Raw genomic sequence first — 60,948 nt, 5'->3', positions numbered from 1 at the left:
TCGTTAGTGATCAAGGCTTCTAGTTCCTTAGTCATAGCATCCTGTAACCTGGATATAAAACGGCACGGGAAAAAGTGGCGGAGGTTCTTGAATATGTGACAAAGAATTAATGTAGGATTGGTTTGAGGTAGACAAAGCGAGAGAAAGCAATAGGAGACAACTTCTAGAGATGAGGTGAAACGGATTACGAGACATTAGAAGGGTGAATCTTTGTCACACACATAATCTTTCAAGTAAGCTGGTGTTTTGACTGACCTGGTTGACCTTCTAAGAGTAGTAGGATTCAGAATAGGTGTAGATGGTGTAGGAGGAACCATAGGACCATGAGAATCAGTGTTTGCAGGACTAGTAAAATATGTGGGACTAGGAGGAGAGGGAGGTTGATCAGTTGCAGCAGGTGGAGATGGATTAGGATCATCTTCAGTAGTGAAAAAAGGTACAGAAGTATCAGGCTGATCATGAGATAAATGTTCATTAGGGTCATCTAAAGGAAAAGTAGGCACTGTGATGGGGTTAGAAGAAAATGGAAAAATTGATTCATAGAAAATCACATTTCTGGAGATAATGAACTTTTTGGTTTTGAGGCTAAACATCTTGTATCCTTTCTTCCCAAAGGGATACCCAAGGAAAATGCATGGTTACGCCTTACAGAGCCAATTTATTTCGCCTTGTGAAAGAGTGGAGGTAAAGGCAAAACACCCAAAACATTTCAAATGAGAGTAAGTGGGGCGAGACACCAAAAAGTTTTTCATAAGGTGTTTTAAAAGACAATACTTTAGTAGGACATCGTTAATAATGTAAGTTGCGATCATGAGTGCATCCCCCAAAACTTATGAGGCAAATTTGATTGGAAAAGCAAGGCTCTACAAACTTCTAGGAGATGCTTGTGTTTCCTCTCCACAACACCATTTTGCTGTGGAGTGGCTACACATGAGGTTTGATGTAAAATTCCTTGAGAGGAAAGAAAACTAGAACTTTCAACACTGGATCCTAGCTCCCATGCATTATCAGATCTAATGATCTTGACCCTTTTATTGAACTGTCTTTCTGTCATTGCCAAAAAACTCTTAAGAATGGAAAAAGAATTGCTTTTAGTGGATAATAAGAAGGTCCAAGTTCCTCTTGTAAAGTCATCTACTATGGTAAGGAAGTATTTATATCCATCATAGGTAGGAGTTTTATAAGGTCCCCAAGTATCAATATGAATTAAATCAAAAGGTTGTTTAGTAGAAATATGACTGTTAGGAAAAGGAAGTTTGTGTTGTCTAGCCAAAGGACAAACAGAACAAGGAACAAAAAATTGTGAACACAAATTGAAGGGGATTCCATTGATATTTCTCATATTTGAAAGAGGCATATGGCCCAACCTTACATGCCATAACTGGCTTTGTGCATTACAAGCAGAATAACAAGAAACAGTGGATGAAATATCTTTTTTGGAATGAAAACTAGTACTAGAGGTCAGGCTGGCATAGGCAGAAGCTGTTGGAATCCTATCTTTGAGAATATAAAGTCCATTTTGACTCTCACCAAGCAGAATTGGGCTCTTCATTGAAGGGCCCTGCATAAAACAATGAGCAGTGGTGAATAAAAGGAATTTAGAAAACTGTTTACACAGCTTATACACAGATAAAAGATTGAAGTGAAAACTTGGAACAAAAAGGACATTATGTATAACAAAATTAGAGAACAACCTTATGGAACCTGAGTAAGACACTTTAACATGTTGAGAGTTTGGCAACTTAACAGAGATAGGTTTTGGTAGAGGTGTAAGATTAAAAAAGAAATTCTTGTTATAGCTCATGTGGTCACTTGCACCTGAGTCTATGATCCAGGTGTGTCTAGAAAAGATCTTCTGATTGACTTTAGAATTTAAAGAAAATGGACTAGGACTGAAATTTATACCAGCACAGTTTGCAGTTGCTGTGGCCTCAGAAGCAGAACCTTGTTCACTTTTGTTTATATGCTGCAACATCTGCATCACCTGGGCAAGCTGCTCATTGGAAAGCAATTTTCCTTGCACCTCCGTGTCTTTAAAAGTCTCTCCATAATCATTTGTTGTTGCATTTCCTTGTGCCTTTTCGAAAATTCTTTTGCTTAGTAAACTTGAAGTTAGGGGGGAAACCATGTAGCTTATAGCATTTATCAATCAAGTGACCAGTTTTCTTGCAATATTTGCAAATGAGAGAAGATTTTTTATTATCATAACCAATCCTTTGTCCCCTAAAATCAGTAGAGAAAGTCCTCTGTCCATTACTTGTATTTGTAGCAACAAAAGAGGAAGATTCCCCTGGATATTTTGGTGTGTTCTGGACTTCTCTTTGTTTTTCTTCTTGAATTAAAAGTGCATAAGCATTTGACACAGTAGGTAGAGGTGAAATCATTAGAATGTTTCCTCTTGCACCACAGTAAGTATCATTTAAACCCATTAGAAATTTAAGTAACCTTTCATCTTGCTTAAACTTGATATTCTTTTCTTTTGCTCCACATGAACATTCACAAAGACATGGTGAAAAAGAATCCAAGGTATCCAACTCATCCCAGAGTCGTTTCATCTTGGTAAAATAGGTTGCAATATCAGATGCACCTTGAGTAAGGTCACTAAGCTCCTTTTGGAGTTGAAAAAGCCTAGCACCTGAGCTTTGGCCAAATCTTGCCTCCAATTCTGCCCAGATATCTTTAGAAGTAGAATAATATAAAACACTTTCTGAAATTTCCCTAGATAAAGAGTTTAATAACCAAGAAATGACCATGTTATTGGCCCTAGACCAAGCTCTGTGCAGGTCAGTTCCTGCACTTGGTTCTCGGGTAGATCCATCAACAAAACCAGATTTATTTTTTGCTGTTAAAGCTATCCACATTCCTCTTTTCCATCCACCAAAACTCCTGCCATCAAACCTTTGTATTGGTTAACAGTGTGCCAGGAGAATCAGATGGTGAAATAAAGAATGGATGAGAGGAATCAATGAGTTCATTCTGTGTACTGCTAGCAGCTAAATTGGAAACTTGGGTCCCAACAGCAGCATTAGCATTTTCTGTCATTGTAACAGAGATGAATCAGATAAAATCAAACAAGAAGGAAACAAAAATTGGAATAAAACAACAGAGGGATTCAGATTGAATGCTCTGATACCATGTTACAAAAGTAAATAAAGAGATTGGACTCAATTTTTCTCTCTGTCCTCTTCTTTTCACTTCCGTTTTTCTTTTATACAATGTAAGGGAATCTCTTTGCACTGCACTATTGTGCAAGCCATGTGCACTGCAGCTAGTGGAATTGAATACTATATGATTAAACTAATTTGGTACACTGAACCCTCCACTACAAACTATTACTTTTATTTTAAAGTGATCTGCTTTCCACGCGTTCCATCAGCCCATAATATTCTTGTTTTCTGCCATTCCAACACGGTTCCATCAGCCCATAATATCCTTGTTTTTCGCAATATGATTGCAATGCCCGAATCCAGATCATTATTGCTAAGACGTTAATTACAAAAATAGTTAGTTAATTATCTAATAATACAACCTAAAGTTATACGTTGATGTTCTAAAACACCCTTAGAATATGATTGATTCACATGCTATTATATTAAAACTCAAACTCCGCCTCTAACTTTAAATAATAGATATTTTCCCTCCAATCCTGTACGATGTCTATTTTTCACTTGACATTTGCAATCTCTCATCTATGAAATATCTTTCTATATTAAATATGTTATTTTAGTTTTACTAGGTATTTACCTATAATTTAAATAATATTATATCTTATTAAATTTTAATTTAAGTTCATTAATATTATAAATAGAATAAACTTCTTATGAGTTTGCAAGCTTATCAATTATCATTATGTTTTCTGATTATATTATTTATAAGTTGCACTTTCTGTTTTGTTGCAACTTACTTTCTCGTTCTATGTTTTATATAGATTTGACCCGCCCCATGTAAGAACATATGTTCTTTTCTCTCAGTTTATGTTGTCTTTACTTTAACGCACTGAGGTTGTAGGTCTGATTTCTTTCTCGCATTGAGATCTTAGAATGCCCTACGCATCCCCCCAGGTTACTTTAGATAGCGGTATTTTTTGTGTAAGATTGATATCCTCATTTTAAGATTACTTAGTACTTAGGTCATGATATTTGATTATCATTAATAAAAATATTGTCTAAACTATAATTAAAAATTAATTGACAATATAAGTAGACAATCTTTTAAGAAATTACTTTAAAATCTACCTTTATTTTTAATAACTATTTTTCTTATATTATACGATTGGATATATGTGTATCTCCAAATAACAAATTTTTCTGCTAAGTTGTAAGTTGTAACTCATGATAAAGTCCAGCCTCCACCGCTGGTCCACTCCCGCAATCCTCGTACGCTACTTGGCCTTCGCTCATCATCATAGTGCTACTAATTAATTAATGGACCATACAAATATGCCAACCTGTAACTACTAAGATGTACCAATTGATTTTACATGGCACCAGTTTTAACTTTGAAGTTGAGCCCCTTTAGGAAAGCTGCCTTACTGGCAAGGTTTTGATTAAAGCACATGAAATTATTGGACACTATGCTACATATCAAAATGTCAGACTGCCACTTGGGACCATTATTGAACAGTTACTAACCACATTTCTTCTTTTCTTTTTCCTCCTTGTGTTTTGGGATGGTTTAGAGAGCATTCTTTTACATACATAGACAAGTCATCATCTCAAGTTTGAAATGAAGTTTTCTACATGTCCTTGATCTCTTTAGAATGGCTATTATATAAATTATGAACTGTTATGAAAAGGATGAAGCATTTTATGTAAAAAATTACAGAAAGTGATGATCTTCATGGCAAGAAGGATAGAGGAGAGAAACACATAAAATACGTTGATGGTTTTGATCTACAGAGTACTAAAAATGTCGGAGAAATGGTGGGCACATAAGTATCATCAAATAAGATAATTGCAATAAATATTTGAAGTTTCTCTACTTAGTACTGTAACAAGCAAAACTTAGGGTCTAAGCTAACACATTCAGCAATAGAAAAGACATTAGTGATGTCAATTAAGGTACGAGAAGAAAGTGCTTTTAAAATTGAAAAGTACACATATAAAGTGTTCCGAAAATAATTATCTCAAATCTATAAAAGTGGCCAAGGAGAATGCAGCAAAATCAAACAAATTTGTTGGACTTTATTTTTGGTGGAATAGACGATTTTATTTTTTACTAAAGCGGATCATACCATGAAACATACATAGTAGAGGTACTTGCACTATCATTGCTAGCGAGTACACTGCAGATCCCATAAGTAGCAAAAACATTACACATAGATACAAAAAATTGTTATATTACTTATGCTTAGAGTTAATTTCTCTATGAACCTTCCTTTTCGTGTATAGGCGGACCCATTTATCTGCGCTCCGCTTAAAAATATGAAAGAAACAAAATTTAAACATATTTCCTACATTTGTTCTATGTGTCAATGATAGATCTACCAAAATAGTACCTTCAACCGACAACATGAGATCGAGTATCCACTAGCACATCATGAGCCAAAATCTATTAGATCTGAAGCAAGTTTCGGGAAGAAAATTATTTGAACCAATAGGAGTAAGCAAAATTAAGCAAAAAAATGATCCAGGTAGCAAATATAATAAGCAAAAAAGTAAGTAAGGCAAATTAAAGCAAAACAGGAAACTGCAAAAAGCTAGGATTTTTACGTTAAAATTTCTTCAAAATATAAATAAAAACTACGGACCCCTGATCTCCAATCTCCAACTCGTTAAAAGCTTCGATACAATCTTAGGAGAACCACACCCCAAAAGTTGCTAGCTATTAAGGTGGCAGAGGCGCCAAGGCTATATAAGTTGAAGGAAAATACACAATCCACAAGAACACATAGTTCGTCCAAGATCATTGAATTCATTTTACTAATCTAATAGTACAATCACATGTTTATGAAACACGAACTACACCAAAATGCCCACAGTCTATGATCGTACCTTAGTTACATAAGTTTGATCTTGCTTTCGAGAAGAATCTCCAATAGAATCTTCAAAGGAATTTTACAGAATTAGAGAAGGAAGGAGGAGAAGTTTATGTCTGTGTCAGGGAGAAAAAACGCAGGAGTCTCCCTTTTATTTAACAGACGCAAGACACTGGTTCAGGAGAAGTCCTAATCATTGTGCCTTTTCATCCTTTTAATATAAATTAAATATATAACAAATATATATTTATTTATTATTTATATGGATCCTGGTTGACCCACATGGGCTGCCCGAATCTAATTCCTTCATCTCCCACTCACACATAGTGGGTCAATTCTTGTTCTCATTCTGTAACTTTGATACATAACGGCTAGACCATGTGACCAGTGCATACTTCGACAACTTCGTTTCTATACATCTGCTAGGAATATATAACATCTCGATCAATGAAACTTAGAGTAGATTATAGTATATATGCAGTACCCTAGATCATTTATCACATTCATATCTCGCACAATCTCTTTGTCTTAAATTTGAGCTCATCATTATGTTCATGTCTCAAAGACAAACATAAAGGGTCGACCAATGAACACAATTAATGTGATAATACTCAATGATCTTTCTCATCTCATGAATCTCTCAATCTCAATCTTATATGCTTTTCTGCAAATATTCTGCCAGACCGAATCATTCATGATCTCTTGGCAACACCCTAAGATAGCAAACACCAAATTTGATCTCGCGAAACTGGTCAAAGTCACGAGGGTACAAAGAGAAAATTACTCATTTTCAAGGCTTCACATGATAACAAGCAGGGATTAAACTTGTATAGCCCTTATAGGTCACTAATGCATACGTGGTATGAATCACGAACCACAGTATTTAATCTTTCCTCGTGGAGCGTATGTCTATTGACAAATTAAAATACTGTGCAGATGATAGTTCAAACACCTCATGTCCAACTTTGAGTTCACAAATGTACTCATACATTTTATCCATCAGAAGTTTCAGAACTCTCATCTGGCATTAAGACAGAAAATCACATTTAATTAGACATGATTAACCATAAAACAAATGACATTTGTATTATAAACTTTGAGCTCTCTATTATTATCACTTCTGACGATAATAGTTTATAATTGTCTCATCTCTATCTGACATCTTAACAATAGAGACGATTGTTCGTGTGAATAGGCCAATCCTTTTGTCTGCCCGATATACTTATACTTGGAATTTATGTTCTACACATAAAATCCCATCTTATGTATATGAAACAACAAAAATGAATAATTTAGGCATTAACTAACATTTATCTCAAAATGCAATTTTACTTGACATGAGCAGGAAGTATTAAAAAATATAAATACATCAGCACTACACAAACCCAATGATATCATATTTTTCATAAGCAACAAATGCTATGAGTTTTGTTAATAGATCTACTACCAAGTGATGCATAGAGATGTACTTCATGTTCACTTCTCTGTGTACAACTATGTCTCTGACACAAAATTATACTTAATATATTTTATATTCTCAATAGCCAAAAGAACATACTCAGATTTAGATTTTCTCTCATCTAAATCTTCTTCACAATTTCTTGACAAGACACGGAATATCATATTGTGTCTTTAAAATACCTTTGTATCATCTTAACTGCTTTCCAGTATTATTGTCTAGTGGGGTATGAGGACAGATCCTCCCACACGAAATTTTGCCTATAGAAATAGAAGTGTTTATGGATCAAGGATACATGATGCCTCAAGCCTCATGCTCGTTTGAAAACCCTTTGTTCCCAATAGCTTTAAGATCCAAATTCTCAATCAACTCCCACTTGGTTTGATTTCAGGGACTCCATTTCAATTTCCATTGTTGTAACTATTTATATATAGTAGGGTATGTAAGAACCTACATTACCTTTGTGTAGATCTTTCCATCAAGTGCAGTAACTATATAGGCTTCCCCTTCAATCTCAAATTGTTGAAGAAGAATGCAAGGACGACTCGTGCGTCGAGGTTGAGATTGACAAACTTATTATCAATTAATTAGTTACTCCCACTAAGACTAACAATATTAAATGAATTCTCTTTTGATGGTATATCGATATGATGGGAACATATCCATTATCACCAATTGGATCCACCTAAATCCATTCGAATATATACAACGGAAGCAATTCGGTCCGAAGTTTCATAATGAGATCAGTCTTTACTCATCTCACCCTATTTAAAAAAACTATGCACTTGGAATACAACATCAAGTGATTCAAATTCAATTATTATGTCATTTTTGTTCACATATGAATAACATAACCCTTGGACTATTTAGAATATCGTAGAAAGATAAACTTCCTTCCCATTGGAACTAATTCTATGCGGGGAAAATTGATTATGAATAAAAGTTGCACAAACTCAAATCAGGTTTTTGCTTTCCACAACTTCTATGGAATAACAACAACTTAAATGGAATTGCATTTGTTTGAATCATTGATGTCAGATGGAATAAATTGCAATGGAGCAGTGGCACGTTAACTTTTCCAAATGGTTTTCTATTTATTTTCTAGCTAGACAATATTAATAAGTAGACAAATCTACTTTATCTATAGCACCAAGTAAACCTTGTTTGGCTAAACAATTCTTTTGTTGTTAACCACTAAGGTCAAGTCTAGCATGCCGTATATTTGCATCAACACTTGACGTAGATAAGCACAAAGAAATAACTTTACTGGAATTATAGATAGTATCCAGTATACTACCACCATCATAGGAATAACCAGCCACAAATCTTGTATGTGACAAAATACAAACAAGATACATTACGAGGCATCATACACATATCTAAAGCTTTAAGAGCCTTTTGCTCTAGTCTAGGACATACTGGATATTACGTCACCGTTCAGATTTTCACTTATGTTAAGCTCGGAGACTAATATTCTCGTGCAGTTGACATATTGATAACAAAGTATAAAGTATTTGAGACATCTATGTACATTTGCAAAGCCTAAAATTCATATACATACTAATCCTTACAATAAGTTATTATATTAAAATTCATTTCACATTAGATACGGAATCAAAAGTTCACTATGTTCCCCATCATCCAAATTCTAATGTTTCAATGAACCTAACATAATCAATTATTTAAGGAACACTTGTCTTAAATTACTGAAATTCAAGACTAAATAATCACTAAATCTATGACAAATATAGATATATTCAATAAGAATAATAGCACAAAGCATTAGAGTTGAAATTCATACAAGTATACATACTTATATATGCCAAATAGACAATTGAACTCTACTGGTCTTTGTTTTCATATACACCAAATCATATATAAACAAAAGGGAAAATGACATACGGTACCTACTTAAGACTCTTTATTACAAAATATATAGATAGTTTTCCTTATTTACAAATATAACGATATTTTACGAAACATATATATATATATGTTCTAGAAAATATTTTTTTAAAAAAAATAAAAATAAAAAAATATTTTAAAAAATATTTTAAACTTAAAAAAAAATTAAAATTTATTTTTTAAAACTTTTTTTTTTTTTTGCTCAAAGGCTTAAAAAATTATCTCAAATTTTTGTGTATGAAAATTGTATGAAATGCGTATGTGTGAGTGAAATATTTGATATAGTTTTCATACACAAAATTGTGAGCGAAAACTTTAAGCCTTAAATATTGTATGAAAGTAGTTACAATGTTTTTTTAGTTGTATTAAATTTTCAGAAACCTAATATGAACTTTATATACAAAAAATGTACATGAAATTCTAAGTCTTGAGCAAGATATACACATTTCATACCATTCTCATACATAAAATTTTGAGCTAACGAGGCTAATGTGTATAGGATTTTCCGCTCGTACTCCATCAAATTCTAATATAGTTTATGATATCGTCCCGCAGAGATTGGACAATCTAGGCTACAGACTTGTAATATTTTGACTACTATTTGAGAGAATCAGATTGATGAAAGGTGAGTTTGGAATTATAAATTACTTAAATTAAAGTGAACAACTTCCGGAAGATTTATAGTTTAAAAGAGTTGGGAATCGTTGATTCACTTGATATATCATTACAATAAAATCTCAGTTTCTACACGTATTTTCTAAAGAATAATTGCTTATTGCTAATACAATTATAATTTCACACTAAGAAATAAATAATTAATTAACACTCGGTGAGGTTATGTCAATTAATTGACTTAAGCTTAGCGATGATTAAACTGAAATATCTTGCCTGAATTGTCCTCAAGGGTAGTAAAAACTTCGTGAGAATATTTTTACTAAAAATCAATAATCTTGCCCACAACAGTTCCTCCGTGAGAATTAAAACTGAGGCAAGCAAAATTACAGACTTGAAATAATAATCTTACTAAAAATTACTCTCACTCTAATATTCTATTCATCAGTTATTATATATTAATTTTGCTTCGTGAGAATTACAAAATTAATATGAGAATAACTTATATATAAAATATATAGACGTGATAATAATGATTAGAAGATCAATATTCCAGCACACTATGAAATATAAAAAGAAGATTTCAAGCTAAGAATGTATTGAAACTGAGATAGAATTATAATTATATCAAGCTTCATCAACTATCCAACAAAAAGAAATTACTCCATTGTGAAGTAAGAAAAGCTAAAGAGAACTCCCAAAAGACTAAACATATTTTAAGAAAGAGACTAGATATTTTAAGAAAGAGACTAGAGAAAGAGACCAAGAGTCACTCTTTTCTTTCTAGGAAGCTTAGAACTAGATAGGAAATTAGATACAAAAGTGGGATGCCCCTTTCTTCTACAACATATGCCTATTTATAGAAAAATTCCTAGAGGCCTTGGTGAGACATTGCAAGAGAAATTCAATATAATAATATTTCCTTGATAAGAATTTGGCATGGCAAATTATCATGCAATCTTGAGAATTTGGCATGATAATTTATCATGAATCTTGGTGAGAATTTATCATAACTTTGTTTCTTTTGACTTTGTGTAGTCTTTGGTAAAGTTGTCATGGATGCATCCTCCTTTCTTGGCTTTTAGTTCTTGCTTATTCTATTTTTCCATGTATTCTTTTCCTGCAAGATTTGTTAGAAAAGTGCGAGAATATGATATCAATTATTCATGTTTTATTTTTAAAATATTATATTTTTATATTGAAATTACATAAATAATTTATACCCCTCATGAGCGTAATGTTTAAGCCTTGATCGAGATAAACACATTTCATACACAAAATTTGAGTGAACTTTTTAAGCCTTGAGCAAGATATACACATTTCATACACCAAAATTTGAGCGATTATTTTAAGTCTTGAATGTTGTATCAAAGTTGTATACAATGTTGTTGTAGTTGTAGTTGTATTAATTTTACAGAAATCTAATATGAACTTTACACACGAAAATGTGAGCGAAAATCTAAACCTTGAATGAGATACAAATTTCATACCATTTTGATACACACAATTTTGAACAGATTTTTAAGCCTTGAATGAGATATACACATTTCATACATTTTTCATACCGTTTTCATACACTAAATTCTGAGCAAAAAAAATATTTTAAAAAAAATTAAAAAATAATGTTTTTCTTTAAAAAGTATGTTTTGTATAGGATTTGTAATGTTATGTTTTGTAAATAGAAAACTATCGTCACTTTTTGTAAATATCTCTCCTTAATATGTATATATACGTACTTTACCCTAAACAGAATGGTCCTATGGCATCAATATCAAATTTCCGTTACAACAATAAAACCTTATAGAAAGGACCAGAGACCGAATTATTAGACCGGATTTAAGATTTGGTGATATATTTGTGAAGGCCACATTGGTCTTCATACTAGTTTGCAGCTTTCCCCATTTTTTTTTTATATAAATTATTTTAAAATTGACTAAAAAATAAGAAAGCCACAAAGCCCTCTGCAATTTACCTCACATAACAACTCGCCTTTTAACATCTAGGTAGAAAATTCTCTTTGCCTTATAAGACTTATCTCATAGTCATTAGTCATGAATTCTACTTCCACATTATAATTATATATCCATATATAAAAGTAATTGTGGTAAACTAAGAAGAATGTTTATACCCAAAAGTAATTGTCTGAATCATGGCTTTCAGAGTTGAAGACCTTTTAAAAGAAATACTCCATCAGTCACAAAATGGCGATACCAAGCAATATCACAAATGTTGCTTTTATGTGGCCTTAATTATATTCTCTGCCAGTTCAACTTACGAGATTTAGATAATCCTTTTTTTTTAAAAAAATTTAATCCAATCTCCTTGGAAAAGTATTTACTTCAGTGATATCATATACTGTAGTACCTTTTTCTTCTATTTCCCATTAAAGCCTAGCCATTGAACAGAACAAGTAAAACATGGGTGTTCTAAAAATGTGGGTGTTATTCATGTTTGGTGGGCAAAAGGAAAAAGTAAAAAAGAAATTACCAACTAAAACTTTTAACCAAAATATTATGATTCTCATAGGTGCAAAAAAAGTAGGCGACAACAACACATGCAACAGAGACCCAAAAAAAAAAGAGGCTTACAAAACCTTAATTTTGGGCGTTACGAGTTCTGAATTTTTTTATCACTTTTCTCGTTTCCCAACTTAGTTTCACGCCAGTTAGGCCAAAAACTCAACAAAAATCAATCAAGAACAAACAATGACTGTGATAGTATTTTCAACAACGAAGTATATGACAAGGAAACAATAGAACCTGGCTCTGATACCAATGAATGAAAATACACAATCCACAAGAACACATAGTTCGCCCAAGATCATTGAATTCGATTCACTAGTCTAATAGTGCAATCACATGTTTATAAAACACAAATTACACCGAAATAGCCACAGTCTATGATTATACCTTAGTTACATAAGTTTGTTCTTGCTTTCAGGAAGAATCTCCAATAGAATCTTCAGAAGAACTTTGCAGAATTAGAGAAGGAAGAAGGAGAAATTTATGTCTGTGTCAAGGAGAAAAAATGCAGAAGTCTCCCTTTTATTTAACAGACGCAAGACACCAGTTCAGGAGGAGTACTAACCATTGTGTCTTTTCATCCTTTTACTACAAATTAAATATATATATATATATATATATATATATATATATTTTTATTTATTATTTATATGAATCCAGGTTGACCCACGTGGGTGGCCAAATCTAATTCCTTCATAAGCCCATCAACTCCCCATTTAACCGATTTGGGATTGAATCCATTCTTTGCAATATTATCATAACAAACCACCACGCTCCGCATCTATCGTCCTCGACGGCTGTGCGCTAGAATTGCTAGCCCTGGCCGAACACTTTCAGCGTCACTATTGAAGGCACGACGGACATGAAGGATGGTGGATGACTCTGATACCATTGATACAACTTTAGGAGAACCACACCCTAATTTAATTCACATTCTAGAGTTCACAAGTTGATATAGAAAAATTGACTAGTGAAGTCGTCACATAAATTCTTGAGAAACTGGATCCATAAAAACAACATGAGTAGTTTGTTGAATAACAGACTAATTAGTATCATTAATCAGCAGGTTACTTAGCTAAAGAGTCTGTTAAGCTCAGTTAACAATATAATTATCCAAGGGCATTTCTGTAATTTCTTGTTGTTCACAGAATTAGTAATTAGTTAGTTAGTTATGCTAAGTGAGTTGATTAGTAACTAATGATCTCGTTTAGGCTCTAATCATGTGTGTATATATATACACAAAGAGTCATTGTACATTTCAACACAATTATTGATGAATCATAAGATTTCTCTTTTCTTCTTCTTCCTCAATTGTTCTTTCTTCTTCTTGTTACTGATCATTTGAATAACTTCATGGTACCAGAGCAATGAACGATTGATTCAAAAGTTCAGTAAAATCTTGGTTGTTTTCAATTCAATTCATAAACTTTCAATTCCTCTAGATAGTTCTAATTCAAGTTTCAGTTCAAGATAACAGTTTTTTGTAGAAATATGTAACAATGACAAACAATGGTGTTACCAACTCAACTAATGCTTCAGAGGAGACTCGAATTCCTGCTCAATCTCAATACAATAAAACTACAAACAATGGGATTGGAGGTTCTAGGGTTCAATCTTCTCAATATCTGCTAGGATCTGCATAAGTCACAGATCACAATGACCACCTATACTTGAACAACACTGATGTAAGTGGCATTTCCCTAATATCTCTATAATTGACAGGGTCGGAAAATTACTCTTTGTGGAATAGATCCATGCGTTTAGCCTTGCTAGGCAGAAATAAGTTTGGTTTTGTGGATGGTTCTTGGAAGAAAGAAAAATCCAGAGAGGAATTCTAGCCATTGTGGGAGAGCGTAAATGCTATTGTGTTGTCTTGGATTATGAATGTAGTTGCACCAAATTTATGGAGTGGTGTAGTATATGAAACTAATGCTTGTGATGTTTGGGAGGATTTGAAAGAAAGGTTTGATAAGGTGAATGGTGAAAGTGCGAGGGGGGGGGGTGAATGGTAACTTTTTCGCTCAGACAGTCAACTACCTGAACAAACTAGTCGACTATAAAGTAATGCAGGAATAAAAGTGCAGAAATTAAGTGACATCACATATTTTATATGGTTCAGATTCAATGTGAATCCTAGTCCAGTCCCCTTAGGTTGCAAGGGTGTTCTCTGTAGCTCTTTGTAAATGGTTTTGGTACAATGAATGTTTGAATGAAGCTCCTACGTCTACACTCAAATCACTCGTAATCTTTTTGATACAATGCCTCACAAACTATACTATATCTCTCCTTTCTTTTTGTTTACACTATATCACTCTGGAATACAATGTTTATCAAAAGTAAAGCAGAGAACTTGAGAGTATGAGACGAAAGTATATTTTTCTTCGTCTCTAGAGTCTTGAATTTATAGTCCTTAAATTGAGTAGCCGTTAGACTCTTTTCAGAGGAGATGTCAACCTAAGATAATTGATCCTTGTAAATTAGGAATATTGAGGATCCTAATTTCCAAGAATAAAGCAAGAGCTTATTAATTTTGTACAGCTCCTTTCCTTATGTAGCATCAGCCGTTATTTAATTGATCCTTGTTTCCTTGTATATGCTGATAGCTATTCAATGTTGTACAACTGCTTTCCTTGTGCGGTATTGACCTTGTTTGAATGGTACTTGTTTCCTTGTATATGCTGATTTGGTTCAATCTTGGAATCTTTATGATTTGCGCTGATTGTCCTTTAAGTAAAATCTGATCTTTGTTCCAAAAATAAGCATGAGCTTATTTTCTTTGTTCTTCATGATGATTTCCCTTTGCGTACCGACTAAGCTTCACTTGGGCTTTTATTCCTTTGCAACCGACTGAACTCTTCTCGTCCATTGGGTTTTTGTAAGTCCAATGGGTTTGGTGGACCTTTGAGTTCCTTTGAGTATAGTACCTATAAAACACAATCTGTCATCATTAAAATCATAGCACTAACAAATGGATCAAGAACTTTTCATTTATATAAAGAAATTGCAACCTTGGCTCAAGGAAATGCTTCTGTGTCTGTATATTTTACTAGGGTAATGGGTTTGTGGAATGAGTGTGAGTCTCCTGTACCCCCCTCCTGCTTGTAATTGTGATAAGTGTGGAGAGTTTGTTCAATACTGCAGAGACAAAAATTGTATCAGTTCTTGATGGGATTGAATGAGTCTTATGCTCAAGCAAGAAGCCAAATTCTGCTTATGGTTCAATTACCATCTATTGGTCAGGCTTATGCCATGGTGGTATATGATGAAGGACAGAAATCAATTGCCTCATCTTCTACTGGCTTACCTGGTGCTGCTCATCAAAGTCCTATGACCCTGCAGCCTTGTACTCAAAATCAGGTTACCAACAACCTGCTTATCAGAATAAAAAATTCAAGAAAGACTATAACCCGCAGTGTGGGTTCTGTAACTCAAAAGGCATACCAAAAAGAACTGTTACAAACTAGTTGGATATCCACATAGTTTCAAGAAAAGAAAAGTAGCACCAGGAAATGGTGGTTCTGCTGCTTATAATGCAATATCTGAAAATCCAATGTGAAATGTTGTTAATCTAATGGGAAATGTTGTTACTAATGGTCAATTAAACAATGGGAATGAAAATCTTATCATGGCTAATGTAACCGGTCTGTATTAAAAAGATTCAAGGGCATCCATGACTTAACAAAGTACGGTTCCACATAACTTGATGAATACACTGCAGCCTGGAACATGTGTCTTTACACCAGAGCAATATGATCAAATACTACAAATGATAAACTCTAACAAGCCAGCTAGTCCAAATGTGGCAAGCACAAGTGATATGACAAGTAATGTAAAGTCATGCCCTTATGTCTTCTACTTCTAACGATGAATGGGTTATTGATACTGGTGCTACAAATCATATGACTTCTGACCTAAATATGTTAGAAAAATCTATAATAACAAAACCTATTTATCCTAAGAAGGTATACTTACCAAATAGGGATATTTCCTTAGTTACTCATACTGATAATAGTTTAATATCATCTAGAAGTACACTAAAAGATGTATTTCATTTACCTTCGTTCAAATACAATCTCAGGTCAGATTCAAAGTCAACTAGAGAATTGCCTTTGTGTTGCCTTTGTTGTTTTACCCAGATTTTTGCACATTTCAGGATCTCTCAAGTGGGAGGGTGAAGGAGATTGGTAGAGTTCAAGATGAACTATACTTGCTTGATAACTCAGGAATTAGAATTCTTGCAAGTGAAGCAAATCTAGTTGCCAGTAGTACTCAATAGTCTCCTCAGCCTAACTCCCATAGTCAATTAGATATCAGTTTATGGCATAAAAGATTTGGTCATGTATCTTTATCAGTACATTAATTCCAAGTTAGGTATGCTCAGTATCTTCACTACTCCTCACTTGAGGGGGAGTGTTGAATAATAGCCTGATTAGTATCATTAATCAGTAGGTTAGTTAGTTAAGTGGTCTGTTAAGCTCAGTTAACAGTATAACTGCCCAAGGGCATTCTTGTTGTTAACAGAATTAGTTATTAGTTAGTTAGTTATTCTAAGTGAGTTGATTAGTAACTAATGATCTCATTTAGGCTCTAATCATGTGTGTGTATATATACACACACAGTTATTGATGAATCACAAGATTTCTCTTTTCTTCTTCTTTCTCATTTCTTCTTCTTCCTCGACTGTTTTTGAGGTTCTTCTTGTTACTGATCATCTGAAATGATTTGAATGACTTCATAGTTTCACCTTTCAATGTGATTTATGTTTGAGATTTTCCCATACCTTTAATTACTGCTTTTTAATCTGAAATAAGGATACTAAAACTTTCCAAATATGTCTATTATATTATCCCTAATTACAATGTGCATATTTCACCTAGTGGATTGAGTAGATTATGCTTTTCTCCTGACTGATAAGAGTACATCAAATAATACATTTACATGAATTGAGGAACTCACAAAGTGCACATTAATTAGCTAGATTTAGCGATAACCTACTTATAGCAGCTCAAACGAGGCGCATAGGACTTCCTATTAGATGATTCCATCTTATATCATTTGTTTTCATTTCATTTCATTTCATGTGTCTTAGTTTGATTGAATATATCCATAGACTAAAAAAGAAAAACTAGACACATTAATTAAAATAGAGGAAATAATAGACAAGGGAACACTATTAAGCATTGTTGTGTTTACCCAATTCTCGTGTATATCAATATGATTAGAAAATAATACCTGTAAATCTTACAATCTATCGGCTGTCGCTTGGATCATCACCGTTATAATGTTATTTGCTTGTCATTTAATTTGAAAATTGTTAATATTAATTTGCACATTTGAAGTGGAATAGGGAATGTATTATTAGAGTTGAAGTCTGGTAGACATGTCGAAGAGCTAGATTATTTTTTAAGAGATCATGCAAATGTAATGTCTTATTCCAATTAAACAAATATATCTCCCAGGACATAAAGAAAAGAAAAAAAATTGATGAAGAAAAGCTTCACGAACCTTCCAGCAACTTCCTGAACACGTGGAACCTTTTAGGTGTGCACCTTCTCGTATCATCATTCATTGCCCGTCCGATACATGAAATTAACGGTTCAGATCAATCCAACTCTAAAACGAAGCTGATTGGTTCCTACATTGTGCTCCTCAATTCTAATTGGTCCACGTCATTAAATATGACATGCACAAAAAAAAATCAGCTAGCAGAATGAAATGTCAGCACCTCATTGGCTAAGACATCCACATCTCTTATATTTCATTGGTCCACGTCATCACCAGTGACACGTTTCGTCAAAATTCAAAAAAGGAAGACCGACCTTTCTTCTAAGTTGTAATGTAATTCCAGAAAAAGAAGGTTGCAGAGACACACCTATATATAGTGAGCCTTCAATTGTTGATCTGAAAATCCATAACTGTAAAGAGAAACAAAGAAGAGATTCCTTGTTATAATTGGATCTGTACGAGCTATGGCTGGTGCGTGGAAGAGACGCGCTTCCTTGAGCGTTTTCGCAATTGTCTTATTCGGTAAGCATTTCTATTTTACTTTTTCTCTTTTATTACATAATCTTCAATTGAAAATTTGAGGTAATGAATTGCTGTGACAAACAAATCAACAATGATTAACTGCAATGTTGATGTGTATTAATTTTTTTTTTTTTTTGACATGACTAATGTATTAGTTCTCAGATCTGCTACTATTTTTGTTATTTATGTGCATCTGTTTCGATAAAACCATCCAGATTTAAGACTTTTGATTTTGATTAAGGTTATTTGTTTAAACCTGCTATAAGGTGGTAACTTGAACAGTTTTGTTTGGACTAAATCGTTACTTGAGTATAATTTTGCGTCTCTTAATTAATGGTAAATCCTGAGTCAATGATGTATTTGATCATTCTGAGTTCTCTAGCTCCATTTTTTATGCTTCGATATTGTAATACTAACAATGTTATGTTAAAGAAAGAATAGAGGATGTAGCAACTACTTGAAGAATATCATTTTATTGAGCTAGTTAAACAAGTAATAGATGTACATCTATTTTTGGTCCCAACAATGTACATGAAGTTGCTAAACAAGTAATAGTTATAGATCGACAAAGCAATGCGCTAATCTGATGGTTGGATTTGTCAACAGGGAGCTTGTTTGCATTTTCTATAGCTAAAGAAGAAGCTACCAAATTAGGAACAGTTATTGGTATTGATCTTGGAACAACTTACTCATGTGTTGGTGTTTACAAGAATGGACATGTTGAAATTATAGCAAATGACCAAGGTAATCGTATCACCCCTTCGTGGGTAGCCTTCACCGATGGTGAGAGGTTGATTGGTGAAGCAGCTAAAAATCAAGCAGCTGTTAATCCAGAGAGGACCATCTTTGACGTCAAAAGACTTATTGGGAGAAAGTAAGGCATTGTTCGTTTTTTAATTTTATTTTGTGTGGAAGTTTCTCTGATATAATTATGATAATGATGATCACTTATTTATGCGGTGATAGATTTGATGACAAAGAAGTACAAAGGGACATGAAACTTGTTCCCTATAAGATTGTTAACAAGGAAGGGAAACCATATATCCAAGTTAAGGTCAAAGATGGTGAGACCAAGGTCTTCAGTCCTGAGGAGATCAGCGCTATGATTCTGACCAAGATGAAAGAAACAGCGGAAGCTTACCTTGGAAAGCAAATCAAGGACGCCGTTGTCACTGTTCCAGGTATCGTCAAATTTCCTGTTTCAGATAGATAATGTGTGATTCCAAACTTTAGTGTCGTGCAATTGCTGAGCGTATATGTCCCATCTCTTTTGAATATGCAGCATACTTTAATGACGCCCAGAGGCAGGCCACTAAGGATGCAGGTGTCATTGCTGGTTTGAATGTGGCAAGAATCATTAATGAACCAACCGCAGCTGCGATTGCCTATGGGTTAGATAAGAAAGGTGGTGAAAAGAACATCCTTGTCTTTGACCTTGGTGGTGGAACATTTGATGTTAGTATCCTTACTATTGACAATGGTGTTTTTGAGGTTCTTGCCACAAATGGAGACACTCATCTTGGAGGTAATAATGAATTTCAAAATCTTAAGAGAGTTAAATAACTTTCATCTTCCCATCAGCCTTATTCACTAGCTCATCATGTATCTATTGTTTCTTGCAGGAGAGGATTTTGACCAGAGGATTATGGAGTACTTCATTAAATTGATAAAGAAGAAGCATGGAAAGGACATTAGCAAGGATAACAAGGCTTTGGGAAAGCTCAGGAGAGAAGCTGAGCGTGCCAAGAGAGCCCTGAGCAGTCAGCATCAAGTCAGGGTAGAGATTGAGTCTCTCTTTGACGGTGTGGATTTCTCTGAACCACTTACTCGGGCTCGTTTTGAGGAGCTGAACAATGATTTGTTCCGGAAGACAATGAGTCCTGTTAAGAAGGCTATGGATGATGCTGGGCTACAAAAGAACCAGATTGACGAAATTGTCTTGGTTGGTGGAAGTACCAGGATTCCAAAAGTTCAACAGCTTTTGAAAGATTATTTTGATGGCAAAGAGCCTAGCAAGGGTGTCAACCCTGATGAAGCAGTTGCTTATGGTGCAGCTGTACAAGGAGGAATCTTGAGTGGAGAAGGAGGTGATGAAACCAAAGGTAACGCTTCTTCCAGACTTATTTCAGCCATTTGATACTGGAGAGTTTTCTAAGGCAAAGTATTAACATTTTCTTCTGAATTTTGACCAGATATTCTTCTCTTGGATGTTGCTCCACTGACTCTTGGTATTGAAACTGTTGGAGGAGTGATGACAAAGTTGATCCCAAGAAACACTGTCATTCCTACTAAGAAGTCTCAAGTCTTCACTACTTACCAGGACCAGCAGACAACAGTCACAATTTCGGTATATACTTGAGACTATTTTCCTAATTTGTTGAATGTGTTGTGCAAAACTCAGAAAGAAGATTATCTTCGGATTTTATGGCTTTCCTGACTTGAAATTCTCACCTGCAGGTCTTTGAAGGTGAACGAAGTATGGTAAAGGACTGTAGACTGCTCGGGAAATTCGACTTAACAGGAATACCTCCAGCTCCAAGGTACTTATCCAACTGCTTTTGATAGAGAGAGTATTTGAGGAGTTGCATTTGCCTGCTTGATTATAATTTTTTTTCCTTGCTCTTTTCAACAGAGGAACACCTCAAATAGAAGTTACTTTTGAGGTTGATGCCAATGGTATCTTGAATGTGAGAGCTGAAGATAAAGCCTCTGGAAAGTCAGAGAAGATCACCATCACCAATGACAAAGGTCGCTTGAGTCAAGAAGAAATTGAACGTATGGTCAGGGAGGCCGAGGAGTTTGCTGAGGAGGACAAGAAGGTGAAAGAAAGAATTGACGCCCGAAACAGCTTGGAGACTTACGTATACAACATGAGGAACCAAATCAATGACAAGGACAAACTTGCAGACAAGTTAGAGTCTGACGAGAAGGAGAAGATTGAAACCGCCACAAAAGAAGCACTTGAATGGATGGATGACAACCAGAGCGCTGAGAAGGAGGATTACGACGAGAAGCTGAAGGAAGTCGAAGCAGTGTGCAACCCAATTATCACGGCTGTGTATCAGAGGTCTGGTGGAGCCCCAGGAGGTGCCAGTGAGGATTCGAACGAGGATGATGATTCACATGACGAGCTTTAATCGAATTTGTAGGTTAATAGTTTTCTGTTCCCAAATAGTTATAAATACACTTTCTATGATTTCTTTTGTAACCTCACCGTATGGAGGGTGGAACGTAGAACAACTTGGAAGAAACCGTGAGTGAAGGACGTAATGTCGCTCTGGTCTCTTCCTCTTGTTCATTTTTTTCGTACACCTGTATAGACGTATTTTAATTCAGAGTTCAGATTTCTCATATTCATTCCATTGCTCGACTTATTGACTTATCTTTAAAGGCTTGTTGCCAAGCATTGAGTTTGACTATAATGATCTACTTTGCTTCATTGTTAAGCTTTGATAGAGGCTACCAGTAACCAGTCTAGTATATGCTATTTTTCAAACGGGATTTCAAGAGCAAGGGAGATCCGAAGAACCAACAAACCCAAGAATTTCGTGACCAATGTTTAACAAGAACAAGAATGTTTCGTCTGAAGACCGTGCTTTTCCTTGAATCATAAAGTGAACGGATAAAGTAACATATTGGGCATTGCCAAGCATAGTAAAGCTTATATACTACTCCCTCCCTACCATAATAAGTGTAACTTTAGTAAAAAAAAAATTATCTCATATTAAGTGTCATCTTAGAAAATCAAGACATAAGTTGATTAGTTTTTTCAATTCTATCCTTAGATAAAAACTGAAATAAGTGATCAGTTTTTTCAACTCTATCCTTAGATAAAAACTGAAAAGTTAAAGTAACATCAAGTCACATAGTAACTTTATATTGTTGGATTCCTAATGTTAAAAAGTATTACTACTTGTGCATGCTTTACCAAGAGGAAAAAGTAATTTATTTTTATTATATAGGGATAATTTAGTAAATTTCACATTGCATTATTAGTTTCTTAATATGCGTGTTTTGGCTAAGGTGACACTTATTATGGGACGGAGGGAGTATCTAATTTAGAGCCTATTTGGATTGCCTTTTTTTTTTTTTTAGGTGCTTTTAAGCCAAAATAACTCTTCATCACTTTTGTAGTGCTTGGGTAAGATCAAAAAATGTTTTTAAGCACTTGTTTTTAAGTCAAGATGACAAAAATAAGCCAAAAGTCATAAGTCAAAGGGCAATTTGCACGATTGTCCTTATTCGGGGGTGGTCTTTAATTTTTGGCCTTCACCTAAAAACCATGAGTTCCTCGAACTCCCGCTCAATAAAAAATTAAAAAATAATCGCAAGACAGAGTTTGAATTTCACAAGACAAAATTTGCCTGCAAAACTCTACCTTAAGGCAGTTCGCCTTCATGCATGTTTGTCCTCAAGGTAGAATTTGAATCCAAAACTCTACCTTGCGATTTTTTTTTAAGTTTTGATTGAGCGAGGGTTCGAACCCGAAACTCATGAATTTTTAAGCGAAGGGCAAAATTAAAGAGCAACAATTTGAGGGACAAAAATTAAAGACTGGTGCCTTTGAAGGCCAAGCCGTGCAAAAAAATGTAAGTTAAAAACCATAAGCCCATCCAAACGAACTCTCAATCAAAGTTGAACCCGTATGCTACTTCGTTAAATACTCTCCTCGTTCCAGCTTGTGCGAATTATCCCTTTCCAAATTTAAAAATTTTAACTTCATTTATCCTACAACTAAGTAAAAGCACGCTCTTCTCACAAAACACCTTGCTCAACACTGATTCCGGGATTCTTAAGGATTGGAAGTTTGAGACCCAAAGTTTCAAAGGTCTTCATTTTCTTTTTTTAAACTGCATGCTCAATACTCACATAAACTAAAACGGGAGTATAATTTAACTACCCCAGTAAGCGTCAGAAGCCAATGCTTCAAGAATCAAGTGGTTAAGTCAGAACAACTGAGGATGCCTATTGACGGTAATCTGAGCATTTCCTTAACCGCACTTCGAGTTAGAGATTCAATCATCTGCACATGATGAATTGGCAGAGCAAAGGAGATATCGTACATGGCTAACAAATAATGTAAAACACAAACCAGATAGTGTAATTAATAATATTATAGTTTCCAGTTTCCAATTAGAAACAATGTTACCCTGACATTCAGAAGGGTAAGCAACCAATGTAGTAGCCTCAAAAGCAAAATAATCAATCAATTTTTATGTCCGGTTACTCCTTTCTTGAAGCAATCTTATTGCTCCATGCTCCATTTATAACTGACAGCACAGAAGCTACAAGAGATAGCATGCTTTACTTTACTAAAATCTAGAAGAGAAAATCCCTTCATGGAAGATGAGAAATAGGTTCTACATAAGCATGTACAGCAGTAACATGATCGATCAGTAGAAACAGAGAAAAAAGAACAAAATATGCTGTACGTTAGTTGTGGGCAGTTGCCTGCTGCAACCAAGGCCAGTGCAACTCGCAGACATCACGAGGGCAGTCACCTTCATTATCCTTAATCTCTACGTCAGCACCATGCTTTACGAGAAACTCAGCAATATCTTCCCTTTCACAAACAGCAGCATAATGCAGTGCCGTCTGGCCCTCAAGGTCCTTCAATGATCAAAACAACTTCTTGTAAGTCATGTATCACAAAAGCAGGAAACTAGATGCACCCAGAGACATTGGAAACAAATTGAAGAGTTAAAGAGCTCCAATGCTTATAACCAAGTTCTACAAACTCTAACCTTCCAGCTAAAGAATTTGCAGCCACATAAGCTCTAATCTAATATTTCCCAAGGTACAGACCTTTAGGGAAACAAACTATGGATGAAGACCACTTTGATTTAGCTCTCTATGACAATTCCACTAGCCAAGAGTTACAACATGTACACCCGTTTTAATTATGTTTCGAGTAATATTAGGGTTTGAGGTAAGACATGGCTGTTTCTCATACTGCACTTGCATTCTGAGTGACATTAGGTTTTCAGGTAAAATTAACATTCTTATGTGCCACTTGCATTTTGTGTACAGTAGGTTTCCTTTAAAGCATAGGCCACACTTGAGTTTGCTTGATGTTAGGGTTTTCCTTAAACCATCTGCCTCACATGTATTTGGGTGTATTTTGGCACACTATTGACCTCATCATGCTTTGTGATTCCATGGTCAGACAATGCAATTTTACGACTCACTAGGTTTAGTGAAGCTTTCAGCACAGTAGTCTTCTTTCCTCTCTCTCTCTGCAAATCTTGCATCTATATTGTTCTTTGCCTCTCTTTTAGTTCCAACAAAATGAAAAAATCTCAAAAACACTATATTGAAGAGAGTGAGGGGAAGAGAGAGAGAGAGAGAGAGAGAGAGAGGGGGGAGAGGATGAATAAACAAGAAAATTACAGCTACTTCAAGTAAGGTTATGACACTTTTAAGATTTCAAATGAAACAAATCATGCAACAAAATACAAGCCCTACAAAGTATATATAATATTAAATTACCAAATGAAACAAGATTAGAGGTTCAGCGTAATGCAAAATTATATGCACCTTGGCTATATTGAAAATTATATGTACCTTGGCATTTACATCGGCATTCCTGCTTAAAAGCAATTTAGCGATGCTGAGATGACCACGATCTACAGCCCAGTGCAACGGGGCACGACCCTCACTGTCTGGAATCATTTCAAGAAAGAAATTTTAATCAGGAGGAACATCAAACAAATGGCAAGAGAGCAAAAGCTGCACTACAAGTTCCTGGTAGACATCATTCAAGTTCCAAGTCTTAGGTCACACTCGCCCACCCTAAACTTTCTCCAGTTCACTCTATTTAAATTTTTTTCTTCGTAGTAGTGCAAGAGAATCATCTTCTTTCAAAGAAGACTGACCAGTCCTCAGAGTTGGTCATTAATTAAAAACTATAAACAATACAAATAATAGCGAATCAAATGTATCAACATTAGAACACCACAAGTACTTCAAAAGAATTTTATATATCACATTGAGAACCAACCTTTCACATTCACAGGAACGCCACTTTCAATGCACTTAAGCAAGTTCTCCTCGTCCCCTTCTCGTGCAAAGGCATGTATTTCATCTAATTTTCTGCAAAGAAATAGTGAGCATGTGATTTATCAGATTTCTTCTTCCCGAAATAGACACATGTAGATAAAAGACAAAATAAACAAAGAAAGTTACACAACTTGAAAATCACCAACAAAGTACAGCTAGTTCAAAAGTTCATCCTCCAGATAAACAAGACAAAAGTAGTTAAATAAGGACTAAAACTTGTTAAGACAAAGATTAGATGTCGTTACTTTGTTAGCACCATTTGCCTCCTAGTGCAGGAAAAATAAATTACGATTAAAAGACAAAACAAACTCTACAAACAAACCAGAATATCAGAGTGAAACTCCAAAGCATGTTTCTGCTTTTTGATGCGAAGACGAACTAGTTATAGACTAATTAGCCCATAGCAGCTTGTCAAAGACCGTCCTACTCGAACAGAAGAAAGGGCGACAATCGCGCCGTACCCAGTACCCATTTTACAGAAGTCCAAAAGAACAATGACTAGGTTAAAGTTAAACTGTCAAGCCAATTAGTGAAGGGGGGCCTTGGAACCACGGTAAAGTTGTCTCCGTGTGACCTATAAGTCATGGGTTCGAGCCGTGGAAGCAGTCAATAATGCTTGCATTAGGGTAGGCTATCTATATCACACCCTTAGGGTGCGGCCCTTCCCCAGACCTTGCGTAAATGCGGGATGCTTTGTGCACCGGGCTGATCTTTTTGCCAAGCCAATTAGTGAAAGATCTTCAGGGTTAGAACTCACAATAAAGTTTGGTTGATTCAAGCGAAACTGTTAAGATTTCCTTTGACAGTAGAGTAATTTTAGGTAGGAAATTCAACTATTACTGGGTAGGGGTTGGACATAAAAAAGGAACAGAACCATGGCGTACTTATACAACCATTTAATTCTAATTTTTCTCCTCTCCTTTCCCATTTTGATAGTACTACATATGATAGTACTCCATACGCTTGCTTGAAGAAGACGAGTTGCTTACTCTTTGTTAGGAGAAAATGTGAGTACAATGTATTTAAATAGTAAAATTGGGTCCTACAACCGTTGAGTTACATAAAACATATTAAAACCTTCCTTTAAGAAAGTGCAACACTTATTTGGGTGGCTTAGCAAGGATATTTTCAGGACATAGGGAGTGCATGATTTCCCCAGAGGGGCACATTTAAATTTGTTATGCAAGTCACAGTATAAACAAAAACCACAGACTGCAAAAGTTTAAGTTCACACAAGTTCAGAAACCTTACAACTCATTTTCGGATTCCTCCTCACTAATGAAGGTACTGAAAACCGGTCCCATTGGCCCTCTAGAATCTGCATTACGTGCACCGCTACTTTCTTCGCCCTTCTTTTTCTATTCGAGCATGTTCAGGAGGCAAAAGAGCAATAAGAAAACAAGAGCAGCAAGAAAAAAAAAGTAGTAAATTTATTAAGAACAGGAAAACAAAGACATGACAGAGCGCTATTAATAACAACAGATGTGTGTCTTACATTTGCAGACCCATCAAGCCAGGAAGGATATAATTCAGTCACGATATCAAGATACTTCTCCATGGCTTCTTCAGGAGGCATGGTACCCAATTTCTGCCATGCATTCCTAATATATGATCAAAGTAAATCTTAGCATCAGTCAGGCAAGAGAGAGGAACCAAATATACTACTAATAACTTAGAAAACATTTGATCTATCAAAAAAACTTAGAAAATAAGTTAAGAGGATTTCTTTTGATGACCTTACATTTTTCCACTGTTAAAGCTTTGAGAAAGGCTACCAGCCTAGTATATGCTGTTTTTCAAATGGGATTTCAAGGAGAAGCGGACCCCAACCCCCAAATAAGTTTTTTGATCAAGTACAAAAAGAATTACAGCCAGTATGTTTTAAAAGAAAAACTCTTTCTCAAGCCAGATCACGCCATTGAGATCTGAGAAAATATCTCTCATGCATTGGAAGATTTCTTTTTCTAGATGATTACTATAGCGGAATCATGTTGTGAAAGATGCCACAAGCAACTTTATTCAAAACAAACCGGAATCAGAACAATTTGATTTTCCAAGCAAGGTATCAGAGAAGTCCTCAGGAACTTCCATACTAAACTTCCACTTAACTCATCTCTTATTATCATCCTATTGTTTATCATAGCTAACAGTAAATTTTCATAAATCAATTTCATAACCTTCGCTATCATCCAACATTCCACTAAGGAAACAATAGCCTTTAGTTGCTTACCCTAATAAGTCTCAGCGCAATATGATTCCCTATTTCTTAGGCTACGTTGGCAACATTTAAATGTATCCTCTTGCACTGGTAATTTTGCATCGGTATCTAGTCTTAGCACTCCTATCAAGATGTAATTCTTTTTAACGAAACTCAAACTACTTAATTTGCTAATCACATGCATCACAAAAGTTCACTATTTGAGTTACTTTTCCTTCATTAAGATAACAAGGACACGTAACATGATGTCTTATATATCTTCACCAAAAAAAAAACATGATGTCTTATATTAGATCCAATAGTGCTCGCTCTCTCTCTAAACCAGAGTATCAGATTTACCAACAAGTGTCATCAAACTATCTACGCAAATACAACAGTCATAAAGAACTTCTACATTCTAACTACTCCCTCCATCCCAATTTAAGTTTCTTACTCTCCTTTTTGGTCTGTCCTAAAAAGAGAGTACCTTCTATATTTAGTGAGTTTTCCAATTCCAACATTCTACATGGCAAGTTTAAGACCACAAGATCTAAAGGACTACACACATCTCTAATTTAAGACATCGGGATTCAAAGGTCTTTGTGCCCAGTCAAACTAAGACACTTAAATTGGGATGAAGGGAGTATCAAACAAATGATAAACTAAACTAAGATCATACTAAACGTCAAAAGCATTTAAATTCATGGTCAGCAAAAACAATTAAAGGCGGATTTTCCAGAGCATTACCACTTGGCATGAGTAGTCATTTTGAGAGCGGATGGGTGTGGAGCAGTGCAAGGTTCCTCAGTCGCAAAACTCAAACTAGTTAATTTGCTAATCACATGTATCATAAAAGTTCACTATTTGAGCTACTCTTCCTTCATTCAGATAACGAGGACACGTAACATGATATCTTATAATAGATCCAATAGTGCTCGCTCTCTCTCTCTCTAAACCAGAGTTTCAGATTCACCAACAAACGTCACCAAACTATCTACGCAGGTACAACAGTCATAAAGAACTTGTACATTCAAACTTCTCCATCCCAATTTAAGTTTCTTACTTTCCTTTTGGTCTGTCCTAAAAAGAGTGTTTCTTTCTATATTTAGTAAGTTTTCCAATTCCAACATTCTACACCGCAAGTTTAAGAGAACAAGATTTAACGAACAACACACATCTTTAATTTAAAACCACAAGATTCAAAAGTCTCCATTTGTTTCTTAAACTCCGTGTCCAGTCAAACTAATACACCTAAATTGGGACGGAGGGAGTATCAAGCAAATGACAAGCTTTCTAAAACCATACTAAACGTCGAAAGCATTAAAATTCAGGTTCAGCAACAACAATTAGAGGCGAATATTCGCATTACCACTTGGCATGAGCAGTCATTTTGCGAGTGGATGGCAGTGCAAGGTCCCTCTCAAACTAGTTAATTTGCTAATCACATGTATCATAAAAGTTCACTATTTGAGTTACTTTTCCATCACTAAGCTAACAAGGACATGTAACATGATATATTATAATAGATCCAATCAGATTTACCAACAAATGTCATCAAACTATCTGAGCAAATACAACAGTCATAAAGTAAGCAAATGACAAGCTAAACTAACATCATACTAAACAACCAAAGCATTTAAATCCAACACATCAAAACAATTAAACGCGTATCTTCCATCGCATTACCACTTAGCACGAGCAGTCATTTTGAGAGCGGATGGTTGAGAAGCAGTACAAGGCCCTTCAGTAGCAATCTTATAAAGTCCATAAAGCTGCAATTGCACCTCATTCGATACCTTATGAGACCGATCAGCAGCCGTAGCAGCCACAAAGGCAGTAGCAGCACTAAACGCTTCATCCAACTCAGTACTCTCTACACCTTCCCAATCATCATCACTATCCGAACTCTCATTCAAAACGACGTCGTTGTTACTCTGAATTAGCGGCTCGGCAGCACTAGTATTAGTATTCGTATCGTCCGATTGAATTTTGGGTTCGTCTTCGTTGGAAACATCGCCACGTGTAATACGAAGATTTTCGTCACGGAAAGCGAAGATAATAGAGAAGAGTTTAGCGAGAAGGAAAGAGAAAATAAGACCGAAGATGACTGATTGTAGATACTGCTGCCAATCCCCCATGATTATTATTCAAAACCCTAGATCGTAGGGAAATAAAATAACTCTCTGTGTGTGTGTGTGATGAAAGAGGAAAAAGGAGGGCAAGGGATAGTTGAGCTTTGGCAGTACCGAAAGGGAGACACCAATGAAATTGTTGGCAGTTGTTACCTGGGGATCGTTATACATATGTATACTTTTACTGTATACAGCGGCATTCATGTACCCTCCTTTTATGTATAATTTGAAATGAGTATTAATTACTCATTTCAAATTATTTTTTAAATTTATTAAAAAAAATGCATCAATTAATCCTTTTATGTATAATTTCATGATAAATTAAGACTTCATTTCTTATTTCTTAATATGAGTATCATGATATGCAAAGTCTATAGCAAAGTCTATAGTGAACAAAGAACAAGTGAACGAGAGAGTATTTGATTGAATATGTATGACTCCCTCCCCTTCGATTTGTTTTTCTTACCTTTTTTTAGTTTGTTTAAAAAAGAATATTTCTTTCTTTTATTGACAACTTTTTAATTCTAACTTTTCACGTGATATGTTTAAGACCACAAGATTAAAGAGCATTTTGATAGATTCTACATATGTTTTGTTTAACATCACGAGATTCAAAAGTCTTCTTTACTTTTTTAAATTTTGTGCCAAATCAAAACCAGATAAATAAATTGAAACGGATGGAGTAAAATAAATACTCATATTACTATTAGAGTGAAACATATTTTTTACAAATATAATACTACTCAATTTCATTTTATGTGTCTAAGTTTGAATATTGGGCACAAAATTTAAGAGAATTAAGGAAATACTTTTGAATCTTGTGAGCTTAAATTAAAAATGTGTGTGACAACCATATATCCTTGAATCTTTGTGATCATAAACATGTCATATAAATTGTTTCGAGTTACAGTGTTAACACTAAATAATACCCCCAAAAAAAATATTTTGAACCAAAATGCCCCCAAAAAAATTATTTTAAACCAAAATACCCCAACAAAAAAAAAGTTACAAAAGTACCTTTAGCGTAGTAAAATACTGTGCTAAAGCACTTAACCGTAACGGCTCCGTTAAGTGCTTTAGCGCATTATTTTACTGCCCTATAGCAGTTAACTGGAAGGACCTTTAGCGCAGTAAAATAATGCGCTATTGATAGTTGACTTTCATCTATAGCGCATTATTTTACTGCGCTATAGTAGTCCGCCATTTTCCAAACTCTTATTATATTTTCACTCCTTTTTACGTAGTTTAACCGTATATTAATCATGCTTTGAGACTCCGGAACTTCAATATTTTATATAGAACCCTACTTATATTTGTACAATTAATAAAATAGGCTCAATACATCAAGAATACGCAATACTTTGGATTGTCGTTTTAGTGGTTGACAAGTGCTCGAAGTCCTTTTTTGTTTGAAGACTTGTAGTCATTAGCTTTACGTTATTTATCTTTTAGGGTTTCGTCTTATTTTTAAATTAATGCTTAACTTTATTTCGAATGTGTCACGTTTTTTTTTATTATCAATTTAGGATGTGAAATTATAAACAATAATAAAAACTAAGATAATATGTATAAATATGCAAAAAATATATAATATTTACGATAAATTGCACAACACTAATGTATATACACTATCGAGGATGAGTCCCACATGTAGTATGCCGGAGACTATCCCTAGGCCTAAGCCTCATGCCATCCCCACCGCCCTCGCCATCGTCTCCATCACCCTTTTTCCTCTTAATAACCTGGCGCTCCAAGTCATGATCATCTCCCCTCTCCTGGCCCGTGCGCCCTTGATTAGAACGTGCTTCTTCTTGGGATCTGGTCCCGCTGGCACGCTCAGAACCTCAGGCTAAGTTAGGTCTGAAAACTCGACCTCTTCCTCGTCGGGAGTCGCCACCTCAGGCGCCGAAGGATGAACCTAAAAAGTATATAATAATTAGTACCATTTCTTATTTATATTGAATACATTAACGTTATTTATTTAATCAAACCTGTGTGTCAACGGGCGCCTGAGTAGGCTCCTGAGATGGGTGTGGTGGTGAATATGAGGTAGTCTCCTGGACGAGATGCTGTTCGAAGTCCAAGTAAAGGTTATAAAAATTAAATAAATATTTACCTTATATTGAATAAAAGTAGTTTTAAGTAAAAAACTTACATGCGCCTCGATAGTCTCATGAGAAGACACGTCTGCCTCGGCAGGCTAATGAGAATGCTCCTGAATGGGTCGTTCCTGTGGACCCACTGGCGCCGAATCTTAAAATATCAAAAAAAGAAAAAATAATAATAAGTAACATACATATTTAAAATAAGTACTTTAAATAATCAAATATATATATTAAATATTGACCTTATATTGAATAAAAGAAATTTTAATAAAAAGCTTACCTGTGGTTCGGTAGTCATATGGAAGACACCGCTGGCTCGGCAGACCCATGAGAAAACGCCTAAGTGGGTGGCTCTGGTGGACCCGCTGGTGCCGAATCCTAAAATATAAAATATTACTAAATAATGAGTAACATATATATATATATTTAAATAAATAATTTAAATGAACAAATAAGTATTTTAAATACTAACCGGGATCAAAAACTCATCGAAGTCAAGAATCCTGACTCCCTCTAAATTCCTCACAGGCCGCTCATCAGCTAATGAAGCGTGTAACGCCGCCCAATCAACGTTATCACGCTCCTCCATGTATGCATTCTGGCTCGGCTGTGATGGCTACTCGGGTATCTCAGCAAGTAAGAGCGCCGGCATAAACGTAGGTGAGTCCCCAGGTGAGCTGCCACCAGCCTAGAACGGTTGCGGATGGACTAGACCGTGAACGCCCTCTGGAATGGGATCGGTCTCATCAGCCTCATCTACCAGATGGTGTCCTCCACCACCAGGTCCTCTAGCAGCAGCACCGCGGCCTCTATGCGAACGGCGTCCCCGCAAAGACGGTGTCCTCTGCCGCAAAGACGGCCGCCCCCGGGAGCACCCGGTCCTCCTCCCGGCGCCGCCCCGATTGTCGCCCTCCGGGAGCGGGCTCCTCCTTGCGCCTAATCTCGCCTGCCTGCCGGATACCATCCTCTGATATCCGTACCATCTCCGTCGCAAGTCCCGCAAGCCCAGGGGAAGACATATGCTCTAACCCCAAGATGCGTAAACGTTGTACGGCCACCAGCTGCATTTGTGTTCAACAGAAAAAAAAGAGTTATTTTTTAAAACGTAACAATTAATGCAATTAAATAAATCTAAATACGATAAACTTACCAATGCCTCGTCCGCCCGCGAGTCTTCGAGTATCCTACATTCCAGGGGGACGCAAAGCTGGGTTACCAATCAATCGGCGTGTGATCTGATGATACCAGCGCATGTAATCCTTAATGGGAGTCAAATGGCTGACCACCGCTAAAGTGCCCAACCTGTTCTCCCAACGGTGAAGCTGGACATCCATGAAAGCCAGAAAATCATCATCGAGCGGCAACCCCGATCGTCCCGCCGGTAGTGTCGGAGCTCGCACGGACGTCGGGGGGTATACTGTGTGTGTATGCCCAAACCGTCGTAAGACACGCTCGGGCGTGTGCTCCCTCACGATGTCCGGTGTGTATCACCGGACACCGTGACCTCCAAACCTCCCGACCTCGCCACTACGAAGGCCGGCAAACCATCTAATATAACGTAGCGTACGGCGTCGTATATATAAATAGCGCATAACATATAAATACAAATCAGTGATCACCAAGTCGAAAAGATGTTTAATTAAATTATTAATGTAAATTTAAATAGTTTTACCGCATCGTCTGTTATGTGATCAAGCTGGTCCCGGAATGGAAAAATACTGTGGTGCGTATCCACATCCCGGTCAAAACCCGCTATCCACCTCCTCGCATAAGGCATGTCAATCTCGAGGTGATGCCTAGGTACGGGCTGAAAAGGCAGCATCCTCTCCCATCCCCATAACTGTAAACGATATTAGAAAATACGATTTTTAAGTCGTCATTTCAAGAGGTTTGTCTACATTAAAGGAAGGCACACTTAAAATATTACCTGGAGAAGAGCAAAAAATTCACACATCTCTGACAACACCAATAGATGCTCGGCACAGGCATCTGTAAAGATACGTCAAAACAGCACCGCCCCAGCTTAGTCTCCCAGGCGATCCAGATGCTCCAAGAAAATCAAATAACGTAAGCTGACAAAGGCACCCGATGAGTTCGGGAACAAGATGCCCCCGAATATAATAAGCAAGTACAAATGGGCATGACGATCAACATCGTCCTGCGGGGTGCCGTCGTCAACCGGATCCAGACCCTCCAAATAAGTGCAAAGTGCACTAATTTGAACCCGACTCTGTCCTGAAATCTGGCCCTAAGCAACAGGCACGAAGTGGGTGAGCCTAGTCAACTCTGTCGCCCACGTCTGACCAGGAGGCGGCTCGTACCGAGTGTATAGTGGCTCTCCATCTACCCGCAATCCAAAGAGGACCTCCACATCCTGAAGTGTAATCGTGGCCTCACCAGTGCGAAGATGGAGGGTATGTGTCTCTGGCCTCTACCGCTCAACCATGGCCGTGATGAGCGCCCAATCATGCTGTACCCGACCAACGGACACGCAACGGTAGATGCCGTCCCGAAACAATATCTCCAAGACGCGAGGGTATAGGGGTTGCTCGCGTAAAAGAGTCCAAGCTCTCTGCATCCTACGGGGACGGAGCCTAGTAGATATCCCTATAGTACCGACCCATAATAAGTCTGACCTATGATTGTCTTGCAAAGACAATACTGATCTATCGTAGGGTCCCGGTGAACGAGAGAGGCCCCGGGTAATCATCGGGCCCCGCCTGAGCATCGGGCCCCGGGGGAACATCCGGCCCAGGGGAAACATTCGGATCCATGAAAGAGTCCGGTCTGTACAAACTAAATTAGTCATTATTCTTGAAATGAAAGATAAATTATATTAACTAATTAATAATTTGTAGGGAATATGTGAATTATGTAGTATTATATCTTGTGAATAATTAACATGGGATATGCGATAAATTTAATATGTGATAGTAAGGACACATATGTGATGGCAAAGACTTGTTAAGTTAATTACTTTTGAATTATGTGATGGCAAAGACTTGTTAAGTTAATTAGTTTGAGAATCGAAATTCAGCAGTAATATTTGTTTAGAAATCTATTTTGAATATGTGATATATTTTTAGTTGACCAAATAGCCAACACAACTACGATAAAATTAAACTAAAAAAGTATATTCGTCGACCACATATTTTCCAATAAACTTTACATTTTTTTTGTTAGCTTATGTATTTATGAAAAGAAGAACTTTAACTATTCTTTTTAAGATAATCTTTTTTTATTTAACATATATATTCACGCTTTAAAATTATATAGATTAACAATTCATAATCATTTACAATTTGTCTGGATGGTTGTTACCTATTGTATTATATTATGTTGTTAGTTTAAATACAATGTTTGCTTTGATTGTTACTTTAATATTATTTTATGTAACGACGAAAGTTCCTAACAATACATAACAATCATCCAAACAAAGTGTTAACAACATAATAATTCATTACCAATCAACTTCTTTCAATTCATAAACAATATTTAACAACTAATAAATTCATAATCAATATTTAACAAAATAATAATTCATTAACAATTCATAAATAATTAACAAATTAACAACTCATAAACATATAACAAATTAACAATTCATAAACATTTAACAAATTAACAATTCATAAACATTTAGCAAATAATGAATTAAACCAAAAAAAAAAAAAAAAAAAATCGGAACACGGTGGCAAAAGCCCCGCCGATCCGAACAAGAACAAAAAAAAATTGATTTTTTTTTTTGGGAAAATAGCAAGGATTAAATGTTAAGCATGCTTAGAATATAATGTATATAACAAAATAATAACAAAAGTTCATAGTAGAAAACCTTAATCGAAGATTTATTGTAGAGTTATTTTAATCGAGTTGTACGCCGCTTTTTCTCAAAATTTGAACTTAGAATCTTGCTCCTCGACTTGAATATACCGAGAATCTAAACTTTCCGGACGAAATTTAATAGAAAATGACGTTTTTGGATGTGGGGACCACCTCGTTTTTTCCTTCAATGGCGTTTTCTAATTTTTTTTTTTTTTAAACCACTGGAGGGACCAGTGGTGGAACCCGATGGGTTTTATGTGGAAGGATTTAGGGCAGTATTTTATGGCGCTATAGGTGAGAGAATAAGTGATATAGCGCAGTAAAAATACTGCGCTATAGGTGAGAGAATAGAACTGCTATAGCGCAGTAAAATACTGCGCTAAAGCACTTAACGGAGTCGTTACGGTTATGTGTTTTAGCGCAGTATTTTACTGCACTAAAGGTAATTTTATAATATTTTTTTTGTTGGGGTATTTTAGTTCAAAATAATTTTTTTAGGGGCATTTTTGTTCCGGACTCCAGTACCGAAAGGGAGACACAAATGAAATTGTTGGCAGTTGGTATCTGCGGGTCGTATTACATGTGTATACTTTTACTGTATACAGCGGCATTGATGTACCCTCCTTTTATGTACCCCCAAACCAAGAACTTTCTCATTTCGTCTAATCAAATGATACTCCCTCTGTTTACGTTTAGTTGTATTGTAAAAATAGATTTTTAATTTTAATTATTACTTTTAACATATTAAGAAAAGGTAATTTTTTTTCTATTTTATCTATAGTATTAATTACTCATTTCAAATCATCTTTCAAATTCATTAAAAAAATACATCAATTAATATGAGTATCATGATAAATTAAGCACTTCATTTATTATTTCTTAAGGGGTATGCAAAGTCCATAGTGAACAAGTACAAGTGAACAAGAGAGTATTTGATTGAATATGTATGACTCCCTCCCCTTCAATTTGTTTTTCTTACCTTTTTTTAGTTTGTTTAAAAAAGAATATTTCTTTCTTTTATTGACAACTTTTTAATTCCAACTTTTCACGTGATATGTTTAAGACCACAAGATTAAAGAGCATTTTGATAGATTCTACATATGTTTAGTTTAACATCACGAGATTCAAAAGTCTTCTTTACTTTTTTAAATTTTGTGCCAAATCAAAACCAGATAAATAAATTGAAACGGATGGAGTAAAATAAATACTCATATTACTATTAGAGTGAAACATATTTTTTACAAATATAATACTACTCAATTTCATTTTATGTGTCTAAGTTTGAATATTGGACACAGAATTTAAGAGAATTAAGGAAATACTTTTGAATCTTGTGAGCTTAAATTAAAAATATGTGTGACAACTCTATATCCTTGAATCTTTGTGATCATAAACATGTCATATAAATTGTTTCGAGTTACAGTGTTAACACTAAATATAAAAAGTGTCATTTTTTTTAAACAGACTAAAAATTAAAGTAAGACATATAAATCAAAATAGAGGGAGTAATACTAGAGAGTGAAGTACCAATCCTAGAAAATAAAAAATGTGATCATCGAGTAGTGACTTGGTAATTGAGCTTAAGATGATTTAATACCGTCCAAACCTACATAGACGAATATTCAAATGTATTTAGTTGCATATGATTCGTAATTACATTGATTTTGTTTTTATAAGGTACAAATATATAACCTACCGTATGATAATGTGTTAGTATATGTTTTTTCAGTCATTTCGATTTTCGGTTGCTCTATCATAATCAAAACTCTTGCTGTCGGTATTGATATACCTCTTAACAATGCAACGTGAAGTTGTCATGTCATAAAGTATGTTGTGGCAGCTGCGCAAACATGGGGGATTGTGTTGATCTGTATTTTATTTATCGTTACTGCAAAGTGCAAACCATAAACATATTGAATAACTTCTTACAAATTTGAAGGTATGTATTCTTCATTTTTCTGGCGTGAAATATTTTGCCAGTTCAACTAAATAATGATTTTGCTCTTATGGAATATTTGACATATCCAATTTTTTGAAATAAATTATCTTATTTTAAAATAACAGTCATACAACTACCATCACTATTTAGTTATCGATATAAGTTCAACTTATTCAAAGCAAAGGGATGTATTTTTAGGAGATGGGCGTATGGGTTATTGAAATTGAGAGAGTAGTAATCATTAAATCTTTCGGGTAATCCTTATAATTACCTTTGAAGAGTTTGTGCAAGAGAAAGTTCAAGAGATCAGAGTCCTTTAAATTTTCATCCTTTAGAGAAAGGATTTCTTCCATCGGAAATGGATGCTGGTTCTCTATTATTATTTTTTGCATTGGAAAGAATCATAATAATACTTGAAATAACTTGCTATCTTAGTAGCCACATGCATCTCAGAATCTTCCGAGCAATCCTCATAGTTTGCCTCTGAAGAATTTGTGGAGGTTTGTGTTGTTAATGTAGTAAGGCTTTTGATTTGAATGTAGGTTCCCTTCATGGTATTCAGATGAAGAGGTGGCTGCTCAATTTAGCCATTTTGACATAAATTTCTTTATTGATTTCATCAAGAGTAAGAGATGAGGACCATCGGAAAAGCCGTTAGAGAAAACTATCAAGAAGAAATTATGAAAGAACTTTTTACTAAGGAGAGGATTGTGGGGTTTGTATAGTGGGAGAGGGCGTGTGGATGTGGGTGGGAGAGAGAGAAGGGTATAAACGTTAAATATAACATATACATATGAGAGCTCATCGTTTTCTACATCATTGACCAATACTCCTACACGAAACTACCAAAACAAATTCAATTACTTGTCATATTAATTTAAAAGGCTTTTCCTTTTTTATTTTTGATTTTCGTCTTAACATTAATTATATTTTTATCTTCTCCCTAGGTTGATTTAGATAATACTTCACCATATTAACTTTCTAGCATAATAATAGCGCCCAAAAAGCAATTAGCAACGAGAGAGAGAGAGAGATAGAGATAGAGAGATGCAGTGTGGGATCGGAGGCATGTGGGAGAGACATAAGAGTATAATAGCAGATACAGAGGGTAGCTTGTCGTTTATTGCACGGGTGACCAGCATTCCTACCTTTTAGGGAGTGCTAATTTTGAATCTTTATATTGTCTCTTCTATAAATTTTTTATATATTGTGTGTGTCTTTAATGCATATCTGCTTCTTAAAGGAAGAACACACTTTTATTAGCTAATATATTGTCACAATATTCTAGTAGTATTAATTAGTACAAGCATATGACATATTAGTGCCATGGGAAAAATAAAATAAAAATATTTTTTCTCCTCATGCGTGAAATGTTTCTCTAACCCTCTACCTCTATATTTATTGATTCATTTAATTTCTTTTTCTGGCAAACAAAAAAGTATAACAAGTCTAAGGACTACATATTTGAAAGTGTTATTTTGAAACCTTCAAAACCCTAACTAAAATATGGTAAACATTAATCAACGGGCTCCTTTGACAAACTCAATAAGGGATGAATGATTTTTTCATAAAATAATGAAAAAGTCGAATTAAAATAACTAAATGGCTAATATTATAGTACTAGGTGGTGATGGCTTGTATTAGGTGCCCAGTACTACAAAAAGTTGAATTGATTATATAGCTTTGACATGAGAGTGCAAAAAAGAAAAAATTAATGCATGTAAGGGTCAAACATGACAAATGTCTATACATGTGTTAAACCGATAACTTAACCAAAATTATGTATAATAGGTTTAGTTTTATAATTAATACATTTATAGAACATCAGTAGTGTTACAAGTAGCTTTCATTGTGCCTTAGCGCCCGTAACGCTGCACGTCAGCCGTGCAAGTGTCTAGCGCTGACTGTGCAAGGCACTGTGCACTATCATCAGTCATCATAAGCATCAGGCAGAAGGGCAATGCGGGAGGCAACGATTATGTACAAATATTGTATTGCATGTCCTAAGAGTGCCAAGGGATCTCATCAAGGACTTGGGGTGAGCTTAAGGGTCTGGCCTATGGGCAACGGCCGCGTGCGTGCCAGGAGTGTCAGTACCCCGCGTTCTTAACCAATAGTTGGAATCTTGGAATTTCTGGTGAAAAGCCCATTCCTAGAATGTTATTAAAAATGATTACCAAGTTTGGCTTCATTCTGAGATCGTTTACCTATGTGCTTGACTTAGCCAAAGAGCAGTGGCATTGTCGTAATTATTCAAAGCTTCCGAAAGTTATATCTCTTTACTCGAGTATGAAAATGGGATGAAACTTCATGGAGGTGTCAAGACTGTTAGTATATTGTGTACACAACATACTGCACTTCTTGGAGATAAAGTATCACTTTCGACACATATGTTGCACACACAACCAATGTTGTGTACACAACATCCATGCCGTTCTTTGCAATTTGTTGAAATTTTCTGCTATTTCGCCCAATTTCATTGACAATTGTTCCATTCATTTCGAGTAGTTTGATCAACTACGACCTCCAGTCTTGTACCTTCGTTCGCAATCATGATGATACCACAGTCGCAGGAACAAGTCTGATACCAATTGTAATGAACTAAGCAGTAATTAAAAGAATTGACACAAATTTTGGGACAATTTTCAAGGTTTATATAAATTGAAAGTGTACGATTACAACTAATGGAAAAACTGAATGGAAATGATAGCTAATCGAATTATCTCTTGAACTCCATGACTGATTATGCCTGAGGAATATAAGAGAAAAGAAATGGGATTAAGAAAGAATTGAGGAACAAGCAGAAAAGAGATGAAAAAGATGAAAGAGATAACAAAGAAATAATACCAGCAATTAGTTAGGGATTGTTCCTGCCAGGTTCGTTATATGACCCTTTCCTTGAATTAATCATAGCCCTTCAGCCTCGCTAATCAACTCTACACCTGAGCTTTACACATGCTTTATTCTCCTTTGTATTTTAATTCTTTTTCTTTAATTACCCCAAATTACTTCTGTTCATAACAGTGCGGCGCGGGTGCGGTGCGATTTCTGCCTTAACCCGCAACATTACAACCTACCCCGCCCCGCCTAGCTTCTTCACCTATGTTAATCTACCCCATGCCCACTTGCACACACCCGCCTTGCACCGCAAAATGTTAGTCTAGTATCTATGCAATTCAGAAGCCCCATTCAAAATTGAAACATAATTAGTAGTATTCCTTATCTACATTACACAAACTTCCCCCAAAATAACTTTTTACACTGTAGTACAATAACTAGTGAAGATGCAAAAGGAAATTTCATATATAACTTTATCAGAGTTAACAAATAAATATTTAAAGCATTTAATAACACATGTCGTTTCGGCAGCATTTAACATACCCTGAAGGGATACAATTCCAAACAAAACTAGGATCTTGGTAGCAAAGAGGTATAAAATAGCTTTTCCAAATGGTAGCAAAAAATAAAGTAACTCTAATTTTGCTTCGTCAGAAATAAAATACCATAGACAGAAGAGGAAAATAATTTTAAAGTAAATTTATAAGAGAAGAAACAAAAAGCAACAAACAATTAACCAAACGAATTTAAGATTCTAACACCACTGTAAGGAAAAAAAATTGTTCTGGTTTTTTTTTTTTTTTTAAAAAAATAATAATTCCTCCATAGTGGAGAGGGGTTAGGCAGACCCCAACCTGTATATATCAACCAAAGGGAAAGATATACAAATAGAAGGAGTCTTATCCTTGCCTCTATGTGGAGTACAAAGGATAAATAGGTCCTCCTTGTACAAATTGTGTCCTTTATAACTCAGGACAGTAATATGATAGGATGTACATGTAAAGACAACAAAATGAGAGTTACACTCTGTTTGGATAGTTGTTATCCATCGTTTCATAATGTCTTGTCTTGTCTTGTTTGTAGATATAATGTTTGGATAGATTTGTATCGTTTTTCAACTTTGTATAGTAACATTTTTTTTGTTTGGATTGACTGTATCGTACGGTATTGTAACTGGTAAGTTTACTAAAATGCCCTAAACTATTGGAATATTGAATTTATTAAGTTGTGCCAAATAATGCATTGTAAATGTATTAAATTGTTAAATTAATGCAAATTTTAACAAAATTAATGAAAACGAGTAATGGACAAAAAGAAATACATGTAATTCCGAAACAAGAGAAGAAACCTGAGCAATTAAAAATAGTACACTATAAAATCACAAAAGTTTTTTTACCAAAAAGTAGGACACAAAGACGAAGAAGGAAAAAGAAGAAGTTTTTAGTAACTGCGTTAGTTTAACATGCACTAATAATGCATTCTTATCGATCTATAGAAAATCAAACCTCTATGAATCATATGCACAAAAGAACAGTTTTCTTTTATGAGATTTATATATATAACAAAAATATCCTCTCACATTACTTCTTAATGTATCGACGGTAGATTGGTCGATAATTAGAGGCGAAGGGGAGACTTGTAAGGAAAGAAAGACTTACCCGGGTTTATGTTTCCACAACCCGGAATGCGAAATAGCTGACCTCGAAATGGGAAAAGAAGAGAGACGTAGGGCGAGCATTTGAATGGAGTTAGATAATATAGGGTAAAAGTAAAATAGGATTATGAAATATTAAGTAAGGATATAATTGGAAAAAGAAATTAGGTAACAATGGAATAACACCAAATCGGTTGTTACATAAAATAGGGCTTTTCATTGTTACGTAACGACGGAATTTAACAATACAATACGATACATTTTAAATAACAATCAAAACAAACATTGTACTTGTAGTAACGATACAATACAATACAATGGGTAACAACGTTCCAAACACAGTGTTAGTGTTCATGTACATAGCCAGCAGGCTATAGCAAAAAAGCAAAAACTTCCTGTTAATCATTGTTGAATATGAACTCCTTCTTCTTGACTGTGATCCTAAGATTAGGGAGTTGATCTTGATCAATCTTCAAGAGGGCTTTGACTTGTCTTGGAATAACTCTTTCCTCAGTGAAGAATATCTCAGTTTTCTCAATTGCTCCAATATTCGCCAAAGTGTCAGCAATACAATTAGCCTCTCTATAATAATGTTTCACCTGATAAGTTCCTTTCGCTAATAGGTTGATGATATGCTCCATTTCAGTTCTGATAGCCCATGGCCCTTTAATTTTTCCTTTGATCAGATTGACCAAAATCATGGAGTCAGTTTCTATGGTGACATTATCAACGTGATTTGTCACACACCACTGGAGTCCTTTAAGGATGGCATTGGCCACGACTTTATTATTGGTAGAAATCCCGAAATATCAGTAAAAAGCCATTCTCATATTTCCAATGTGATCTCTCAGAACACCACCACCTACCTCTGACTTCTCGGGTTGCCGCACAACAACCATCAGTGTTGAGCTTATACCAATTAGTGCTAGGTTTTTCCCAAGTGATGAATTTGGTATCTGGACTAGGAGTGACCTTCTCCACCTTAATGCACATATCAGACCAATTTCCTTTAAAATTCAAGCATTGAAACTGGTTATTAAGAACTAAAGTCATCAACCAAGTGACCTTCTCTTTAATCCTGAACATAGACATAGGAATACCATTAAATCTAGCAGAACATCTGCTTTTCCAAATTTCCCAGCATAGAATTAGAGGAAGGCATTGAATCATCAAGGCTTGAAGGTCATTTTTTGCCTTGATCAGCCACCATTGCATGGTAGTGGATTTGAGTGATCCAGGTTGAATTTTGATGCCCAAGCTGCTTCCAAAAAAGTGCCAAAGTTGTGCATTATCACTTTGAGCAAATAGGTGTTCAGCATTCTCTTCATATCCGTCCCTACAACAATTGCATTTGGATGGGCCTGTCACTCTAAACTTCTTGACGCTGTCATCAGTAGCAATACATTTTTTAAGTACTTTCATCATAAAAAAAAGAAACTTTAAAAAGAATTTTAGAATGTCAAGTATTTCTAGCACTAAGAGACGGCAATTTAGACTTCCTAATTATAGACCATGCTAATTTACAGCTGAATTCGCCATTTTGAGAAGGTGTCCAGATAGCTCTATCCTTCTGTCCCTTATGAATGTGGATCTGGAAAATGTTATGGATGAGGTTGTTGGGGATGGTAGCCTTCATAGCATCATCTTTCCAATTTCCATCCTGAATAAATTTAGCCACCATAATGTTCTTCGATTTCCTTCCTTGAGGAGTAATTTTGGCTAAAGGTCCCAGACCTGTCCAATTATCCCACCAGAAGGACACCTTGCCCTCACCAATGCTCCATAACATATTTGGTTCACAGAGTTCTTTAATATTCATGAGTCTTCTCCATGTGTGAGATTGATCATAAGCACCCTTTCTGGCAACAGGATGAAGCCTTTTGCAGTATTTGGCCTCAAGAATGTCACGCCCCGAACCATGGCCTGGGCATAACACGGCACTCGGGCCTTGCTTGCATGTGTCCGAGCGAACCTCATGGATTACTTGTCAACATGGGCATCAAAACACTATAATCTATATGATGCAATTTAAATGAATCATGAAAATGTAATTTGCGGAATAAAGTCTTAAAATTATCTCATAGCACGAAAATTCATGAAAACGTAATAGTCTGCAAACATGAAAGCATAACTGACTCTGAACTAATATCCGCTGTCTATGAAACCTCTAAACCATGTACGAATACTAACTACCGGGACATTGCCACTGGACTACCATAAACCGAATACTAATACGGACTCCGTATGTTGAACCGAAACGAGTGGGGCTCACCAATAAGCCGATAATCGAGGTGATCTCTGCGCGTTGTGTGTGCTCACCGAAAATCGGTATCCGCACCGTGAAGTGCCCCGGGCAAAAGGGACGTTAGTACATGGTGAATAGTACTAGTATGTAAAACTTGCTGAAATGAAGAACATGGCACAACATAGGTATAGGACATGAACTAAAACTGAATGTAACTTGAACATGATATGAAACGTGAGTAAAGTCTGAAAACAGTAAATCAATGGAAATACATGTATATAAAACCGCTTGTAACGTGGGGAATGCTATAGTATAACCGACAACATGATCGGTACTTGTCGCTCTGCGGAACACTCACACCTTACCGGGGATATGAGATTTAAGTAATAATAAGCATGTAAGGATCTAAAGCGCATAATGAAGGTGTTGCCTCGTGCGACAACCCTTATCCTACGGTGGCTACGTAGTTTCGGCTATCGAGCCTTCTACCGGTTAACTAAGCAATCCCAAAAACATGAACATGATATAGTTGGCTAAGAAGCCCATGATTTTCTTGAAATAACTTGTAAATAACTTGTAATCATGATTTCACGAAATAACTTGTAACATGGTTTCATGAAATATCTTATAATATGGTTTAAATAAGATAACTTGTCGTAGTCTTGCAAACATGTTCTTGATTCATGAGTAATAACAATAGTTCATAATTATATATATAATTGACTTGAAAACATGCTTGTAACTTGCTACATAGAATCATAAAATTTCATATAAACATAATGAGAACACATGAGGAAGAATTCATGATTCATGGATTAAGCTAGGGTTCCAAATATCGTAATGGAAGATTAGGAATAAAATAACGAATATAGATACAAAATTCATATACATAAATACATAACTATGGGCTACCAATATGTTGGGTTTAATGCCCTAGGGTTTGAACTTCATGGATATCAAGAAACGGAGCATGGGGAAGAACGTAGAGATTCCCACATGTGGATGGAAGTTCTACGTACCTTAATTGCTCCAAATCTTGAATTAAAGACTTGAATTTTGGAGAAGATTTCCTAAATCTTGATTCTTGAACCTTGGGATGGGTTTTCTTGAAAACCCTAGATTAGGAACAATGATTTCTTGCTTAGATTATTAGAATATATGTTAGAATTGGGTTGGAAGGGTTTGGATTGACTTACCTTGATGTTTTGGATTGTTGCTAGGGCTTGGAATTGTGAATAATGAAATAGAAGAACTCAAGGCTTGGATTTATACAAAAGTGGGGCGGAGGTTATATGGACATATTATACGGTCCGTATAATATGACCATATTTTATCATGGCTGAACAGAACGTCGATTTGGAGCATCCTGAAGTACGGACGAGTTATACGGTCCGTATAAAATTATATGGGCCGTATAACCAGTTCGTATAACATGATCGGTGAACGGACTGCCTTTGTAATCCTTCGGTAAAATGGCCATAACTTTTTGTACTGAGAGGTCCCCTTGACCCCATAATATACCGTTGGAAAGGTATTTCAAAGGGATACAACTTTCATTCAGGAAGTTTTCCCAAATTCATAATTAATAAAGGGGCTATGGTCGTTGGAAGTAAGACTTCTATAAACTCACTTGCAAACATGCCCCGTAGAGTGGCTTCCAACTTTGCTTTGCCCAAAGACATTTCTTATGACTTGATTAGTTTTCAAAACACTTCCTATAACCCTCATATTGGTTCCATTATGTTATCATCTTATGAGTCAAACCTTCGCCTGAAGCTACGAGGTGTTACAAAGAAAATCTCTGAGAAGGAATTTTTTAGTCCTGAAATTCCACCAATTCTTGACAGAAAATGAGTCACAAAAGCTCTGGATCTTTCTGATACCAATACCACCCTCTGAAGTAAGATAGCATAGATCGTCCCATGCAATCCAATGGTGCTTTTTCTTACCATCGGCTTCACCCCAAAAAAAGTTAGCCATCAGGCTATCAATTTGTTTAAATGTGCCTTTGGTAGGTTGAACCACTGAGCATATATGAAGAGGGAGTGCGGATAGGATAGCTTTAAGCATTACTGCTTTGCCACCTGCAGAGAGAGTTCTAGTCTGCCAAGTGGTGACTTTCTTAGCCACTCTAACCACCAAATCACTAAAATAAAAATTCTTTTTCTTACCAAGGAAAATAGGACTTCCTAAGTATTTCATAGGGAATCTGGTGCGTGGGAAGCCTGTAATAGCCCTGATATCATCTTTGAAGTGACTAGATTCCTTAGGATGAACCATAAAACCAGATTTATTCTTGTTCACCATCTGGCCAGACACATTTTCATAAAGTCTCACAGTTTCCATCATTATAGTTAAGGACAAGGGATCACCAGAAGAGAAAAGTATGGTATCATCAGCATAACACATGTGTGTGATAATGGGACCCTTCTTGTCTGTTTGGAAAGGAATGAAATGACATACCAGGAGGTTGTTCAGCATCTGAGTAAGCAGCTCAGCTCCAATCACAAATAAAGAGGGGGACAGAGGATCACCTTGTTTTAAACCTCTAATGGACTTGAAGAAGCCATGTCTAGCACCATTGATATTTATAGAGTACCAGTTATTGGACATTAATCTCCATATCATCTGAACCCAATCCTCACTAAAGCCCATTTGTCTTAACGCTTCACAAAGATACTCCCATGATACTCTATCATAGGCCTTTGCCATGTCAAGCTTCAAGATCACATTATCATTGGGATTTTTACCTTTCATATTGTGGACCATTTCTTGAGTCATAATAATGTTATCAGTGATGGACCTTTCCTTTATAAAGCCAGTCTGATTAGGAGACACTATCTTGTGCATCAAAGGATTCAGCCTATTATTCAGGAGTTTAGAAATAATCTTACAGGAGAAATTACTGAGACTGATGGGCCTGAGCTCAGTAAATTGTTGAGGTTGATCCACTTTGGGAATTAGGATCAGACAAGAATGGGAAATGGATCTTGGGAGAGAATTACCAGTAAAAAAGCTAAGAATCATGGCATATAGATCCTCAACTATAATATCCCAACAATGTTTATAAAAGGTTCCATTGACCCTATCTAGTCCTGGAGAGCTGTCAAAATTCGTGCTAAAGACCACATCCTTTACTTTTTGGATAGATGGTATTCTGCAAAGTTCATGATTATCATCATCATCAATAACCTTTGGTAAGCATTTGATCAGAGATAGATCCTTTGGGATCAGTGTCCTTTGCGAACTGTTTTTCAAAAAAGGAAATAGCTTCACCAGCTATCACTTGTTCACCTTCAATCCACGGCGCGTTGTCATCCTTGATCTTTTTAGAATAAAGCCTTCTTAACTTAGACGCCATAGCCGAATGAAAAACTTAGTATTTAGTTATCCTTCTTTGTGCCATTTGACACCAAATTTTGTTTCGGAGAAGGACTCTTGATCTTGTATTGTCGACAAGTACGGCATTAGCTTCATTGGGATTCATTACGGTTGATCTCATTATTATCCTGTTGACATTTCTCTTCCATATCAGCAACAATGCTTTCCTTAACTTTAGTGTTGTTGAAAATATCCCCCAAGCAATTTCTAGACCACTAAGACAGTTGCTTACAAGTATTTTTTAGCTTTAGATGAAATTTCCACATTGGTGATCCATCCCATTGGAATTTGCCAGGCTTGTTTGAAAACCTCTTGGAAACCAGGATTCTCAACCCAAAAGTTAAGAAATCTAAAGTATTTAGCATTGGTATTACTGGTGGAGGCAATAGAAACCAGTAGAGGTGCATGGTCAGACCCAGTTCTGACTAAATGGGTGATGGAAGTATCATTGAATCTCTGCACCCATTGTTGATTCGCCAAACCTCTATCTAATCTTTTCCAGATTCTTTGTCCTGGAGCCCAACCATTGCACCAAGTATATTTAGAACCAGTGTATCCCATATCTATGATATCACAGTCTTGCATGCAGTTCAAGAGAGGGATACTTTCAGAGGTATTATAAACATTTCCTCCCTCCTTCTCATCAGAATCCAAGATACAGTTGAAATCTCTAATGACCATCCCGGGATTGTGACAGTTAGTGGCAATATTTTTGATATCATCCCAAAGATCCATCCTCAGATTAGCATCACATTTGGCATAAACTATGGTAATAGTGATAGTGTCATCATTGTTCTTGATGGTGCATGATACCTGCTGCTCAGTGTCTGAAATAATATTACACTCCAAAAATTCATCACAAAATATCCATATCTTATTGGAACAATTGGCAAATGCAAATTGAGTTCTCAAACCCCTTTTATATCTGTCAATCTTGCTGCTATTGACAAAAGGTTCTTATACTGCAATGAAATATAAATTGTGTTGTCTTTTGAGATGTTTGAGTTTGTCAAAGGCACCATTGGAATTGATGCCCCTAATGTTCCATGATAAGGTACTAATCATTTGGATGATGGTGCAGTGGATCCCTTGCTCCTTGTGGTTGTGTTAAACGTTTGATAGTGTGTTCTTCCTCCTCTGCCCCTAGAAGATGTCTTTCCACCTCTAGTTGAAGGTTCTGCTCCAAGATAAAGGTTTATTTTTTCAGTAATATCTCCGAAGGCTTTGGCTATGTCGTCTTCTTTGTATTGACCTGTAAAGGCCTCAGATAATGTATCAGCCACTTTATCACTATCATCATCCTCACTATCAGACTGGTGCTCCTCAGATTCATCTTCTGACGCAGTAGCAGAGTCATAGTTAGAATCTCTATCATTTGTCTCTGATTGAGAATTAGCTACAGAATCTTCGTTATTGTCAACATAATCTTCATTTCTTCCAAGAGTACTGATATGCTGGTTTTTTCTTTGTATTTCCTCATCTGGAGGGTCTAGAACCTGTTAAGGTACATCCTCCTTTTGAGCAATATTTTTGTCCTTCCTGCTTTGTTCCTAGCTCTTATGATGTTGTTTTTCCTGCCTTTTGGTCAAAATCTTTGTCACTTGATCGTTAACTATCTCCTTTGATTGATTCTTGTTGCCCTTATCAATGTATTTGTCAGCATTCTTGATCTCTTGGTTTTGAGTAATTGGTTTTGACTGGGATGTATGATCAGCTTCTTGATAGTTGGCTCTAGTCTTATTTTTGGTCAAGTTCTTCTCTTGGTTTTCTTTGGTTCTTGTTTTGGTGTTGCTCATTATCATTATTTCTATTAATAGCCCCACTGTCCACATTGTTATATTGCAGATTTTTCTTTTTTCCATCATTTTTGTTGGTGACTTCCTGTAGCTTGGTTTTTTGATTTTTATTGGTCTCAGTTGACTGCTTGATGATAGTTTGACAAGTCTGTCCTTTGGATGTGTTTTCGAAATTTTGTTGCTTTACTTTGTGCTTGTCAACATGAGGATTTTGTTGTTGTTTAGTCCTTCCTTATTGTTCCATCTTGTCCACCTTCCCAGTGCCATTAGTATTTTTTGGGGCAGATTGAGTTTTCCTTGGTTCCTCTGATGTATTTCTTTGATTGTTGTGTTTCCCCTTTCTATTAATCACAGTAAAACCATATTCATCGACTATCTTGTTTTCTTGAGCCCGCTTCTCTTGCTGTTGTTGAGTCTTAATTCTCTCATCCCGGGCCTTATTTCTACAAACAGTTTCCATGTGCCCTTGAAGTTTGCAGTAGACACAATAATCTGGAGGGCTTTCATATTCGATGTCCAGCCAGACACCATCTCCAGAGCCATCTAATCTTGTAAAACCTAACTAGATCTGGTCTTGCCTAGGTTTGAGGAGATCTATCTCAACCTTGATCTTGGCCACATTTCCTCTGGATTTAGAATAGGTGGCCATATCAGGTGCTATAGCAGTACCCACAGAGTCAAGCATCCTGGACACTACATCCCATCTGAATAAATGCCATGGGAGCTGATGTATTAGGATCCAAACAAGGGCCACAGTAGTTTCTTTCTGAGGTTTAAACTCAGGACCCCATTTCAAAATCTTCATAGGAAAGTCCCCAATATGCACAAAATTCTTAAACATGATGTGACGGTAATATGTTTCATTGCCAAAGTCCAGATAGACATGACTACTATTGAAGTAAGCAACTCTGACGGGTTCTTTTAAATGATATCTAGTCTTAAAAGTTATCCTAATTTCCTCCATACCGGGTCTTCCTTTTATGAATTTACCAACAATCGTTAATTTGCACTCACTAGCAAGATTGATGAAGTAGTCTTGAGCATTAAAGAAAACAGACGGCTTACCTAAATGAGTTCCATGAATAATTTCCACCGAAATCACATTCTTCGCAGCTTCAGTAAGCTTTGCTCGAACTGTCACAGCAAAGGAAGGTTTGGAAATGGTGCTTTCGGTTAGTTTCTTCTTTGTTGGAGGAAGAAGGTTTTGTTTCATTGGGTTGTCGATCGGTGATGGTCTGAGTCTTGGGTTCCAAATTCTGCTTATTCTTGATATTTTTGGGTTGTCGAAATTTGCGAAAATCTTGGGGAAGGAGTTGTTAGGGTTGATTTTGGTTTGATTGGAGGGATTTGACTTGGTGGGAGAAGAAGGGATAATACTCTCATCACTGTCTGAGATTTCTTGAGACATATTTATATCTCCTTCAACAGGTTTGAGAGTGGGGGATGGGTCGGTTGTGGAGTTGTCATTGGTTTGGCCGTAGGAATTTGCTTTTTCAGTAGTGGTTTGGGTGGGATAGTTACCGTTATCAGCAAAGTTGGGGCAGGTATCATGTACCGTTTGGGGATTTTTCTAGTGGTTTAGTGAGGTCCGGTGGGGTAGGGGGTGGGTTGGCCTTGGGCCCAAATAAATCAACTGAAAGCATTTAAGAGAGAAGGAAGAGCGTAACTTTTAGAGAGAGAATCTAATGAAATTTGTTCTGGTTTGATTCAAAAGAAATGAATTTAATTTAGACTTGAATTCATCCAACCCGCACCTGCATTATATTGAAACAAAATTGTTTCAACCCGCACCGCACCCGTATAACGTGAGACCCGACCCGCCCTGCATAAGTTCAAACCTGCACACGCACTGCCCCTTTGTTATCCCAAAAATAATTGAGCATATAAAAAAGAGCAAGTCGCACGGGTCGGATTGTAAGGGGTTTTGAGTCGGGTCACAAGATTTAGGTTTTTAGGGTCAGGGATCGGGGTCAAAGTCAATTTACTTAGTGGGTCTTCTAACCACGTGTTCATAAATTAATATAATATTATTAACAAAAGGGTACAAGTTTATTGGTTTCGATAATTTGCTCATTCTAAGGTGTTGGTGATTCTTCTTTTAGTTAGTAATTTTGATTTTATATCTCATTTGTCAAATCCGGGTTTTCCTTTTCTAATGTCGTGAAATCGCATTAGTTTTGTTTCTTACTGCCATTCTTGTGCGTCTCCAGAGTGTGTTCTCTGAGATGAGAATGTTCAAGGTAATTGAAATTGCAAATCTCGCATCTGAATGCTTGGAGAATGCACAAGTTAGCGAGTAATTTCTCTGACCTGTCTCTTCTCTTTGATCGGAAGTAGCTCGCTAAGAAGGAAGAACAATATAATGAGAGACGGAATATGATAGAACAAATTGATCAGAAGGAAACAAAAAGGCACTTTTATACCTATCTCTTCTGCCGTAGAGGTGACTTGGGTCACCTAGTTATCTTTTTGCTTTTTTCTTTCTTTCTTTCTTTTTGCCACGTGGAAATGTTTTCCCTTTTGTGGTTGACAGCTGGATTTGTTTTTTTTTTTTTTTTTTTAGTAATTTTAGTGTTAGAAAATATATGTTCTTTATTTAGTATTCTTTTAGTGATTGGAATTTAAACTAGGGATTCAGAGTAAATTCCAAATTTTCTAAAATTTAATGTCATTTCATTTATATTTAGAACGTTACAAATTAATTTTATTTTTTTGTTTCTTAATCAATGTTCCGTACTGACTTTGGGGCCCGGTGAATCTAAATTCGCGCCGCATACGGTGTCATTCCTAAGACTCAAACCAAAATCTAAGGAGGAACCATATCCATCCCACGGCTCCTACCACAACCCTTATGGTACTTTCCAAACTAATGATAATATTTTGTCAAACATAATAGGCTTTAAATCTACATATGTCACAACTCACTTAATATGATTTTTGTACTAGCTAGTTATTAACGCTTAATGAGATCGAACTAACCTTGCTAGCTTATCTTATCTCCTGGTAAAAAATTGGTAGACTTTCCTCTGTTTCAAATTAAAATCGCTCCACTAATTATCGACTTATTGTCTAACTTTTCGTTACATATAGTCCACAATGTCATGCACAGATGATTTGAATATTTATAATAGACTTAGCTCGCGCAATTAAAGTTGAAGATGACACACCTCCCGACAACAATGTTAAAGTCTCCCAAAAATTAATTAATTAAATGGAAAAAGGTCAAAAATACCCCTTTATTTTCATTTATTAGTTAAGTTTGTCCGCCGTTACACTATAGGGCTATTTGTACCCCTGCCGTTATGAAACTTAATATATTTGCCCCTAATTGGATGGAATTCCCGATTTCCATAAATTAACTCACTCCCCTCTTTTATTCCGCGCCGACCCCCCTTCTATTTCATAACCTATACGAAATAATAATCCCGAAATTTAGAGTCATTGTTGAAAGACGTCAAGCTTGACCGGGACAATTTGAAAATTGAAATGTACAATTAGAAGGTTGAAATGCACAATTTGAAGAATGGTAAATTTGTGATTTTTGTCAAGCAAAGGGATCAAAAGTGCACAATTCAATCAATTGAAAGTTTAATATGGTTAGTTTGATATCGTAGGGCTAAAATCAGAATATATCTATTATTAAGGGGACTAAAATTGTTTTCACACTTTTGTATCATAATAGAAAGGAAAATGCCCTCTCTAATAAATGTAGGTACAATAGAAGGCTTTCTTCGGTTTTCCACCCACTGTTCAATACTAATTTTGGGGTCGGCTAATTTCGATTCTCACAAAGAAGTCTTAGTTTGAGAAATTTCTGCACAAAACACATGTCATGCATCATTTGGTTTGATACAAACACCGTGTCTGATAAAATTTTTCCTATTGTTTGTATATTTCATGCTTGTTGAACACCCTTTGTTTTACCTTCTAAACCGGGATTTGAAGACTAGTAAGGATTAGAACTTGTTGAGGACCCCATTTTTGAGTCAAATCATAATAGCCTCCATCAATGTTGCACATCTTTTTCTCTGTAATGGTTTCTGTTCCTTCTTTAAGTCTTTAACATTGTCCCTAATGTATAATAAGGCTATCTTCAAGGACTAAACAGGATATAGTAGGGCCAAAATATCACTAAGTTTCTTTCTTCACGTAGTGTAGCACAATCACATGTAATATTCATGGCCCCTGAGTTACAGTACGTTAGATAGCGTTTATTTCCTGGAGCTAAAATAAGATCAACAACAGCTCCTGAACTAATAGTTAACTTTCCGCTTAGCTAAATCTAACAAATTTATCTAGGAAGTCAAAAGACTTTCTCCTCATCAGAAGTTGAATGCATCAAGGGGAAATCATAATGTTGCTATGCACTCGACTTCAATCCTTGCATTCATTGGCAGTGTTGCCACCTGATAAGTTGCCCGAGCTGTTGCAGGAGATTGAAAATCTGCAAGATAGCTAAGTTAGATTTACATCATCGCATTGAGTACAAGCAACACAAGTAAACGTTCTTATAAGGTGGCTACTCCTAGTATTAAAGTGGACAAAGATTTAACACTGAATTTCTTTCTCTTACATGTTACTGAGTATTTTCTGCTCTTTTTTGCTTCAGTATTGTTTTTGTCTTGCAAATTAGCAATTCCAACTTGAGTCCCACATCATGTTTTCAGGGTTGGGTCAAGCCTAAGGTCCATTTCTTTAACACTTCCAGCTAGCCAGATAGTAAGCATTCATGGTATACGCAGCATGAGCTCGAACAGTGTTGGCAAGAAAGCACGGACCCCCAAATTGGATTTGTTTGCAGTCGAAACCAATCCACAGAGATAATCAATGTTCCTCTGTATGCTTCCTTACTTGCCCCTCATTTCGGAAGACACCATGTTTTTCCCTTAGCAGGTGCTGGTGTAGTTGGATTCATCGGTGCGGCCTTTGGTGTCGTCGGGTATCATGGAAATTTCGCTTTTGCCAGGAAGCCAGAGGAAATTTCATAAACACGTCAAGCACACTAACAGAAGCATTAACAAATTTGTACAACTATTAGTGCGACTATGATCAGTCTCAGCAGCAGCATCGGCGGCATTAGTTACCATTGGACGCAGAATTCCTATATCATAGACTGGCGTCATATCAGGCTTGAACAACCCAAAATTTCTTTCAAATGTTGGCCCAGGCTTTAAGTCTTCATTGAAGAGCGCGAAAATGTAGGTTTCAAATGTCCTGTTGGGCATTAGGGGCGTCCCAATTCCAGACATCACGTGTTGTATGAGTTTTCTGTTGTATTCCGCTGCGCTTCCTGCATCTACTCCTGCTTGCCCTGGATCTCCTATCGATGGCCATCCAGTTTCGGCTATGACAATCTCGATGTCTTCAAAATCCAGGAGCTTCAGGGCTGAAAAAATTGCGTCCAATTGCGCATCCAACATGTTCGTGTACGTGAGTCCTGTGGTCTCGTCGAAGACCCCTGGATTAGGCCTAAAGAGTGCATAATCAAGTGTGTTATCAGAAGAACCGAAAAATGGATACGGGTTTATCATGAACGGTGAATTAGTAGCTCTAAGGAACTCAAGTAGTGGCTTGAGAACATGGGTATCATATCCTGCTCTAAATTTCCCAGTAGAAGGTGGGCTTGAATTTGTGAGTATACCTAGGGAATGTGGAGTAGAAATTTGGATGTGACGGTCCAACGACTTTTCAACAAGAGCAGCGTGGAGCGTTTCCATAGCAGGGACTAGGCTCACAATTAGCAACTTGTTGGCAGTTGAAATTACTTCATTGCCAACAAGTATTCTCACTATGTTGGTGGCGGGGACATAAGGCAAGACGTTAAGTTCCACCCATTGTTGAGCAATACTCAACTTGGTAAGGAGCGGAATTAGATCATTTGGGACGTTTATAGTCACTGCGATACCAGTGTGAGCAAAGGCTTGCAAGATTTCTGGGTTGGCATCAAAGAGCCTCACGCGACGGATAAAGGTGGATTCAAGGAGAAACCGTGCCACTTGGACTGGCGGAGGAAGGTCGTCGGCCACTGTACCATAATTGACACCAATATTTCCTTCAACTCCTATTACAAAAAGAGAAGTTTAAATTCTGAACAGTGTATATAAAGCACGTGTTATTGAAATAATGTGTCACTACCTTGAAGGAAAATTGGTGCAAGAAGGACAAGCAATGCGCCAAGCGCACAAGACAGGGGTGTGTTGGAAACCTTCTCCATTATTCGGCTTGGTCATCACAGGTTGCTGCAATTTTTTTTTTTTATGTCTGCATGTCAGCAGCTTGGCTGAAGAAAGGCATCGGTTTGGGATGCTTTCCTTCGAAAATAGGCCTTCCAGCTGAAGTTCTGGAGTGTCAAATTAGGCAAGGAATATTCATGGGCTGCCTCCGATTGGATTGGGATATTATCTTTACTTTTGGGGCAATATGGAATTAAGAAATATACTACTCCAGTACTTTTTTAGAACATTGTCATACTTGCCTATAAATTCTTTTATTCTTTTTTCACGCCAAAAGAAAGTTGATAGAGAAAGGATAAGAGTTAATAGAGAACAAGCGAAACTAAAATACTTGCTTGTTTAAAACTTTAGGCAGGACATTTTGAACATACGAACTTGCCTATCAATTTATTTTTCTTCTTCTTATTACATCAAGAAAAGAATATTGACAGGAAAAAAAAAAAGGGGAAAAAAATCAGAAACGCGAGAAATGTCAAATTTAGGGTCCAGATCCATTCCAGTATTTCAAGTTCTCGAATTTCTCAATGACTGTCCGATTGAAACCACGAATACACCAAAAATTACTGAGTCTTGATTGAAACCACTTATATTCAAAATTATTTCCACTTTTCCTTCTCCTCTATACTGACCAGTAAGGGAAAGAAGGGGAAAATTATTTTCACTTTTCCTTCACCTCTATACTGAACAGTAAGGGAAAGAAGGGGCTTATACATTTTTGAGTTTGGACATGTCATATGCAGATCCACCCATTTTGATAAACTTCACTAAAGAAATGGGAAGTGAGAATTTTGAGAAAAAGAAATGCTAAGCTGGGTAACTTCATCTCAAATTGTTTACGGTTCCAATTTAGGAGAGGCAACAGTTTCTAACTGAGAACAACACCCATCTATATTAGTGATTCGCTGGTACCTTCCGCTTAAACTATCCTGTCAGTAACTTTCAAAGTATAGCTTAGCATTTTCCCATTAGACGTCATATCCCATAGTATCCCATTGGTCCAGTTCCCATTGCCTGATACATATTTCTTTCCACAACAACAAATCATAAATGGAGCAAATTACAGTATGATTTGATTCTAGAAAACCAAACATAAGTCCATCAGTTGCAAAATTGATCCTTAATTAGACTATAAGGTATAAACGATGTAAGGTACAAGGAGAGTTGAATATTAGTTGCGGTTACCAGAATAACTCACTCAATCACTCACTTTGCTACACCAAAATGACAAATATACAAGTAGTAGCTTACATTCAATAATCCCACGGAGCATGGAAGATGAATCAAGTATGAGAAAACAGGAAGCACAGCATAAGGTTATCGACATCCCAAGTTAACTCTCCCTTCTTCATTAATAGTTTTATTCAAGCATATCTTCTGAAGATCAATGTAGCCAATGATTGTGTCCTCAAAATCTGCACCATCAAGTTGTGCATCATTAAAGGTAGATCCAGACAGTACAGTGTTCTTAAATGAAGCTCCCTGGAGGTTGGCTTTCCCAAAGTTCACTCGATCTAGAACAGCATTTGAAAAGTCTGTCCCTGTATGTAGTGAAGAGTCAGATTTCCAACATTGGGAAAGACGAAAGTATTCGAATAAGTCATACAAGTATAGAAAGCTTCAGGCATTCTTTAGCCCTTGCCAGCGAGACATAATAATTCAGAAGTTGCTAAACTTTGCCCATGTCTGCGGTTGAAAATCAGAAAAAGCCTTCAAGAGAAATACTACCATGATTTGCTAAAACATATATACTCCAAATATAAATACTGCAGCTTCAATTGGTATTACTTCAGTAAATAGCAGAAAAAAGAAAGCTGGAGAAAGAAAAATGAGTAGTACTTAATCTACCAAAACATATTCGCTCTCCTATAAAGCTGCTTCAGCTTAAATTAAATTCAGACACAGAACATCCATCGCTGAATATCCTTCTCATCCATAGTGTTTTTGATCTATTTGCAAGTAGTTTTACCACGAAGAAAGTAAATTTTCATTAGCAAGTTGGTGTGCCAATAATAAGATCACAGATACTCAATTCTCATTTTCCATTTCATCTTTCTCAAAAAGTGAATAGCTGAAAAGTACTCTATCAATGTTGAAGTTGCTGCATAATTCCTACTGTTCCAACAGGCCTTGAACATTAGAGGCAAATTACAAATTGATGAGCGATGCATATGTTATAATAAGCTGGTTAAAAGACCCTCATTAAAAATATATAAGTTTCCATTACCATGTATAGGAATGTTTAAACATATATGACTTCCAATAATTCAATCAGCTGTACTCGATCATTTCTCCTTATTTCTTGCATTTATTTTATTCTCAGCCGTTTGCTTCATGAGACGCCTCAAAAACACAAGGAGATAATCTTTTTTCGACAGAAGTGTAATGCAAACTTACCCTTAAAACTAGCTCCAACAGCATAAGCCTTAGACATAATCACTTCAGTCATGTCTGCACCGTCAAATTTTGCATCAGACATGAGTGCTGCTGCAAGTGACTTCCCCTTGAGATTAGTTTTCTCATTTGTGTAATCACAAAAACGCAGATCAAGTGGTTTATCATAAACACCATTGGCTTGACCTATTGTGTTACCAACAAAGGCCCGTTGACACCTATCTGGATCTGTTGACAATGGAGGCAATCTCTGCAAAATCAACTCACAATGTAAACAAATGACAATCTCGCATCAACGTATGAGCCAAATACGACTGATAGATTACTATGTCAAAATCTACATAGGCTTATTCCTATTCCTTTCATTGGAACATGAGCTTCAAGATGTTTTCTTTCATTTAGTAGGACACTTGCACTTCCACAAAACATCATATATTTAAAATGTCGTCCAACTCACATCTAGATTACCTAATTTTCACCTGAACCATATAGTTAATGATGATGTAAATTTGGTAACATGTTTTTTATCATAAACTAGTCAAACTTTGGCCTTGATCTTAATGACCCGTCAAAAGAACCGATCTCGGAGCTATATTGAGGCTATTGTTTGCCTGACCACACATTGTTTTTACTGAGATATTACTTTTATATTGAAAACTAGTAACAACATATAAAGATGTTGACTAAGCACCCAATTTCAGAAAGTAGCAATTCTAGATTAAAGGTCCTTAGCACCAACGATTTAAAAATCCTAGATCCACCATAGAAAAGAATGGTAAAATCCAAATGCATAATTAAGGTTTTACGGAGTTCTTTTTCTATAACCGTGGTGTTCGGACCAGCTTGCACCTGCTACCTCCCACCATACCTCCCACCAGCACTAGTACCGGGTAACTCTGTCCACCAAGAGTTGGACAGATAAGAAGAAATCACCTTGTATTTTTGCCTCCATTGGGAATTGAACCTGAGACCTCATGGTTCTCCTACGCCACACCCCTTTGGGTGCTAGTTAAGGAGTTAATTCTCTCGTTGATTGAGAAGATTTTGAATTTCTCATGCTACCTGGATTATGCTACTTATAACAAACTAAAAGCTTTAATAGCAATAAGCTTTTACATCTCATACAATTCAACTTGGTACCAGAGGTCTTGGTTTAAGTCATGTGCCTGTCGATCAACAAATTATTTCTACTCACCAATTAATAAAACTAATACTCTGATCCCTTTCTAATTTGTTTGACATGGGTTGACTCACCGTGAAGTTTTAAAAATAATTTAATACTTTTAAAACTTGCGGTATGATATAAAAGCCGAAGCTTTAAAATTCATGATTTTCAAATATAAATTGTGTCATTCTTTTCGGAATGGGCTAATAACCAGATTATAGATAAATCATTCAATACCGTTACCATAGAAAGTAGATAAAATAGTGCATACTCAGAGTCATCTGTTTGCCCAACCTGATTAGCAGCAATTACGGGAGAAACAGAAGTGAGTGCCCAAGCAGCAAGGAATCCACAAGCTACATTCCTAAGTTGCTTCAACTGACTTGAGCTTTCCTCACCGGCCTCCTTGATAGCTACTCCCAGGTGCATCAAACGTTAATCACATCGAAAACAAAATGAGAATTCAGATGCCATTCAGCTTTAAACAGTATGAGATAATGAGAATATAACATAATTTGAGAAAAGTAAAAAAAGAATCGCTAGAATTGTACCTGAGCATTTGATTTGGATGGGTGAGTGAAGCTGTGGAGTAGTGAAGTGAGGACGATAAATTGGGGAACGAGGGAGAGCGTGAGATTTATACGCCAGGGGAATAGATATGGACGCCATTGTTTGTGAGTGTTATTGCCAGCGTTGGTCTCATATCATTCCTGATGAATCGTGGACTTATCCATTCATATAACCCCATAACTGTAGATACATCTACATCCGACGTGGCATTTTGACGCTGCTTCTTTTCTTTTTTTTCCCCCTTTTCTTGCCTTGCTTTGCTTTTTGGCCCCTTTCTTATCTGTTATGTTATCTGTTTTTCTTTTTTGACATTTAAATTTGAGTAAATCTCAGTTAACCTTCTTAATCTTTTGAATTTGAATCCCTTAACATTTTGAATGGGCTAGTAAACCTCCTTGATAAATCAATAGTCAATTTTATTTTTTTTCTTAAGTGGGATTAGGGGAAGAGGAAGGGAAAGAGGAACGAGGAAGGGGATTTCAAGATGAAAAATCAAACTTTTGAAAATATATGTAACCGATGAAATGTAACCGATGAATTGAGTCACTAAGATTTATTATCAATAGTCAAATTAAGTTGGATAATTGCATGTAATTTTGAAATGTTAAAAATAACTTTTAATTATGATCAATTATTATATTTTTTAAAAATGAATATAATAACTAAAAGTGCCCAATATATTATATAAAAATGAGTAATTTCATTTAATTAGCTAAGAAAATTTTGAGGTAAAGAAATAATATGGCATGTATTCATCATTTTGCATGAAAATTTAAATCACTTAATTGACATTTTCAAGTGATTTCCAAAACTTTTGAGTATAACATACAATTTTTTTATCATTCGAAAACTATTATATTTAATAACATTTTTATTGAATACTTTATTTTTTAGTCTTCAACTAAATACCGAAAAACAA

The 60,948-nt window shown here is 36.0% G+C and overlaps 5 protein-coding genes and 1 long non-coding RNA gene across 7 annotated transcripts; 1 reads left to right on the top strand and 5 right to left on the bottom strand.

The window, feature by feature from the left end:
• Positions 1-2,051: 2,051 nt before the first annotated feature.
• On the bottom strand, positions 2,052-2,861 carry LOC132057633 (uncharacterized). Its single transcript, XM_059450260.1, has one exon. It carries the CDS (start codon positions 2,859-2,861, stop codon positions 2,052-2,054), a length of 810 nt encoding a protein of 269 aa, XP_059306243.1.
• A 15,472-nt stretch (positions 2,862-18,333) lies between these two features.
• LOC132056397 (luminal-binding protein 5) lies at positions 18,334-21,851 on the top strand. The gene is made up of 8 exons (XM_059448569.1): positions 18,334-18,502; positions 19,109-19,376; positions 19,469-19,683; positions 19,785-20,027; positions 20,125-20,604; positions 20,695-20,849; positions 20,960-21,042; positions 21,135-21,851. The coding sequence occupies exons 1-8, from the start codon at positions 18,445-18,447 to the stop codon at positions 21,637-21,639; spliced, it is 2,007 nt and encodes a 668-aa protein (XP_059304552.1). The 5' UTR covers positions 18,334-18,444; the 3' UTR covers positions 21,640-21,851.
• Positions 21,852-23,254: 1,403 nt separating this feature from the next.
• LOC132056395 (acyl-CoA-binding domain-containing protein 1-like) lies at positions 23,255-30,052 on the bottom strand. 2 transcript variants are annotated; one of them, XM_059448568.1, is made up of 7 exons: positions 29,445-30,052; positions 27,057-27,162; positions 26,813-26,919; positions 25,503-25,594; positions 25,067-25,164; positions 23,935-24,112; positions 23,255-23,569 (listed from the first exon to the last, which is right to left on the bottom strand). In XM_059448568.1, the coding sequence occupies exons 1-6, from the start codon at positions 29,894-29,896 to the stop codon at positions 23,936-23,938; spliced, it is 1,032 nt and encodes a 343-aa protein (XP_059304551.1). In that variant the 5' UTR covers positions 29,897-30,052; the 3' UTR covers positions 23,255-23,569; position 23,935. The 2 variants fall into 2 exon arrangements, with proteins under 2 accessions (XP_059304551.1, XP_059304550.1); XM_059448567.1 differs by having other exon boundaries at positions 23,255-23,525.
• Positions 30,053-31,516: 1,464 nt separating this feature from the next.
• Positions 31,517-32,166, bottom strand: LOC132058282 (uncharacterized). Its single transcript, XR_009415233.1, has 3 exons — positions 32,046-32,166; positions 31,882-31,959; positions 31,517-31,808 (listed from the first exon to the last, which is right to left on the bottom strand). It is a non-coding gene; the product is annotated as an uncharacterized LOC132058282 (long non-coding RNA).
• Positions 32,167-53,354: 21,188 nt separating this feature from the next.
• On the bottom strand, positions 53,355-56,806 carry LOC132056393 (glucan endo-1,3-beta-glucosidase). The gene is made up of 4 exons (XM_059448565.1): positions 56,577-56,806; positions 55,806-56,520; positions 54,244-55,731; positions 53,355-54,114 (listed from the first exon to the last, which is right to left on the bottom strand). Exons 2-3 carry the CDS (start codon positions 55,882-55,884, stop codon positions 54,653-54,655), a joined length of 1,158 nt encoding a protein of 385 aa, XP_059304548.1. The 5' UTR covers positions 55,885-56,520; positions 56,577-56,806; the 3' UTR covers positions 53,355-54,114; positions 54,244-54,652.
• A 203-nt stretch (positions 56,807-57,009) lies between these two features.
• Positions 57,010-60,182, bottom strand: LOC132056394 (thylakoid lumenal 17.4 kDa protein, chloroplastic). The gene is made up of 4 exons (XM_059448566.1): positions 60,011-60,182; positions 59,754-59,872; positions 58,298-58,544; positions 57,010-57,441 (listed from the first exon to the last, which is right to left on the bottom strand). The coding sequence occupies exons 1-4, from the start codon at positions 60,126-60,128 to the stop codon at positions 57,218-57,220; spliced, it is 708 nt and encodes a 235-aa protein (XP_059304549.1). The 5' UTR covers positions 60,129-60,182; the 3' UTR covers positions 57,010-57,217.
• Positions 60,183-60,948: the final 766 nt, after the last annotated feature.

The sequence above is a fragment of the Lycium ferocissimum genome, chromosome 5 (genome assembly GCF_029784015.1).
Source record: "Lycium ferocissimum isolate CSIRO_LF1 chromosome 5, AGI_CSIRO_Lferr_CH_V1, whole genome shotgun sequence".
Taxonomy (NCBI): Eukaryota; Viridiplantae; Streptophyta; class Magnoliopsida; order Solanales; family Solanaceae; genus Lycium; species Lycium ferocissimum.
Note: the sequence above shows the minus strand (reverse complement) of the source record. Positions and strands in the feature narration are given on the sequence as shown.

Coding starts and splice junctions, on each gene's coding strand:
- LOC132056393 (XM_059448565.1), bottom strand. CDS start 55,884: ATGGAGAAGGTTTCCAACACACCCCTGTCTTGTGCGCTTGGCGCATTG. Junction 55,732..55,805: donor TGCACCAATTTTCCTTCAAG/GTAGTGACACAT, acceptor TTTTTGTAATAG/GAGTTGAAGGAAATATTGGT.
- LOC132057633 (XM_059450260.1), bottom strand. CDS start 2,861: ATGTGGATAGCTTTAACAGCAAAAAATAAATCTGGTTTTGTTGATGGA.
- LOC132056394 (XM_059448566.1), bottom strand. CDS start 60,128: ATGGCGTCCATATCTATTCCCCTGGCGTATAAATCTCACGCTCTCCCT. Junction 59,873..60,010: donor CATCCAAATCAAATGCTCAG/GTACAATTCTAG, acceptor ACCTGGGAGTAG/CTATCAAGGAGGCCGGTGAG. Junction 57,442..58,297: donor TGTTGGAGCTAGTTTTAAGG/GTAAGTTTGCAT, acceptor CACTACATACAG/GGACAGACTTTTCAAATGCT.
- LOC132056397 (XM_059448569.1), top strand. CDS start 18,445: ATGGCTGGTGCGTGGAAGAGACGCGCTTCCTTGAGCGTTTTCGCAATT. Junction 18,503..19,108: donor TTTCGCAATTGTCTTATTCG/GTAAGCATTTCT, acceptor ATTTGTCAACAG/GGAGCTTGTTTGCATTTTCT. Junction 20,850..20,959: donor AGACAACAGTCACAATTTCG/GTATATACTTGA, acceptor TCTCACCTGCAG/GTCTTTGAAGGTGAACGAAG.
- LOC132056395 (XM_059448568.1), bottom strand. CDS start 29,896: ATGGGGGATTGGCAGCAGTATCTACAATCAGTCATCTTCGGTCTTATT. Junction 26,920..27,056: donor GGCTTGATGGGTCTGCAAAT/GTAAGACACACA, acceptor ATGCTCGAATAG/AAAAAGAAGGGCGAAGAAAG. Junction 25,165..25,502: donor CGTTCCTGTGAATGTGAAAG/GTTGGTTCTCAA, acceptor AAATGATTCCAG/ACAGTGAGGGTCGTGCCCCG.